This window comes from Primulina tabacum, chromosome 11, assembly GCF_025594145.1.
Source record: "Primulina tabacum isolate GXHZ01 chromosome 11, ASM2559414v2, whole genome shotgun sequence".
In the NCBI taxonomy this organism is placed as follows: domain Eukaryota; kingdom Viridiplantae; phylum Streptophyta; class Magnoliopsida; order Lamiales; family Gesneriaceae; genus Primulina; species Primulina tabacum.
This window is the reverse complement of record NC_134560.1, coordinates 21,594,476-21,666,564: the sequence shown is the minus strand read 5'-3', so window position 1 is coordinate 21,666,564 and position 72,089 is coordinate 21,594,476. Positions and strand designations below refer to the sequence as shown.

The following is a 72,089-nucleotide window of genomic DNA, read 5'->3' as shown; positions in this document are numbered from 1 at the left end:
AAATGCATAAAAATATTTAAACACAAATTAACGAAATAAAAATGCATTTAAAACTTTGAAAACAATTTAATAAAATATCAAAGAAATTTAACAACTTGCATGCATGTGGTTTACGTGACCCTTCAAATTCCCGGGACGTTACATTTTAAGTAGTAAAAGTTCGGTACGTTACAGTGTTATTTCATGGTTATTTTAATGTTTCGAGCATTAGGGTTTTAAGTTGCATTTCGCGCTCGAACGAGTAACGGAGACCGGGGATAATCAAGAAAAAATTTTTTACTGAATAATTAATTTTAATTATTTAATATAAGATGTATTTAACAGAGAATTTTGAAAATGGTCCTTGGTTGGGTATTTTTACTCGTCGAGCCGTATTTTAAACCGGTATGCAAATTTTATTGATTCGGAAGACTTTTGAGGTTCTGGCAATATTTTCAAAAACTTACTAAAACGAAATATTTTTCGGGAGTTTTATTGGGCTTGTTGGATTTATTTTAGTGCTTATTGGGCTCAAAACTCTTTTAACCTTTTTATATTTTAATTAAGGGCATATTAGTGCATGTTTATTTAACTTAAACACTACCCAACTAAACCCTAAACCTAATCCCTCAAGGTGGCCGCCCCCTCCCTCTCATTCGGCATCTTTTCAAAAGAAAAACCATCAGCCTCCTTCGAAACCCTACCTAGTTTTCAAGAAAAATTGATCCCCGCTTCTCCGGTGAAAGCCCTACGCGCGAAGCTTCATATTTTTGGGCTCATATACATTAATGCACACCATGTATCTCCTTTCTCATCATTTACACCATTTTTATATGTTGTTGTTTATTTTTTTGCATGAAATTTCGTTGGTGCATCTCATACCATCGTTTTTGCAAAGGTTTTGACACGTTCATGCTTATATCTTGTGTGTAACTCATGTTCTTCATGTCCTTGAGGGGCTGCCAAATTTTGGTGTTACAGGGCTTTATATGTCGAGAACGAAGGCGTAGAGCTGCTGGAGTCGGGACTTAGTCGCACTTGAGTGAGGACCGATCGCTTCCTTTTAGCGGCTAGGGTTTTCCGCGGCTAGTTTTGGTGGAAGTGATGGTGCAGCCCTGCATGGCTTGACTCTAGCCATGGACCACACCCTAATGGGTCTGTGACAGGGCTGGGGAAGAGCCATGGGCAGCTGGACGTGAGGGTAGAGAGGACTGGAAGGTTTAAGGGCTTAGCGAGTCACTGCTTGGCAAGGCCAAGCAGTGAGCGAGCTTGGGGTTGTAAGCGTGGTTAGGGCTGGTCCAATAGGGTTTCCACAGTCTAATATTGGTCCTAGTGAGTGCTGGTTCAAGGCTGGTTCGAGTTGGATAGTACTAGGATCGAAAAATGGTAGCCTAAGGTAAATTAGGGTTCGGCCTTCCTTGTTGAGGAATTGTCCAGCAGCTGTTCAGTTGTGTTTGAGTGCCTTAGGTGGGCTGGTTTTAGGTAGTTTAGGCACTGGTAGGGTGTGTATAAATAGTGGTTAAAATTTGGGAAAGTTTGTTTAAGTTTCGGGATGATTCGGGTTAACCGGGACCCGGTACTAGTTTTAAAACGAATCGTATAAGTTTTGAAACGGGCTCGAGTCTACGTCTAATAAATTCTTATAAATATGTTTTGAGGTGTTTTAATAATTTTTGTTGGCTTCGGGCCAAAATTTTGATGTCCAGGGGTAAAAATGGTAAATTAGGATTTCTAGGGGCAAATGGTCATTTTGCACCTTGGTCGCGTTTTTAGTCCTGGCAGCTCCCTAAAAACATTTTGACATGTTTTAAATTCTTGTGCTATCATGAATATGAATTTTTATGTAAATATGAAAAAATACGTTGCATTCTTAATTTTAAGAAAATTTACGTATATGCATGGTTTTATTAAGTGATGAATATGATGTCACGTTTTTAAAGGATGAGAGTTGGTTGTGACTAATACGATGACACGATGACATTTAAGGCCAGGGCTCAGTGGACGGTTAATGCTGTCACGGATGTCCCCCTCGTCGGGTACCACGGTTACAGGTAGATGGATTCATCAGTTGACATGATAATATGAAAGTCACAACTAATGAATGGAATTCAAATTAAGAAAATGAACACGTTATGCTGATATGAAGGGATATTTTATGAATATATTTATGATTCGACCGGTTATGATTATGCATACGATTTTTACGATCATGAAATATGTTAGGATCGGTTAGGGGAATAAATCATTGAGCTACAATAGCTCGGTTCTTGAAATATTGAACATCGATGAATTAAATCGAATTTGGTTTTCAAACCAAGCGGAAAACACTCGAAATAATCCTTCGTAGAAACCGATTAAATATTTTGTAAAGCATTTAAAATATAAGCAAGTTGGATGAGTAAAAAAATTTTGGTTGAAGCATTTTATCAAACACTTGGTATGAAATAATTTTGTATTTGAAGAACACATAAAATGTTTCAACAATGCTTCTTTAAAAACAGTGGAAATGAACAGTAATGCAATAAACAAATAGACACGAATTTTTTTATGGATGTTAGGAGACTTCAAGTGCTCCTACCTTACCCCTTCTTCCCCTTGGGAAGGATTCACTAAAATACTTTGATTTATACAACTTTTTGTACAAACCACTCCGGAAGGGCAGCACCAAACTAGAACTCCTAGCACTAAAGATTGTAGGCAACACCTCACAATCAGTATATTGTTTAATATCTCATATGCAAAGACTACAAACACAATGTTTTACATCTTTGTGTAAAAACTCACTCAACTAATATTTGAAGTTCAACTCTCTTGTATATGTGTAAGTGGTTGTGTGTGAGGAATTTATCCTTTACAGTGTACATCTCAAATATATCCTCACACAAGGGCTTGTGCTCTCAACTAGCTGATTTCTTCCAGCTAGCTGCCCATACTTTGAATCCTCCTCAAAAGCTCTTGAATGATTTTCAAGATGTTGTATTTATAAGCTCCAAAAATGATATATACGTTAGACACAAGAATATGACCGTTTGGAAAGTTTATGTACTGTTTCTGAAATTGCAATGGTCAAATTTGCCTAGCTGGACATTTTCCCAACTGGTCAACTCAACTGGTCCTTCAGTTCAACTGGTCAGCAACTGGTTCAGTTCAGTTTAGTTGGTCAGCTGCTTGTTCGGTTCACTTCAGCTGGTTCAATTGGTCTGGTTCAGTTGGTCTGGTTCAGTTGATCAACAGCTGGTTCAGTTCAGCTGGTCTGGTTCAGTTGGTCAACAGCTGGTTCAGTTTAGTTTGTCTGTTTCAGTTTAAGCTGGACTGATTTCAATTTGTGCAGAACTAGTAGCTTCATCGTCATTTATCAGCATTTTAAGCTTCGATTCAGACTTTGACTTATGAAGATGATTTGTAGATCATCGTCTTATCTTTCCAATGCATACTGAATCTCTTCATTTCAATAACTGAGCTGAGATATGACAAAAATTCCGCAACTGCTCAAACCCAACTGATTGTTGTTTTCGTGCAATCAGTTTGGTAATTCAGCAATCAGTTAGACCTTGATAAAATCCGAATTTACCCAACTGACGTGAAATACGATTTGTTTCAAATTGAGTTTTCAGATACATCAAGTTGGCAGATTGTCATTTGGATCATCCAGTTTAGAGATATCATCAAAATACCTAAGCTTGCCAGAAATTTAGTTTGTGCAAAATTCAGTTTCAGTTTTCTTCTTGTGTTAATAACTTCACCCTTAAGTAAATATGTCAGAAACACAATAACAAGTTTTGTTAACATCAAAATCAAGATTGCGAACATGAAATGTTCCAACAAAATATATTTTCATTACAGTATTTTTCACGGTTGCTTGATATATATATGTACTTGCTATAACGTTACAGGTGTGTTGAATCTTTAGACTCACTAGGTATGAATGATTTAGGTGAGCATATCGTTGAGGAGACTGGAGGCACCGAAAAGTGAGTTCGCGGGACTGGATGTGTGCACGCTAACCCGAGGACCTTATTTGTGGGGACCCGGACGCTAATCATCTTCTTAATCATTTTTGGGATTTAATTATCAATTAAGATAAATAGGGTCTAAAATTTTTTTTCTTTCACAATGCAAGGGCGGAACGTAATGGAATTTAATTAATATACATATCAGTATAAAAATACAATTATATACAATACACATTCAAAATAGACTAAGGTTCAACTACTAGATTTCAAGTGTTAGAACCATATCTACAACAAGTCCGGAATCACCACGCTAAACTTGTCCTCTCTCATCATCTTCTTGACCCCGATCATGTCCCACCTTTTGTCATGCACACATACAAACAAGACAACAGCCGGATAACTCCGGTGAGAATAAATCCCAGTATAAACAATGTGTACATGCCATGGTATAATAAAGCATGAAACAGATATCACTACATGTATCATAATCTGACAATGCGAATCGATATCAAACTGTAAATAAAACAGGAATTGTAATCTATGAAACATAATTTATACAATCTGTGATTCAACTCATGACTCGGCATCTCAGACTCGACTTATCTCTCATCTAATCTAGGGATCCCGGTGAATAAGAACATAACAGGTCTCCCACCTACTACTACCGATTGCGGTGGCGGTACGTTCTTATTTCTGGACTTTGGTCTAGTCTATATCGAATAATCTGTAATAAGGATGCTATCTGTATCTGAAGCATCTCGATATACCAAACGTCCAGTGTCTTGGCATGTCTGTCCAAGACTAACCCTATTCTGACAATGTGCAATGGGCCAGTGACTCCTCTGTCATAGTCTAGCCCCTCTCTCAGTGACTCTCACTCACTAGCTCTCTGCTTTCTACTTTCTAATTCAATAGAATAAACATAATCATTAAAACACAAAGGTATAAAAACAATACCATACAAGTATGTGGTTTAGGGAAACTCGAGTTAAATCTAACTCAAGTCGATCTCCCAATTAACATCGATTTATACCTTTCTCTTCTCGATCTGACGAAGTCGAAGTTTCGGATTCAAATCTGTCCATTCCCAATCTGGCAATGACAATCGAATAGGTATAATATCAATGAACAACTCAATTCAATACCTGTTCTGATCAATACTCAAATCAACACATAATCTGATCAATGTCAATAACATAACAGTACAATCTCAATCAATATTGAATCTGATCAATATCAATATACTGATTTGACGGCATAACGGCGTACTCTAGCGATACCGACTAATTCAACAACAATACTCCATAACACAATTCATAACACAATCATATACATCGCATAACCCTTAAAATTCTATATAATCTCCATCAATCTAGGCTGGAATTTCATAACAATAGCATAGGATATTATTTCATCGATCCGGTTGCATTTCTTCAATGGTTAGGATCTCAAGCACATATCATATAGCTCACATCATAATTCTTCCAACACATAAATATCAAAACATGCTGGAAAGATATAAAAAGAATACACTTTTTAAACCCTTGTCAAGAGGAACAAGAATCTTGTCTAGGATCGAAATTCGGATATGTAATTCTTGCACAACTCAAAGTCTACTATGAAGAAAGCTTGAGGGAATTCCTAAACTTGCTCTCGGTTCTTAGCTGCTGGAAGTGAAGAATTGAAGGAGAAGGATACACATATACCTCATATGCCATGTGTCGATGTAATAGTGTTGCTGGATTTCTCGCACCGAGGCACCGCGGGTGCGCTCTCTCTGGACCGCAGGCGCGGTCAACTCACGGCATCCCCCTTCCAATTATCCATAATAAACGAACGCGGGTGCGCTAACCCTACTTTAGCAACATCATACCTTACTTCCCACCTACCGCGGGTGCGGTCGATAATGTGGCGCGGGTGCGGTAGTACTTGTACTCAAAACCCAACTTTCTGCCCTTATACCGCAGGGGCGGTATAAATACAGGCGCAGGTGCGGTCTCCTTTCCATGCAACCCTTCATAATTTCATGTAACCAACCTACAATCTCGGGCATTACATTTCTCCCCCTCTTAGTGAGTTCGTCCTCGAACTCGCAGGCAATCAAATCAGATATATATAAAATGTATAATAGAGGTTAATCAGAAACTCATCTCAATGAAATCATTCTAAAATCTCAATCTCATATCAGATTCTGTCTTTCATGATAGTCTCTTTGATATTCTGACAATCTTATTGTGTTTTCAACAACGTAATAATCTTCATTCTGAAACATCTGCCTTTTACGGATCTTTGATTCCAAACTGGAATAATAATTCAAGAAGTATAATATCATAATATCTTTCGAATTAACTCTGACAAAATCAATCTCACAATACTGGCTATACAACATCCGTATATATCAATTAACAGCTCATAACAAATCAACACCATCAGCTGTTATCGAATCTGTTTAACCTAGTCAAAGATATATTCAATCTTCGGCCTCAAATACCAGCAGTCATCGTCTGACGTTGGCATATTTAGTCTGTTTATTCTGAGCCGTTTTCATTCTCTTCTGAATCAGCTACATTTTCTTTGCTATATCTTTGACCGTATCAGATCCTATCTCAGGTATCTTTGAGATATTATCTTTATACAAAGGGAAGCTGGACTCCTTACGGTACAATGCCTCGTTTGCAACTATCTCATTATTCATCTGATAGCTATTGTTGTACAATAATACATAAAGTGACAATACATCGTGTCAACTAGTGCTAACATCCAGCATTATAGTTCCACAAATATCCTCCCATATCTGGATAGTTCACTATGGATATCTGTCAGTCTGTGGTTACTATGTGAAAGAGCTCATGGTATATTCTGCCATAAGTACAAAATCAATCAAAAATCACAATCTGATATAATCTACTTCGGCATTCTGTTCAATTTGATCATTTCTCTTACCTCGATCTTTGTCATCTGGTCATGTTTGTACGTCATCTTGTACAAACTAACATATGCTGATTGAACAATCTGTCAATCACAATCATATCACATCACAATCTTGAAATTGTTACGGTACTTTCATTACAAAATTCATAGAAATGTACTCCCATTTTTATTCAGAATTAAACAATTCTGTAATAAATCTTCTGGTTTCTATCTTTCTGTTTTCATCTATCGGCAATTTAGCCATCTCAGTACAATTTCTGCCATATCTAATCTCACCTGTTTCTATCAAAATATTTTCTGCTATCAGGATCCATGCTGAATCGATTATTGTGCGTTTCAGACAATATCTGTCATTTTAGATTTGAAATATATCTGGCACAACTAAATCAGTTATTAATATACAAGACAGTATTACTTACCTGATATTCTGATCGACACCCTGTTCTGACTATCAATATCGAATTCTGTAATATCAATCTGAAATATTCGGCACAAAGAGACGATTCTGTCACATATCTGTTACTCTGATCGATGCTCTGCTCTGATCCTCATAATCAAATTCTGAACATTCTGATCACATTTCTAAACTGCTTGAATTCTCGATATCATATCTGATTCGGTTTGAACTGTATATAATCTCAACGGTTCACAATAATCTGTATCAAACACGGATTCAAATAACAATAATATCGGATCAAATTCGAAATATCAATCATCTATACTGATCTTTGACCCTCATAACCGGTAATTTCTGATAATACTGTCAATTTGGTTACTCGATCATATCTTCGATGTTGTTTAAATTAACTTTTATATCATTTTCAAATGTAATGTCCCCCAAACAATATACTCTGTCTCAATTACTGTTTTAGAACAATAACAATTCTCAAGCAATTTCAAACAACAGTCGCATATAATAATCTGCTAAACTCAGGCATTTATGAATTTTTGACATTTCTGACATTTCTGATACCGATATCGTTTCCAGCTACTGATCACTATCTTAACTATTTTATGATCAATCAATATACTGTCTTCGGATATCACATATCTGAATACAATCTATTTCAATCAAGATTCATATCTGAACAATTTCTGTATACAACAATCACAGTTCTCAGAATTTTCAACACAATTTTCAATTGTTCGATTCAATCAATCATATGCTGCGAATATATCAAAAGGTCATAGATACAACGAACATAACATCATTAGAATACTGCCAGATATAAGGTTCATCAACCCATATACAGAACTGGTATCGAGTCAAGACTGAAATCAATCTTCTTGACTGAAAGCAAATTCGTCATTTCATCAGGGAAGACTGTAACAACTCTCCTGCTACTGGCAAATCAGTCAATGATAAGCACAGTTTCAATAAATCAACTGAATACATAAGGAATCCTTCTGTTCCTTTCGATAATCATCGAATTATATATAATACGGATATCAAAGGAATTCTAGATCTAGAATGCTTATCGTACAAGGTTCATTCTTTGGCCATTTCAGTTCCGAATCTTACCATCTCCTGGCAAGAATCTACAATAGTTCTGCACTTAGTCAGCATAATAATATCAATCATGCAGTCAGAATCAGACAACATAAGTACACACAGTCTAATTCGATTTCATTCTCATCCTACTACAGTATACGATATTTTACAGAATTCACTGACATCAACATTTCCCCCAAGAGGTAAGGAAATCAATACTACAATACCACCAGACCCAACAGATAAAGCATATATCAATGTAATTCATACAAAATCATGTATAGGATGTTTTAGTATCTCTCAATACATACGTAACATACTCGTAAAAGAACAGTTACCTGTCACTATATCATCAAGTGCATCCTGGGTCTGTTCCTTGATCACTTCAACCAGATGATTATGCTCCCTGAAATCTTCGGGAACCTTTTTGTGGACAAACTCTAGCAAAGTGTCCCCGCTGTCCACAGATATTGCAGCTACCAGTCACTCCCTGGCATTGCTCTGTGGGGTGTTTCCCTCCGCAAGTTCTGCAATAAACTCCGACATAACTCGGGCTAGAACCACTAAAGCTAGATGACCCGCTCCCTAACTTCTTGAACTGTTTCTTTCGAGCTTGCAACTGTTCTTTCTTTCCACCGCTGCTGCTGCCAATCTCAACTCTGGGAAGCAGTTGCTGTGAACTCGGTGCTGGAAGAACATATGAAGCTTCTGTTTGTCTCATCAGAACTGTTTCTGCTCTTTTGGCTCTGTTCAGGGTATCAGCAAAATTATTTGATTGTTTCACATTTACCAATGTACGTATCTCCGGATTCAATCCCTGAATAAACTGATTAGATACAGCTTCATCGTTCCTAGCCACATGCGGAGCAAAACGTAGCAAGGTAAAGAATTGGGCCAAATACTCATCAATATTCAACTGACCTTGTTTCAAATTTGCAAAATCTGTACCTTTATCCTGTCTGTATGATACGGGAAAAAATCTTTGATCGAATTCAAATTTAAAAATTTTCCATGTAATCAATGGACCACGCTGTTCTAAGGCTTCTTTGGTTACCAGCCACCAACTCCTTGCGACTTCCCGTAACTGGTTCCCAATCAGTTTAACTCTACAATCATCTGTGAAACCAAGAAATTCAAATATCATTTCTATGTCATCTAGCCAATTCTCACAATCCACTGGCGTCTCAGTAACCGTTAGAATCGGCGGTTGAAATGACTGAAACCTCTTTAAGTGTGTTTCCATCAGAGTTTCTGACACATCCACCTGATCAGTCGAAGTACTACCTCGTTCTGGAATCCTGCGAGGAGGTATATCTGATAATCACAAGAGTTAGCAATCACATGAGACAAATTCGTCTCAGTCCCTTCCTGATCAGCTTACCTCTGATCAAGAATTGGTTCTGATCCCTTATCAAATAATACATATTACCAAATCATCTCAGATATTCAGGTAACATGTATTTAAAAGCAGTAAAACATAATATCATGCTAGCATATACAATGTAATTCAACATCATAATAAACCACATGCTAGCACTCACATGCAAGGAAAGAAAACCCATTCTACCCCGCTCACTAACTTCTATCTCAGTCTACAGAACCTAATGCTCTGATACCACCTATTGTAGGGACCCGGACGCTAATCATCTTCTTAATCATTTTTGGGATTTAATTATCAATTAAGATAAATAGGGTCTAAAATTTTTTTTTCTTTCACAATGCAAGGGCGGAACGTAATGGAATTTAATTAATATACATATCAGCATAAAAATACAATTCTGTACAATACACATTCAGATTAGACTAAGGTTTAACTACTAGATTTCAAGTGTTAGAACCATATCTACAACAAGTCCGGAATCACCACGCTAAACTTGTCCTCTCTCATCATCTTCTTGACCCCGATCATGTCCCACCTGTTGTCATGCACACATACAAACAAGACAACAGCCGGATATGATGCGAGCACGGATGGTCAGGTGCCAAGGAAAGCATGGGACCCTTTGGAGCTGCCGGAGGGACCAATCACGAGGGGACGATTGAAGAAGTTCAAGGAAGCGTTGCACGGACTTATGAGCAATGAAGAAGGACTTACAAGCAAGGAACAGAGTGCTGAAAGCAAGGAACAGAGTGCAGAAGGGTTTGTGGTGCATGGGATTGAGTTCGGAAGGCATAGGAACACCATTCAAGTGATGAACGAAGAAAAGTGGCAGAATGCTTCGCGCCCGAGCGGTAAAAAACTACCGCCCGAGCGCCAGATGGACTGTCCAAGACGTGATTTCCAGAACACCCGGCGCCCGAGCGGCAACATTCTACCGCCCGAGCGCGAACCAGTTCCGGAAAAATCCTAGTTTCCTAGTTAGAGTTTTGATTATTTTGGTAACTAGATTTGCAATCTTTTTCTAATATGTAGACATATTTTGCACGAAATTTTAAACACTTTTCAAATTCATTATTGATATTTTATCAAAGTTTAGAGTTTTCTCTCAAACTTTTCAAACCTTCGCTTTGTTATTCAAAAATCAAACTTATCAAAGTTTTTAACTTTGTGGCGTTTGTCGATCGTGTTTGTGTGGATTGTCGTCGACTTGTTCTTTGAAGGTTCGTTATAATTTCGGTTGTTTATTTCGTGATTATTGTTGCTAGAATTTTCATAGTTTAGAGGTGAAAATCACAACACGCACACTTGATTCAAAAGTTCGGGACAACAACGATTCTTTGTTCGTTATTGAATTGAGGGCGCGATTTGATTTTAATCGTGTTTGCTATTCGTCGTACAAAGATTCACATCATTTGGTATCAGAGCTTAGGTTCATTGAATTCAAGTAAGTATCTTGTTATTCGATTTTCAGATCTGTTATTTCTTCGTAGTTTCCAGATCTGTTTTCGTTTATCGTTCTTCGTCTCTTCGTGAATCTGTGATTCTCGAAGAAAAGTTGATTTCTTTTTATTTTTCTTTGGTGATTCTCGGGCAAGTACTCGGCCAAAAAAAAAATTACAAAAATTCCGAAAATTCACCATTAATTCCTTTTGATATCTTGTTCTACTTCCTTTAGAGAGTCATAATCAATTGTCTCTCACAGTCAAAAAAAAATATTATTTATCTTCAAATTGCTTGTCTACGCAGTCTAAGTGGGTCGATCACAATTGTTCACAAGTTGAAACTTGATTGTTTGATACACAACTACAAAGCTTGAGCACCTTGAGAGAACTCTTGAATTCGAGTGACATTACTTGAGTGCGAGTGAATTTCTTGGAGTGAACGGTGAGTATTTGTTGTGAGAAAAAAAAATTGAGAGAAAAGACGAGTGAATTTCTTTGGAGTGATCGTGAGCATTTGGGTGAGGATTATTTTCTTTCTACTAACGTTTTCTTGCAAGTACAAATTTGAAATTAAATGGAGAGGGAGGTAGGAGATAGTTCGAACCCGGGGTTGTCTAAGGTTCAAATGGAGGCGTTGTTTGGGCATTTTAGTAGGATGATGACGACCCAAATGGAGTCGTTACATGAAAGGTTGGATAAGCTTGAAGTTGGTACTAGTGGGGGTAAGGCTAAGTCTAAAGATTTGGGTAGAGGAGAAGAAGAGGAGGAATATGATTTGGGAGGAGACGAGGAGAGTCAAAATGAAAATTGGGGTAGGAATGGAAGAGGTAGAGGATTCGGTAGAGGTAGAAGAGAAGCCGTACGGGGTAGATATGATGGGAGTAGGGAAGATGGTAACATGGGTAGCATTAAGATGAAAATTCCATCGTTCCATGGGAAGTCTGACCCGGAGGCGTACTTAGAGTGGGAAAAGAGGGTAGAGTTTGTGTTTGAGTGTCACCACTACTCTGAACAAAAGAAGGTGAGGTTGGCGGTGGTGGAATTCTTAGATTATGCTCTCATTTGGTGGGAACAACTAGTGACCACTAGAAGGAGGTATAATGAGAGACCTATTGAATCTTGGGATGAGATGAAGAGGGTCATGAGGAAAAGGTTTGTGCCCAATCACTACTATAGGGAGATGTTTAAGAGGTTACAAACTTTGAGGCAAGGGTTGAAGAGTGTTGAGGACTACTATAGAAGATGGAGGTAGTCATGATTAGGGCAAATATTGAGGAGGATAGTGAGGCGACCATGGCTCGTTTTCTTTGTGGTTTGAACAGGGAAATTCAAGATCAAGTGGAGCTTCGGCACTACTTGGATCTAGACGAGATGGTGCAAATGGCCATAAAAGTGGAGCAACAACTCAAAAGACATGGAGTTGGCCGCACCAATCAAACTGGGGGTTCATCATCTTCTTGGAGGTCAAATGTAGTGAAGCGTGAGGAGAGTAAAGTGGTGGCCAAGCCCAAATTTGAAACCAAACCAGAGGCGCCTAAACAAGGAGTGCAAGGTAAATCTGAAACTCCTCTTACTCGTTCAAGAGATACTAGATGTTTTAGGTGTCAAGGGTTAGGACATATTGATAGTGAGTGCCCTAATAAAAGAGTGATGATTTTGAATGAATATTGTGAGTATGAGTCTCAAAGTGAGGGGGAAGACGATGATGATGAGATGCCTGCGTTAGAGGATCCCGATGAGGGATATGAGGCGGTTGTAGGTGAAGCACTAGTGACTAGGCGTATCGTGGGTGCCCAAGTCAAGGAGGAGGAGATTAACCAAAGGGAAAACTTGTTCCATACTAGGTGTTTTGTAAATCAAAAGGTTTGCAATTTAATCATAGATGGGGGGAGTTGTACCAATGTGGCTAGTAGTGAGATGGTGGAAAAATTGGGTTTACCTACATTAAAGAATCCCCAACCATATAGGCTTCAATGGTTGAACGATTGTGCGGAGGTGAAGGTGAACAAACAAGTGTTGGTGTCTTTTTCTATTGGGAAGTATGTGGATGAGGTTTTGTGTGATGTGGTACCCATGCATGCATGTCATATCTTGTTGGGTAGACCTTGGCAATATGATAGGCGGGTGACACATGATGGGTACAAGAATAGGTATTCATTTATGATGAAGAAAGATTCCATTGTTTTACTTCCATTGTCCCCAAAGCAAGTGTTGGAGGACCATTTGAAAAAAAAGAAGAGAGATGAGGCCGAAAAAAGAGTGAACTAAAAAGTGAGATGGCCTTTGAAAACAAAAATGAGATGGCTGAAAAAAAGAGTGATAAAAAGAGTGAGATAGCCATACAAAAGAAAAATGAGAGGGAAGAAAAACCGAGGAAAGAAAATGAGAGGAAAGAGGCCAAAAAAAAATCATATATGGCCCAAAAAAGTGAGATGAAACACTTGTTGCACACACATGAACCACTTGTGTTGATTCTTTATAAAGAGATCCTCTTTAACACAAGTGATGTAGCCAGTTCCCTTCCGAGCATTGCTATTTCACTATTGCAGGAATTTGATGATATATTTCCGGAGGAGCTACCTCAAGGACTACCGCCTTTGAGGGGGATTGAACACCAAATTGATTTGGTGCCCGGGAGTGCATTGCCAAATCGTCCAGCTTATAGGAGCAATCCAGAGGAGACGAAGGAGCTTCAACGGCAGGTAAGTGAGTTGTTAAATAGGGGTTTTGTGCGTGAGTCCATGTCACCTTGTGCGGTACCTGTTTTATTAGTTCCTAAGAAAGATGGCTCATGGCGTATGTGTGTAGATTGTAGGGCAATCAATAACATAACCATTAAGTATAGGCATCCCATACCTAGGCTAGATGATATGTTAGATGAATTGCATGGTGCTTGTATCTTTAGCAAAATTGATTTGAAGAGTGGTTATCACCAAATTAGGATGAGAGAAGGTGATGAGTGGAAAACGGCTTTTAAAACCAAGTATGGGTTATATGAGTGGATGGTCATGCCTTTTGGCTTGACTAACGCTCCTAGCACTTTTATGAGGTTAATGAACCATGTCTTGCGTGCATACATAGGAAAATTTGTTGTTGTTTACTTCGATGATATCCTAGTATATAGCAAAGACTTGGATGAGCATGTTAATCACTTGAGACTTGTGTTAATCACACTAAGGGCTGAAAATCTATATGCTAACTTAAAGAAATGTGATTTTTGTACAAGCAAACTTGTCTTTCTTGGTTTTGTGGTAAGCTCACAGGGGATACAAGTGGATGAAGACAAGGTAAGTGCTATTTGAGATTGGCCATCGCCTACTACTGTTGGTCAAGTCCGAAGTTTTCATGGACTTGCAAGCTTCTATAGGAGGTTTGTAAAGGATTTTAGCACACTTGCAGCACCGATGACGGCGGTAATTAAGAAGAACGTTCCATTCTATTGGGGCGAGGAGAAAGAGAAGTCTTTTAATCTTATTAAGCACAAATTGATTAATGCTCCTTTACTTGGTTTACCTGATTTTTCTAACACTTTTGAAATTGAATGTGATGCGTCAGGTGTAGGTATTGGCGGAGTTTTGATGCAATGGGGACGGCCAGTGGCGTACTTTAGCGAAAAGCTAAATGGAGCAGCCTTGAACTACCCCACGTATGATAAGGAGTTCTACGCACTTGTGAGGACTCTAGAGACGTGGCAGCACTACTTGAGGCCTAAGGAGTTTGTGATTCACACGGATCATGAGTCTCTTAAGCACCTTAAGGGACAGCAGAAGTTGAACAAGCGGCACGCCAAGTGGGTGGCATTCATTGAAACATTTCCTTACATCATCAAGTACAAGCAAGGTAAGGAAAATGTAGTGGCCGACGCACTATCACGGAGGTATGTACTAATCTCTACTTTGGAGTCTAAAGTTTTGGGATTTGACCATGTGAAGGAATCATATGTGCTAGATGAGAATTTTAAGAATGAATTTGAAATATGTATGCATGGTCCACATGACAAGTTTTATTTGCATCATGGTTTCTTGTTTAAGGAAGATAGGTTGTGCATCCCTAGATCATCCATTCGTGAATTACTTGTTAAGGAAGCGCATGGGGGTGGCCTAATGGGACATTTTGGTGTGGCTAAAACTTTAAGTGCATTGCATGAACATTTCTATTGGCAACACATGAAACGTGACGTTGAGCGTGTTTGTGATAAGTGCATTACTTGTAGGCAAGCTAAATCTAAAACATAACCACATGGCTTGTATACACCACTTCCCGTCCCTAGTGAACCTTGGGTTGATATTTCTATGGACTTTGTTTTGGGATTGCCTAGGACAAAGAAGGGGAGGGATTCTATATTTTTTGTTGTGGATAGGTTTTCTAAGATGGCACATTTTATTGCTTGTCACAAAACTGATGATGCATCTCACATTGCAGACCTATTCTTTAAAGAAGTCGTTAGGTTGCATGGCATGCCTAGGACTATTGTTTCTGATCGCGATGTTAAATTCTTGAGTTACTTTTGGAAGACGTTATGGGCTAAACTTGGCACAAAATTGTTGTTTTCTACTACATGTCATCCTCAAACGGATGGACAAACTGAAGTTGTCAATAGAACTTTAGGAACACTTTTGCGTGCTATTCTTAAAAAGAACTTAAAGAATGGGAAGATTGTTTACCATTTGTTGAGTTTGCGTATAATCGCTGCATGCATTCAACTACGAATTATTCGCCATTTGAGATTGTTTGTGGTTTTAATCCTTTAACTCTGTTGGATTTGATGTCTTTACCTGTGAGTGAAAGGTTAAATATGGATGACAAAAAGAAAGCTGAATTTGTTAGGGGTTTGCATGAAAATGTCAAGGCCAATATTGAAAAGAAGAATGAGCAAAATGCCAAGCAAGCCAACAAGGGAAAGAAGAAAGTGATATTTGAGAAGGGAGATTGGGTGTGGTTACACTTGAGGAAGGAGAGGTTCCCCGAGAAGAGACGTTCAAAGCTATTACCTAGGGGCGATGGACCATTTCAAGTCCTTGAAAGGATCAATGACAATGCCTACAAACTCGATCTACCAGGTGAGTATAACGTGAGTTCTACTTTTAATGTTAGTGACTTGTCGTTGTTCGATGTAGGTGACGAGATGGATTTGAGGACAAATCCTTTTCAAGAAGGGGAGGATGATGCGAGCACGGATTGTCAGGCGCCAAGGAAAGCATGGGACCCTTTGGAGTTGCCGGAGGGACCAATCACGAGGGGACGATTGAAGAAGTTCAAGGAAGCGTTGCACGGACTTATGAGCAATGAAGAAGGACTTACAAGCAAGGAACAGAGTGCTGAAAGCAAGGAACAGAGTGCTGAAGGGTTTGTGGTGCATGGGATTGAGTTCGGAAGGCATAGGAACACCATTCAAGTGATGAACGAAGAAAAGTGGCAGAATGCTTCGCGCCCGAGCGGTAAAAAACTACCACCCGAGCGCCAGATGGACTGTCCAAGACGTGATTTCCAGAACACCCGGCGCCCGAGCGGCAACATTCTACCGCCCGAGCGCGAATAGTGCAGAGCCCTTGGCGCTCGAGCGGTAATATTCTACCGCCCGAGCGCGAACCAGTTCCGGAAAAATCCTAGTTTCCTAGTTAGAGTTTTGAATATTTTGGTAACTAGATTTGCAATCTTTTTCTAATATGTAGACATATTTTTCACGAAATTTTAAACACTTTTCAGATTCATTATTGATATTTTATCAAAGTTTAGAGTTTTCTCTCAAACTTTTCAAACCTTCGCTTTGTTATTCAAAAATCAAACTTATCAAAGTTTTTAACTTTGTGGCGTTTGTCGATCGTGCTTGTACGGATTGTCGTCGACATGTTCTTCGAAGGTTCGTTATAATTTCGGTTGTTTATTTCGTGATTATTGTTGCTAGACTTTTCATAGTTTAGAGGTGAAAATCACAACACACACACTTGATTCAAAAGATCGGGACAACAACGATTCTTTGTTCGCTATTGAATTGAGGGGGCGATTCGATTTTAATCGTGTTTGCTATTCGTCGTACAAAGATTCACATCAGGATAACTCCAGTGAGAATAAATCCCAGTATAAATAATGTGTACATGCCATGGTATAATAAAGCATGAAACAGATATCACTACATGTATCATAATCTGAGAATGCGAATCGATATCAAACTGTAAATAAAACATGAATTGTAATCTACAAAACATAATTTATACAATCTGTGATTTAACTCATGACTCAGCATCTCAGACTCGACTCATCTCACATCTAATCTAGGGATCTCGGTGAATAAGAACGTAACAAGTCTCCCACCTACTACTACCGGTCGCGGTGGCGGTACGTTCTTATTTCTGGACTTTGGTCTAGTCTATATCGAATAATCTGTAATAAGGATGCTATCTGTATCTGAAGCATCTCGATATACCAAACGTCCAGTGTCTTGGCATGTCTGTCCAAGACTAACCCTATTCTGAAAATGTGCAATGGGCCAGTGACTCCTCTGTCATAGTCTAGCCCCTCTCTCAGTGACTCTCACTCAATAGCTCTCTGCTTTCTACTTTCTAATTCAATAGAATAAACATAATCATTAAAACACAAAGGTATAAAAACAATACCATACAAGTATGTGGTTTAGGGAAACTCGAGTTAAATCTAACTCAAGTCGATCTCCCAATTAACATCGATTTATACCTTTCTCTTCTCGATCTGACGAAGTCGAAGTTTCGGATTCAAATCTGTCCATTCCAAATCTGGCAATGACAATCGAATAGGTATAATATCAATAAACAACTCAATTCAATACCTGTTCTGATCAATACTCAAATCAACACATAATCTGATCAATGTCAATAACATAACAGTACAATCTCAATCAATACTGAATCTGATCAATATCAATCTACTGATTTGACGGCATAACGGCGTACTCTCGCGATACCGACTAATTCAACAACAATACTCCATAACACAATAAATAACACAATCATATACATCGCATAACCCTTAAAATTATGTATAATCTCCATCAATCTAGGCTGGAATTTCATAACAATAGCATAGGATATTATTTCATCGATCCGGTTGCATTTCTTCAATGGTTAGGATCTCAAGCACATATCATAGAGCTCACATCATAATTCTTCCAACACATAAATATCAAAACATGCTGGAAAGATATAAAAAGTATACCCTTTTTAAACCCTTGTCAAGAGGAACAAGAATCTTGTCTCGGATCGAAATTCGGTTATGTAATTCTTGCACAACTCAAAGTCTACTATGAAGAAAGCTTGAGGGAATTCCTAAACTTGCTCTCGGTTCTTAGCTGCTGGAAGTGAAGAATTGAAGGAGAAGGATACACATATACCTCATATGCCATGTGTCGATGTAATAGTGTTGCTGGATTTCTCGCACCGAGGCACCGCGGGTGCGCTCTCTCTGGACCGCAGGCGCGGTCAACTCACGGCATCCCCCTTCCAATTTTCCATAATAAACGACCGCGGGGGCGCTCAGTTATGGACCGCGGGTGCGCTCACCCTACTGTAGCAACATCATACCTTACTGCCCACCTACCTCGGGTGCGGTCGATAATGTGGCGCGGGTGCGGTAGTACTTGTACTCAAAACCCAACTTTCTGCCCTTATACCGCAGGGGCGGTATAAATACAGGCGCGGGTGCGGTCTCTTTTCCATGCAACCCTTCATAATTTCATGTAACCAACCTACAATCTCGGGCATTACATTATTTCTTCTACGCATCATGTTTATGAGATAGGAGCACTGTTTTAGATATTTTCATACTTTGTCTTTTTATATGTTGATTGTCCTACAGGAGTTCTGGAAATATTTTTTTACTGCAGTAATTTTTTAGTATAGAATTCCTCTTATTTTAAAATGTGTGAGTTTTAGCAGTTATTGCATGCATGCTTGTAAATGTTCATTTTCTAGAATTAGCTTTAAAAAAAAAATTACTGGTAGTATTTTAAACAGCAGAAGTTTCATATTGACTACGAGAATGTATATGCATTGGAGCTAAATTCTGCTGCTGTGTTGAATGATTTTATTTCTCGTACATGTAGCATGTCCTACTTGCATGAAATATATTTGATTGGGGATGGATGTGAAGGTTACATGCTTGGTTATAACGATTTATATGATCATGATAAATATTGGGTTAAAGAGAATAAATTATTTGGTCTATACTGATTTCATGATCGACGTGTTCTTGAGACACATAACTGTGGCTTGAGCATTGATATAATTCATGATTATATGTGTTGGTTGCATATGAAGAGGTATATTAAGTAGTGTAGTGGAAGATGCATTGCATATAGGGAAAAGGCATTTAAGCTTGATTCTTATGTGTTGCATGAAGTAATTCTTATTCCTAGTGAACTATGGTTGTGCACTTGTGTGGAAATTTTTGTGTTATTAACTAGGTCTAAGAAATGGAGGAATTTAATTTTTATGATGCTTAATGAGATATTGTCATGATTGTCATTTCATGTCACTCGTTATTTGATGTTTGGTGTAATTGATGATTACATGGAAAGGGCAACCAAGGAGTTGGGATTCCAAATAGTGATGGAGCACGCGAATGACAGTGCCTACAATCAAGTATTGAAGGTAAGCATGTTGATAATTTAATTTTTTTATTACTAAAGGTTTCATTTTTGCATAGGTAGCAAAGATTTGAGGACAAATCTTTTTGAAGAATTGGAGCACGATATGAACCTGGCCGGGCATGACGTGCTAAGCAATGAAGTTGGAAGACATTTCAATGTTATTCAAGTGCTAAATTATGAAGAGGATGCCAATTCAAGACTCAGGACCCGAGAGCTCTGCGCTAGGACGGTAAAAATTTGCGCCCGAGCGCATACCTGGTGCCCGAGCAGTAAAATGTCGCGCCCGAGCGCCACAGTCACTGTCCAGGCGAAGAATTCTACAACACTCGGCACCCAGTCAGTAACATCTTACCGTCCAGAAGACCCCGCGTCCGAGCGGTAGAATCTCGTGCCCTTGCGGAAAAAACTAATTTAGAGTCTAGTTAATTAGGTAATTAGATTTTGAGTATCTTTTGATTTTGTAAACAATATATACACGAATTTTATTCATTGTAAACAATTATTCTTGACTTTTATAATATTTTGTGAGTTTTCTCGCAAATTTCAGAGCTTGGTTTTGAATACAATTTTGTGTGTTTCTTAAATCAAACTTATCAAAGTTTAACACTGATATGAATCTGGTCGGGCATGGCGTTCAAATGATTGGAAGGATATTTAGGAAGCGTCGTTGCCTCGGGCTTTCAAGCTTGATTAGTGAAGGAACCTTATTCAAGCAATTAAAGATAAAGATTTCCGAAAAGCCATGCGCCCAGGAGGATGTAACTTCTCGCCCGAGCGCCTCACTTGCGTCTGGAAAATAAAAAAAATTCGAACAGGTCTCACCCGGGCGGACGAAAGTTACCGCCCGAGTGCCCCTTGAAAAATAAAAGCCGAAGACTCTCCGCCCAGGCGGATATAAATTCCCGCCCGAGCCCGCTGCCGTGCAGAATTTTAATATGGAAAACCTAGATACGGATTTTGATGTATTTTTCCTTATAAGAACATATTTCATACCTTGTAAAGAATTAATTCATTGAGTTTAATCATATTGATTGAGTTTTTCTCTCAATTTTTCAAAGCTTGGCTTTGTATACACCTTTTTGTGTTTCTCAAATCAAAATTATCAAAGTTTAATACTTTGTGGCGTTTGTCGATTGTTTTCACTCGGATTGTCCAAGACGAGTTCTTTGAAGGTTCGCTTGAATTGCGATTGTTTATCCTTCATTAATATTTTTTGCTAAATTCTTCGTAATTTAGAGGTGAATATTACACATTTACTTGTTCAAAAAAATCGGGACAACACAACCGTTTCTTTATTTTCATCGAATCGAGGGCGTGAATCCGTTTTTGAGCGCGTTTGCTTTTCGTGGGTTGAAGGATCGCATCATTTGGTATCAGAGCTTTAGGTTCCCTTTGATTCAAGTAAGTTTATCCTTTTTATTTTCAGCTCTGTATTTATCCTTATTTGTTATCAGATCTGTTTTATCCGTTCATTTTTTGTCTTTCGTGAATCACTGATTCTCGAAATTTCTGAAATTTTTTTTTTTTGCTTTTTTTCCGTGTGCACAAAGAATCCATCTTGTGCAAGGAAAAAAAAAGTACCAAAATTTCGAAATTTTTCCATAGGTTGGTTTCGCTATTTTGTTCTATTCTCTTGTGGGAGCTATATTCAAGTGCCTCTCACAATCCAAAAAAATAATAATAATAATAATATTGTGCTATTATTTAGCATTGTATCTTGTTCCCTTTTGTGAGTCATATTCAAGTGACTCTCACAATCAAAAAAAATTATTTCAAATTTCTCGTTTTACGCAGTCCGTGTAAGTCAGTTTGCAAGTGTCGTGAAGTTTGAACTTGTGAGTTTGATGCACACAAGCTACAAAGCCTAAAGTGTACCCTACGAGAGAATTCTCAAAATCAAGTGAAATACTTGAGGGCGAGTGTTTATTTCTTGGAGTGACGTGAGGCATTTGTAGTGAGGACAAATAAAAAAGAGAGAAAAAAAAAGAGTCGAGTGAATTTTCATTGGAGTGACCGGTGAGGATTCGTGGTGAGGAAACTTTATCTTTTATTGTTTTATACTAATCTTTTCTTGCGGGTAAAATGATTGATGAACGTCAATTTCAAACAATGTTAGGAGGGTTGGATAGAATATGGGAGAAGGAGTTTAAGCCTCTACGGAAAAAATATGGGAGGTGTGAAGAAGAGGAGACATGTAATGGGCATGTTGATGGGAATAGACGAGATAGTAGATTTGGAAGGAATAGAGCATCGCATTTGGATAGGGATGATGATATGCGATGCGAGGAAGATAGAGGAGTTGGCATAAGAGGTGAACGTGGTTTGCATGGGGAGTCGTTGACATCCACTTGGAGGACGAGCTTGGAAGAGAAAATCGTTGCTAGGCCAAAGAAGGAGTCGAGACGTAAAGCTAGCAAATATGAATATCAAGGTACATTTAAAAACTCAAATTCTAGTACTTGTGATATTATATGTTGTTGGTGTTTAGAAGTTGGGCATGACATCAGCCAATGTCCACGTGATGAGATGACTATAGTAGAGTCATCTGTTGAGCTTGAACCGCGAATTGAGATTGAGGGTGTAGTTGAATCTGAATCTCAAGTTGAGGTCGTAGATGAACTTGAAACTGAAGTTGAGGCTAGCGTTGATGATTATATTATTCCACTAGTTAGTGAGTTGAATGTTGTTTAACAATATACAGTGGGGATTGAATCATTAGGTGGGGACGAAGTGCCTAATTTGTCTACTATGGGGGAGGAGAGTAAGCAAGAAGAAACTTTGTTGATCAAAACATTTGAAGAAAAACATATTTCCTTTGATCAATTGAAACGAAAAGAACTTCTTGGTGATCAATTGAAAGTTATTGAAATGTGTGGAAAAGATGTGATATGGTCGAAAGAATGAGTGAACAAAAGAGTGAGATGACCATGGAAAGAGAAAAAGAAAAGGAAAAAAAGGCCAAAGAAAAGAAAAATAAATTAAAGGCCGAAAAGAGTGAAAAGAGTGAGGTTGAGAGTTACTTGTTTTTGCATAAACCTCTTCATGTTCCTTTGTACAAAGTGGTTTATTATCATTATGATGATATCGCTGGTTCAATCCCGAGCATTGTTATTTCACTCTTGCAGGATTATGAAGATGTCATGATGAGCAGGCGAGCAAGAACTGATGGTGGAGGAAGGCCACGTGTTGATCAACCTGATGTTGGAAGTAATCAAGGTGAGGTAAGGTTAGTTGCCAACGCAACAACCATGAGGTATGACTTCCGTCCTTATCTTAAATATTTGATGTATCGTTTTCAAGAGCTTGGAGAACGTGTTGCAAATGTGATGGTTAAGGGGTCAGATGTAAATTTACCTTTATTCCTTGATTGTTATGAATTTGAGACCATGGATGAATTGCATGTACCTACTACAAATTTTTATGTCTCACTATTTACTAAGTCGATGGGGTTTGCTTGCGGCAATGGTTTATGATATGAATCTTTGTACGAACGAATAGCAAACACGATTAAAATCGAATCGTGCCCTCAATTCAATAAGGAACAAAGAATCGTTGTTGTCCCGATCTTTTGAATCAAGTTTGAATGTGTGATATTCACCTCTAAATTATAAAAACTTAGCAATAAATATTCACGATTTAAACAATTGAGAAACAGACGAACATTCAAGGAACTTGTCCCTTACAATCCGTATGATATCAATCGACAAACGCCAGAAGAACGAATCTTGATAAGTTTGATTTTTGAATGAACTCAAAGCAAAGGCTTTGAAAAGCTTGAGAGAAAAACTCTAAACTTTGATAAAAATATCAATGATAATCTGAATTGTCTCCAAATTTCGTCAAACATGTTTTTATAAAACAAAAGATATCAAAAAATCTAGTCTCCAAAATAATTAAAACTCTAGAAAGGAAAATATTCTCGCTCAGCCGTCTCAGACACGGACCCCGTGTATCCCTCCGTGTACGGGTCCGTGTACTCTTGGGAATTCACTTCAGCTGGAAACAAGGGGCACGGACCCCGTGTCCACCTCCGTGTACGGGTCCGTGTACACACGGCCTTCGCAACTGTCATAGGACACGGACCCCGTGTACTGGTTCGTGCTCGGGTCCATGTAGACACTGGAATTTTTCATCCTCGACTGTAAAGGCACGGACCCTGTGTGCAGGTCCGTGTACACGTCCATGGAGTCTCGGCCGTCTCCAACAATGCTTGAATGATATTCCTTCGGCCTCCCGACGTACTTCCATGCATCACGACCCCTTCATGCTTGCTCATGACTCCTTGTAGTGCCTCCTTGAACTTCTTTAGGCGTCCCCTCGTGACTGGTCCCTCCGGCAACTGCACAGGATCCCATGCCTTCCTTGGAGCTTGACCACCCGTGTTCATATCATCCTCCCCTTCTTGAAAAGGATTTGTCCTCAAATCTTGCTCGTCACCTACATCAAACAACGACAAATCACTAACATTAAAAGTAGAACTCACGTTATATTCACCTCGTAGATCGAGTCTGTAGGCGTTGTCATTAATCCTTTCAAGGACTTGAAATGGTCCATCACCCCTAGGTAATAGCTTTGAACATCTCTTCTCGGGGAACCTTTCCTTCCTCAAGTGTAGCCACACCCAATCTCCCTTCTCAAATATCACCTTCTTCTTCCCTTTGTTGGCTTGCTTGGCATATTGCTCATTTCTCTTCTCAATGTTGGCCTTGAATTTTTCATGCAAGTTCCTAACAAATTCAGCCTTCTTTTTCCCATCCATGTTTAACCTTTCACTCACAAGTAAAGACATCAAATCCAACGGAGTCAAAGGATTAAAACCATAAACAATCTCAAATGGCGAAAAATTTGTAGTAGAATGCACTCTGCAATTATAAGCAAACTCAACAAATGGCAAACAATTCTCCCAATTCTTTAAGTTCTTTTTAAGAATAGCACGCAAAAGTGTTCCTAAAGTTCTATTGACAACTTCAGTTTGTCCATTCGTTTGAGGATGACAAGTAATAGAAAACGACAATTTTGTGCCAAGTTTAGCCCATAAAGTCTTCCAAAAGTAACTCAAGAATTTAACATCGCGATCAGAAACAATAGTCCTAGGCATGCCATGTAACCTAACGACTTCTCTAAAGAACAAATCCGCAATGTTTGAAGCATCATCGGTTTTATGACAAGCTATAAAATGTGCCATCTTAGAGAATCTATCCACAACAACAAAAATAGAATCCCTCCCCTTCTTAGTCCTAGGCAACCCCAAAATAAAGTCCATAGAAATGTCAATCCAAGGCTCACTAGGAACAGGAAGTGGTGTACACCATCCATGCGGTTGTGTTCTAGACTTAGCTTGCCTACAAGTTATGCACTTATCACACACACGCTCAACATCACGTTTCATATGTGGCCAATAAAAATGCTCATGCAATGCGCCTAAAGTTTTAGCCACCCCAAAGTGCCCCATTAAACCACCCCCATGTGCCTCCCTAACAAGTAATTCACGAATTGATGACTTGGGAATGCACAATTTATCTTCTTTAAACAAGAAACCATGATGCAAATAAAATTTGTCATGTAGACCATGCATACAAGTTTCAAACTCACTCTTAAAATCATCATCTAGCATATACAACTGCTTGACATGCTCAAAACCCAAAATTTTAGATTCCAAGGTAGAGATTAGTACGTACCTCCGTGATAGTGCATCGGCCACTACATTTTCCTTACCTTGTTTGTACTTGATGATGTAGGGGAATGTTTCAATGAATGCCACCCACTTGACATGCCGCTTGTTCAACTTCTGTTGGCCCTTAAGGTGCTTTAGGGACTCATGATCAGTATGGATCACAAACTCCTTAGGCCTCAAGTAATGTTGCCACATCTCTAGAGTCCTCACAAGTGCATAGAGCTCCTTGTCGTATGTTGGATAGTTAAGCGCTGCTCCATTAAGCATTTCACTAAAATATGCCACCGGCCATCCTCCTTGCATCAGCACTCCACCAATACCTACACCTGAAGCATCACATTCAATTTCAAAGGTATTAGCACAATCAGGTAAAACAAGTAAAGGAGCATTAATTAATTTTTGCTTAATAAGATTAAAAGACTTCTCTTGCTCCTCGCCCCAATGGAATGGGACATTTTTCTTTATCACCGCCATCATTGGTGCTGCCAGTGTGCTAAAATCCTTCACAAACCTCCTATAGAAGCTTGCAAGACCATGAAAACTTCGAACTTGACAAACAGTAGTAGGCGTTGGCCAATCTCGAATAGCACTTACCTTGTCTTCATCAACTTGTATACCCTGTGAACTTACCACAAAGCCAAAAAAGACAAGTTTGCTTGTACAAAAATCACATTTCTTTAAGTTAGCATATAAGTTTTCAGCCCTTAGTTTGATTAGCACAAGTCTCAAGTGATTAACATGCTCATCCAGATTTTTGCTATACACTAGGATATCATCAAAATAAACCACAACAAACTTTCCTATGTGTGCACGCAAAACATGATTCATTAACCTCATAAAGGTGCTAGGAGCGTTAGTTAAGCCAAAAGGCATGACCATCTACTCATATAACCCGTATTTGGTTTTAAAAGCAGTTTTCCACTCATCACCTTCCCTCATCCTAATTTGGTGATAACCACTCTTCAAGTCAATTTTGCTAAAAATACAAGCACCATGCAACTCATCTAACATATCATCTAGTCTAGGTATAGGATGCCTATACTTAATGGTTATGTTATTGATTGCTCTACAATCTACGCACATACGCCATGAGCCATCTTTCTTAGGAACTAATAAAACAGGTACAGCACAAGGAGACATGGACTCACGCACAAAACCCCTATCTAACAACTCACTTACCTACCGTTGAAGCTCCTTAGTCTCCTCCGGATTGCTCCTATAGGTTGGACGATTTGGTAATGCACTCCCAGGCACGAAATCGATTTGGTGCTCGATTCCCCTCAATGACGGCAATCCTTGAGGCAACTCCTCGGGAAATACATCTTCAAATTCCTGCAAAAGTGAAACAACAATGCTCGGAAGGGACCCGGCTATATCACTCGTGTTAAGGAAGATCTCCTTGTAAAGAATCAACACAAGCGGTTCATGTGTGTGCAAAATTTGTTTCAACTCACTCTTTTGGGCCATATATGATTTCTTTTTGGCCTCTTTCCTCTCATTTTCTTTCCTCTCAGTTTTTTTTTCTCATTTTTCTTTTGTATGGCTATCTCACTCTTTTGATCACTCTTTTTTTCAGCCATTTCATTTTTACCTTCAAAGGCCATCTCAATCTTTAATTCACTCTTTTTTTCGGCCATTTCATTTTTACTTTCAAAGGCCATCTCACTCTTTAATTCACTCTTTTTTTCGGCCTCATCTCTCTTCTTTTTTTTCAATAGGTCCTCCAACACTTGCTTTGGGGACAAAGGAAGTAAAACAATGGTTTCTTTCTTGAGTACAAAAGAATATCTATTCCTAAACCCATCATGTGTCACTTGTCTATCATATTGCCATGGTCTCCCTAACAAAATATGACAAGCATGCATTGGCACCACATCACACAACACCTCATCAACATACTTTCCAATAGAAAAAGAAACCAACACTTGCTTTGTCACCTTCACCTCCGCACAATCATTCAACCATTGAAGCCTATACGGTTGGGGGTGCTTCAATGTAGGTAAACCCAATTTTTCCACCATCTCAACACTAGCCACATTAGTACAACTCCCCCCATCTATGATTAGATTGCAAACTTTTTGATTTACAAAACACCTAGTATGGAACAAGTTCTCTCGTTGGTTAGTCTCCTCTTCCTTGACTTGGGCACTCATGATTCGCCTAGGTCACTAGTGCTTCACCTACCACCGCCTCATATCCCTCATCAGGATCCTCTAATGCAGGCATCTCATCATCATCATCCTCACTATGTGACTCATACTCACCATAATAATTTAAAATCATCACCCTTTTATTATGACATTCACTAGAAATATGCCCTAATCCTTGACACCTAAAACATCTAACATCTCTAGATCGTTTAAGAGGAGTTTCAGATTTACCTTGCACTCCTTGTTTAGGCGCCTCTTGTTTGGTCTCAATCTTGGGCTTGGTCACCACCTTATTCTCCTCACGTTTCACCCCATTTGACCGCCAAGAAGATGATGAACCCCCAGTTTGATTGGTGCGGCCAACTCCACGCCTTTTGAGTTGTTGCTCCACTTTTATGGCCATTTGCACCATCTCGTCTAGATCAAGGTAGTGCCGAAGCTCCACTTGATCTTGAATTTCCCTGTTCAAACCACAAAGAAAATGAGCCATGGTCGCCTCACTATCTTCCTCAATATTGGCCCTAATCATGACTACTTCCATCTCCTTATAGTAGTCCTCAACACTCTTCAACCCTTGCCTCAAAGTTTGTAGCCTCTTAAACATCTCCCTATAATAGTGGTTAGGCACAAACCTCTTCCTCATGACCCTCTTCATCTCATCCCAAGATTCAATGGGTCTCTCATTATACCTCCTCCTAGTGGTCACTAATTGATCCCATCATATGAGAGCATAGTCTAAGAATTCAACCACCGCCAACCTAACCTTCTTTTGTTCGGAGTAGTGGTGACACTCAAACACGAACTCTACCCTCTTTTCCCACTCTAAGTACGCCTCCGGATCAGACTTCCCATGGAATGAAGGAATTTTCATCTTAATACTACCCATGTTACCATCTTCCCTATTCCCATCATATCTGCCCCGTACGGCTTCTCTTCTTCCTCTCCCAAATCCTCTACCTCTTCCATTCCTTCCCCAATTCTCATTTTGACTTTCCTCATCTCCTCCCAAATCATATTCTTCCTTTTCTTCTCCTCTACCCACATCCTTAGGTTTAGACTTACTCCCGCTAGTACTAACCTCAAGTTTATCCAACCTCATGTAAGGGCTCTAATTCATTTCTCATCATCCTACTAAAATGCCCAAACAACGCCTCCATTTGAACCTTAGACAACCCCGGGTTCGAACTATATCCTACCTCCCTCTCCATTTAATTTCAAATTTGTACCTGCAAGAAAACGTTAGTAGAAAACAAAATGATCCTCACCCAAATGCTCACGGTCACTCCAAAAAAAAAATTCACTCGTCTCTCCTCTCTTATTATTATTTTTTTTTGCTCACAGCAAATACTCACCATTCACTCCAAAGAAAATACACTCGCACTCAAATATTTTTCACTCAAATTCGATAGTATCCTCGAAGGTGTGCTCGAGCTTTGTATTTGTATATCAAACAATCAAGTTCAACTTGTGAACAATTGTGATCGACTCACTTGGACTGTGCAGACAAGAAATTTGAAGGTGAATGATAATAAATTTAAATTTTTTTTTATGACGATGTGAGACAAGTGTATATGACTCACAACAGAGAATAGAACAAAATACTAAAAAGAGGTAATGGTGAATTTTCGGAATTTTTTGTATTTTTTTTTTTTATTTTTGCTCTAAGAATTATGAAAATTCAAAGAAAAAAAATAAGGCACAAAATTTCGTGTATCACAGATTCACGAACGACGAAGAATAATAGAACAAATCAGATCTGAAAGCGGAACGAAAGAAAATTTTGATCTGATAATAGAACGAAGGGTAAACTTACTTGAATTCAATGAACCAAAGCTCTGATACCAAATGATATGAATCTTTGTACGAACGAATAGCAAACACGATTAAAATCAATCGCGCCCTCAATTCAATAACGAACAAAGAATCGTTGTTGTCCCGATCTTTTGAATCAAGTTTGAATGTGTGATATTCACCTCTAAATTATAAAAACATAGCAATAAATATTCACGATTTAAACAATTGAGAAACAGACGAACCTTCAAGGAACTTGTCCCTGACAATCCGTATGATATCAATCGACAAACGCCACAAAAACGAATCTTGATAAGTTTGATTTTTGAATGAACTCAAAGCAAAGGCTTTGAAAAGCTTGAGAGAAAAACTCTAAACTTTGATAAAAATATCAATGATAATCTGAATTGTCTCCAAATTTTGTCCAACATGTTTTTATAAAACAAAAGATATCAAAAATCTAGTCTCCAAAATAATTAAAACTCTAGAAAGGAAAATATTCTCGCTAAGCCGTCTCAGACACGGACCCCGTGTAGCCCTCCGTGTACGGGTCCGGGTACTCTCGGGAATTCACTTCAGCTGGAAACAAGGGGCACGGACCCCGTGTCCACCTCCGTGTACGGGTCCGTGTACACACGGCCTTCGCAACTGTCATAGGACACGGACCCGTGTATTGGTTCGTGCTCGGGTCCGTGTAGACACTGGAATTCTTCATCCTCGACTGTAAAGGGCACGAACCCCGTGTGCAGGTCCGTGTACACGTCCGTGGAGTCTCGGCCGTCTCCAACAATGCTTGAATGATATTCCTTCGGCCTCCCGACGTACTCCCATGCATCACGACCCCTTCATACTTGCTCATGACTCCTTGTAGTGCCTCCTTGAACTTCTTTAGGCGTCCCCTCGTGACTGGTCCCTCCGGCAACTGCAAAGGATCCCATGCCTTTCTTGGAGCTTAACCACCCGTGTTCGTATCGGTTTATGTACATTAGACTTAGATTTTTGTGATGAGATGGGATATTGCATTGATAGTACATGGGACGTGTCCTATTTCCATGTTTTATATTTGATTGGTAATGGTTGTTAAGATTACATGGATAGTACATTTAGTGTGCTCTATTTGCATGATTCATACTTGTTTGATGATGGCGTTGGAAAGAGCATGAATGAATATCAGAATTTTTACGTTCGTAATGAGTACAATTTTAAGGAGAATAAATTATTCATTCTATATTCATTGCATGAGTTACGTACTAGTGATGCATGTAATGGTGTTTTTATCTTTGATAAAATGTATGATTATATGTGTTGGTTGCATATGAAGAGGTATATTGAGTGGGATTGTGAAACATGCATTGCATATAAGAGATTGTCATTTTGGCTATATTCTTATATCATGCATGAACTGTGTCTTATTCCTAGTGAGTTATGGTCGTACACGGGTATGGATTTCATTTTTGTGTTAACTAGGTCTAAGAAGGGGAGAAATCTAATTTTTGTGATACTTAATGATATCTTGTTGTTATTATTTGGTGTCATTTGTTATTTGTTATCCAGTGCTGATGGAGCGAGCTAACAATAGCACTTACAAACTTAAATTGAAAGGTAAGCATGTTGATAATTTAATTCTTTTTATTACTGACGTGTTTCATTTTTGCGTAGGTAGACAAGATTTGAGGACAAATCTTTTTGAAGAAGGGGAGTATGATATGAATCTGGCCGGGCATAGCGTTCAAATGATTGGAAGATATTTAGGAAGCGTCGTTGCCTCGGGCTTTCAAGCTTGATTAGTGAAGGAACCTTATTCAAGCAATTAAAGATGAAGATTTCCGAAAAGCAATGCGCCCGGGCGGAGAGTCTTCGGCTTTTATTTTTCAAGGGGCGCGCTCAGGCAGCAACAAATATTAACAAAGGATAAACAATCGAAATTCAAGCGAACCTTCAAAGAACTCGTCTTTGACAATCCGAGTGAAAACAATCGACAAACGCCACAAAGTATTAAACTTTGATAAGTTTGATTTGAGAAACACACAAAAGTGTATACAAAGCCAAGCTTTGAAAAGTTGAGAGAAAATCTCAATCAATATGATTAGACTCAATGAATTAATTCTTTACAAGGTATGAAATATGTTCTTACAAGGAAAAATACATCAAAATCCGTATCTAGGTTTTCCATATTAAAATTCTGCACGACGGCGCGCTCGGGCGGGAATTTATATCCGCCCGGGCGGAGAATCTTCAGCTTTTATTTTTCAAGGGGCGCGTTCGGGCGGTAACTTTCGTCCGCCCGGGCGAGACCTTTCGAATTTTTTTATTTTCCAGACGCAAGTGAGGTGCTCGGGCGTGAAGTTACATCCGCCCGGACGCATGGCTTTTCGGAAATCTTCATCTTTAATTGCTTGAATAAGGAGGTTCCTTCACTAATCAAGCTTGAAAGCCCGAGGCAACGACACCTCCTAAATATCCTACCAATCATTTGAACGCCATGCCTGGTCAGATTCATATCAAACACTTTGTGGCGTTTGTCGATTGTTCTTCACTCGGATTGTAAAAGACGAGTTCTTTGAAGGTTCGCTTGAATTCAATTGTTTATCTCGTTAATATTTGTTGCTAAATTTTTCGTAATTTAGAGGTAAATATTAAAACCTTACTTGTTCGAAAATATCGTGACAACACAAACATTTCTTTGTTTCATCGAATCGAGGGCGTGACTCTGTTTTTGGGCGTGTTTGCTTTTCGTGATCGAAGAATCGCATCAGATTAGTCATTAGAGAATAAAACATAATCATTAAGAATAAATATAGAAACGTAAAGAGAGAAAAAATATGTCTTTCTCAAGTTTTTCGATTTCAGCCAAATCTTCCTCCACGCATATAGGCTTAGAATCCAACCTTAGCCAATCTTGGGTACATACCTTTTTGCACCTTGTCATTTTCGCAATAGAATTTTTCAAAGTGTTCCTTATATTGTGATCTAGGGGTCATATCTTTCCTAGCTCTCTTTTTAGACTCGGGTTTCACTTCATCTTTATCACCATTATGATCTAAATTGTAACACCTCATATTCGACGATTGTCCTCACTGTACCAAGACTAGCCCTCTCAGCGTGCTTATGTCCTAACTCACACACACCCTAGGAAACTTTCCAGGAGGTCACCCATCCCAGAATTAGCCCAAATCAAGCACGCTTAACTCTGGAGTTTTTATGTGATAAGATACCGAAAAGAAGATGCACCTTCTTGATATGAGTAATACCAATCAAATCTTTTAAACCATCTTCAACTGTACAGTCTCGTACATGAACAGTTTCGGAATCCCTCTCCATCCGATGTAAGATCGGTTCATTCATGTTCCTTCCGTCTAGAAGCCTGCCAGGAGCCGCTCATTGTCCCTGCAATCTCATGGAACTGGCGATGACCCCCTGCCCTCTTCGGCCTCAGGCCTCACATGCCCACCAGCTCCGCTTGGTTCTTCCCTGAACCACAACGTACTAGGAGATGTTGACTCTGATACCAACTGTAATGTACCATATTTTGAACTACTTAAAATTTGCGGAAAAATAAAAATTTTCTTAAATAAGTAATCATCTTTCAAAATGCAATACAAATAAAATGTTTGACAAAATATTTGGAATGTAACGAGCTTGCAAAAGTACTTGCTTTAAGCCACATGAAATAATTTCCGTAAAAATCAGAGTAAATGAAATAACATGCATAAAAATCCTTGAAAACTAAGCGGTCCTCGGGTTAGTCCACCGCACAGTCCGAGCCAGCTCAATGATCCCCGCCTCTTATCTACTCAAACTTATCCTCACCTGCATCGATCAAGTCTAATGAGTCTAAAGAGTCAACATGTATAAACTGGGAATAGAAAGTAACGTATAATAAAACAACATGCATTTTAAAGTAGCACATATGTATCTTAACTTTGAACATACTTACATAAACATAGACGTGCCATCGATTCATAAATATTTTCATAAACGTACTTGCATCATACATACTTAAACATGCATATCATCATCATTTTGCGTAGAGATATGTTTCAAAGCAAGTGACCCATACGTAATGAACCTGATCAGACTAAATTACAATACTAGGCTGGCAGGGATGTCCACTACCACATACATAAGATCTCGGTCATACTTTACCGGGTAGATTAGTCACTGGTCATACTTTACCGCTTTCCAGTCTTGATCAAAACTCGTCACCTTCTGTTATTTTGAATTATGCGACTTATAGGTTGGCTTTTTTGAAATGTTTTCAACATATGATTTGTAGTACTCTGTGTCATCTTCGATTTGATAGCAAATTCGTGTTTTTTTGATAATAAACGAGGGAGATATGATTTTTATCGTAAAATCGCACAAGCTGTGAAATTTCTATCACAAAACCCATCACCGTCTGTTATTTTGAATTTTGCGACTCATAGGTTGGTTTTCTGGAATTCTTTTCAACATATGATTTGTAGTAATCTGTGTTATCTTCGATTTGATAGCAAATTCGTAATTTTCTGATAAGAAACAAGGGAGATATGATTTTTATCGTAAAATCGCACAAGTTGTGAAATTTCTGTGTCACAAAACCTGTTATCCTTTGTTATTTTGAATTCTGATACTTATAGATTGGTTTTCTGGAAATGTTTTCAACATATTGTTTGTATTACTCTGTGTTATCTTCGATTCGATTGCAAATTCGTAATTTTCTGATAAGAATGAGAGATATATGATTTTTATCGTAAAACCGCTCAAGCTGTGAAAATTTGTGCATGTTCTTCATGTTTTCTCAAGTTTTGGTGGCAGGCTTCGTTGGGATCTCCTGAATCTTTGCTGATGTGGTTAGGGAAGCATGTCCAGAGCGTTCCAACAAAACTCTCGACGTTTTTAAGTGTGTTCAATGTGCAAAAAGAAATGTTTTTTTTTTAGGTTTGCTAAATATCTTGTGACCAACTATGAACGGGTTTGGAAGCCGGAGAACGTGTCCGGAGACCTCTCCATCACGTTAAAGTATGATCGGGTTTTGATCAGGATTGTAAAGCGATAAAGTATGACGAGGGACCAATCCACTGGTAAAGTATGACCAGAGATCTTATGTATGTGGTAGTGGACATCCCTGCCAGCCCAATACTGTGGTTTAGTCTGATCAGGCGCATTACGTATCTCTACGCAAAATGATGATGATATGCATGTTTAAGTATGTATGATGTAAATACGTTTATGAAAATGTTTATGAATCGATGACACGTCTATGTTTATGTAAGTATGTTCAAAGTTAAGATACATATATGCTACTTTAAAATGCATGTTGTTTTATTATACGTTACTTTCTATTCCCAGTTTATGCATGTTGAGTCTTTAGACTCAATAGACTTCATCGATGCAGGTGAGGACGAGTTTGAGGATACCAGAGGCGGGGATCAGTGAGCTGGCTCGAACTGTGAGGTGGACTAACCCGAGGACCGCTTAGTTTTCAAGGATTTTTATGCGTGTTATTTCATTTACTTTGATTTTTACGAAAATTATTTCATGTTGCTTAAAGCAAGTACTTTTGCAAGCTCGTTACATTCCATATATCTAGTCAAACATTTTATTTGTATTGCATTTTGAAAGATGATTACTTATTTAAGAAAATTTTTATTTTTCCGTAAATTTTAAGTAGTTCAAAATACGGTACGTTACATAAATCTTCCTTGTTCTCATCAGCATTATCAGCTTCTTCCATTAGATGATCTATTACACTCTCCATTTACACAATAAATTTTTGAAATCCAAAATATTCAACAAGGTAAGCCGAATAATCATATCATTGATGCCTTAATCAATTGTATGAGCCAATATACATTCAAATTTGAAAAAAAGGCAAGATTACGATTATTTAATAGATTTAGCTTCTTTTAGTTAGATTTTGAAAAGTAAAAACACAAAACAAAATCTTGTTACAGTGCACATTCTCAGCATTTTGCTCATAATTCATCTAGGAAATACACAAGGAAATCGTGGGATATGTATCGAAAAGTTGATCAAACTCAAAGGACTCTCCCACACAAGTAGAATGACGATTTAATTTCTTTTGTTAAGTTAAAAGTAATTCACATATTCAAAATCAAGTCCAGTGAAACATGGATCAGATATAGGAAATGAACTATTGCACATTGACAGTCAGATAGGCATTGGTTCTAAAACATAAATTCTTCTTTTTCGGCAAACAAATATTACAACAGATCAATTTACATTCAAAACAATACATGCATCAAGATCCTCACAATTGATCTAATGACTGATGTCAACTATCGGCTGATCAAACAGTTTACTCCTGAAACTTGTATTTGTAAAATTTTACATAATTTTTAAACTCTATCCATGCAAAATAGGAAATATCAATACAAGCAACATCACAGTTATCAAGCATATCCAAAAAAAAAAACTGAAACAGGGAAAAAATTATTGTAAAACAAAGTTCACTTATCAGTATAAAGGAACAATTAGAGCCATTTCTGTCGAAGAAAAAATAACATGAATCACAAAGAATATTGTCAGGAATGGAACATTATAGTCACAACTCTTTACCAAACCCCTTATCTGAAACAACTGAGAGAGGAGAGGAGACGACGTACATTGTATATACACACACACACAAATGAATGTTGTACATTAAAATAATTCATGCCTAAAATCAAGCAGCTTCTGGAGATAAGATAGCAATAAGGTGTATGTACGATTTAATCAAATGTGTACTCAATTTTTGAGAAGAGGCGGCTGAGGCGCAGAAAAACGTTGGGAGGGAAGAGCGAAGACATTAGAATATTAGAACTAGGGTCGGGTTCCGGTAGAAACCCGAACATGAATCTGAGATAAATAACCAACCCGATCAGGTCGGGTCGAATACCCGATACCCGATCACAAACGCCCATCCCTATGCTTGATACACTAAACATATTTTTTTATAATTTGTCTGAGCTGAACAATGCCCAGGTATACTCCTACCATGTGAATGTATTACCATATCATTTACACAAATAGGGGTGATCAAATTTTTTTATGAACTGCCTGAACCGCTTGAACCGAATTGTACCGCACCGTTTTTCATTATATTTTATAAAACCGCGATTAAAAATATTAATCATAAGCCGCACCGCATACGCGGTTCAGTTATTTTTTTTTTTGCCAAGAACCGCATCAAACCGCATCGCCTAAACCGCTTGCCATAATATTGGGTCTAGAATTATAATAATTTGTAAACAACATATTTAATAAAGAAGTCATCATTCATTATATCCCAACTCTCTTCAAAATCATTATTCTTACAAATAAAACTTATCTTTTTCTTAATTATTTTTCATATTAGTCTTTTATTAAAATATTTATTTCTTTTGCTACAATATTTTGTTTGAAGTTTGAAAGTAGAAAAAAGATAAAATAGTATAAATGTCATTTTTGTTGTGAATATGTTGTGTTGTTAAATTATTAACTTAGTTTTGAATCTTAATTATTGTTTTATCTTTTGATATTTATATGCTTTGAACTATATTTTATACTTGAAAACAATATATTGTTGTTGTTTTCAAATAAATTAGAATATATATTCTAATATTTTTTAATAAAAAAACCGTAAACCGACAGCAACCGCTCGAAATCGTTCAAAACCGTAAGGCTAATTTTTCATATAAAATCGCTATTAATTTTTCAAAATACTAATCGACCGCATATGAATTCTATTTGAATTTAAAAAAAAAAAATCCGCACCGTGATCGGCCCTATACACTAGTATACAAGAATTTTAAAATTGACCTCGTTATGTCCATCTTTGTAATTTTATATAATACTTGATATTAACAAAAAAATTTAGCATAGTAAATTAACTGCGGCGCATTAAAAAAATATTTCGATTTTATTCAAATTTAAATATTGTCTTCACTCAAAATCCAAAAATTACTATATAAAATATTGTTTCAAAATAACTAAAATATATTACAATAGAAAATATTATTAAAAAATTCACTATTTTTTTAATTTCAACTTTTCTACACAATTTATTTCTATCAAAAAGTATTATTATTATTATTATACACAAAAATATTAATAAATACACACATGATCATTCATTTCCCTTGTCCTTTATATACTTACACTAACTTAACTACTTTTATAAGCGTAAAAATTATAAGGACATACTGCAAAGGATTACTTTGTCGATAAACGAGCCCACCCACGTACATACAAGCACGCACGACGTGTTAATTGCTAACTGAACTCCATCAAAAGCTAGAAAGAATCAAAATCAAAAGCAGAAAGTCATCAGATACACACACACCAGTCTATATGACTACAGATTAAAGTTTTCTCGAGAGTAATCACATCTACAACAGAAAACGGGAGATAGGAATGAGTTCTACTGGTCAAAATCAGTTCTTCCACGACGGTCTTTCCTCTTGGAAACTGAGGACCAACTTAAATGTCAGCACGATAGAAGTGTAGTAATTTCAGTGTTGCCACGTTTTCCTGGCGATCAGGAAGCTGATTTATTAGTTCCGGTATTGCTTTTACCCTTATATAACACGGCATGTTCCCGGTCAGAGAAAAAAAAGAAGATAATCTCTTCGGAGTTACCTGATATATTACATCAGAATCAGCAGGGAAGTGAAAACCAATTGAGCAGTTTTGCAGCACTTCAGGATCTTTCATCCATGCTTTATGTGCATCACATAGTTTGATTTTATACCTGAATATCTGAAATGAAAAGAAAAATGAATCTAAGCAATAAAAACATCATTTGCTACGAGAAGGTTAGAACCTTCCTTGAGCATTGTGTTTTTCGACCCCGTCTCCCCAACATTACACAAGACAGGAATTGGTACAAAATTTTCAACACGAGAAAAGTTTTAAAAACAAAGAATGTTCCAACGGTTGCCGTGAAGGCATCGTCATGGACGTCCAAATAAGAATCACGGAATAATGCAAACCTCAAAAAGTGAAACAGTTGGTTTCTCCAGCTTGTCTTTACCAATTTCTAAACCAGTGCCCTGACATTCGGGGCAGAATGCGGAGTAGATTTGCTTTCTTGTCTCTTGAGTCTCACAATTCTCCCTTTTTCCAACATCCATGCCGCCTTTCACCTTTCTCCTAGATCTCCGTTTCGCTTTAGGTGCAACAGACTTCATTGAATAAGTTTCAACATCACATAACAATATCCAATGAAGGAGACATGAAATATGAAATACATGAAACGCCTGCATTACGACGAAACTCACAAGGTTAGACAAATCAGAACATAATCTCAGAAGAATAACAGTTGAGCATCTACAAAATCTGTAATACAGTGACTGAATGGAGAAAAATAGTAGACTATGAAGTCAAACCCCAGTCAAATTTCTACTGCTGCAGACAAATTTTCCAGTTTTCCTGTTCAAGAGAGCAGCCACATCTTTATCTGGGAGCATCCTTTGCTGACAGAGATCACACGACCTCTCGGCAGCAATGACCTCCTGTTCTCTCATTTTCTTCCTCATGATTTTGCTCGAGAGGACTCGTGAATGTACCTGCTGATCATCATTCCCAGACATTATCATTTTCATAGTGTTATGATTTGAGGATTGAGACTCCTCTCCAGATGAGTCAGATCGGTTACCAATATCCATTGAGTCAGAAAATGACTTCCTCTTCTTGCCTCTAGCACCGGAACCATATTCTGCTTCGGAATGAGGACTAGATGGTAGCAATTTTCTGAAGTCGTCAAGTAACCCCTTTCGACCTAAATCATAGTTATATGCAAAAGTAACAACAGAAAAATCGTGATCTGGTACTGTGCTAATACACTCATATGGTAACTCCTTGTTCCCCAGCCATTCGCACCATATTCTACGAATTTCATCCGAAACCCCATCCTTCTTGCTAAACCTAGCACCAATACGTCCAACACCCATGTGTCTCACAATCAAATTAGATACCTCATCTTTTTGTAGCACGGATGGAACAACTATTTCATGACCATATCCCTCGCCAACCAGATTCTGATATCCAGAAATTTCATCGCAATCTGCATGATCCACCATCTCTTCGGCAAGATGAGAACAAGCATTTGGACCAAAGTTTTCACCATAACTAACAATAGCAGTGTCACCAACCACATGATGTATGTCCGACAATTTCATTAGTCCGGAACTTGAAAGAGGTAAATTATTATTTTGGTCCGGTAGATCATCACAAAAGAAAAACACACCGTCACTGAACGGCCAAGGATTAGACTTCAACAGCGTTACTTTTGCAGTGGCTAGCCTTTGAGAGTGTAGATTACCCTTCAAGTGATTAAACAAGCAAGAATCACCGTAACAAGGAGCAAGACACAAAGTACAGAAAAATATCAACCTCTTCCCATCTTCTCGAAGCTCAACATATGGGTGCCCCTGTGCTCTAACATTTCGGAGAGTTGTCCTCACCAACTGCTCTTTCAAATTATTAACACTACTCCTCGGAAACCCTAAATCCCTCCTTCCTACCATTTGAAGCCTCCAACAAAATTACAACAATCAAATGAAACCTAAATTCAGAGGGCACAGAATAACACTTCAAATTTAAAATATCCACCACCGACAAAACCCGTAACTCAAACTTCATTCGCCAACACAGGCAACATATTCCCAACTCTGCATGGAACTCAGTATAATAACAGAATATATCTCAGAGAATTCGAGTTCAATCAGCAAAACAGCCAAAAACCCTCAAAATTCTCCCCAAATCGCACCAGAAAAAATGTCAACCCACGATAAATTTCGAGACTGAGCAAATCTTCACGTTTTCAGCGTCAATCACCGGTAAAACAGAATATAGAACACAAATCACTACCGAGTCGTAATCTGAGAGCACATTCAGTAAACCCTAAACTTACAACATCGCGGCAAGGCAGGTATTATAAAAGTCCTGACAAACCGTCGAGCTATTCGATTCCCAGACACCATTCCTCCACCAATCGCATCGCAGGAGAGCATCAGAAACATCGAATACTCCATTCCGAGCATCTCCATTTCTTTCAAAAGGCTCTGGGAAATGATTTAAAAAAAAAACCAAACTACAGAAGAAAAGAAAACGAACCAGCGCGAACTAAAGATGCATCGATGGTACAATTGAGCGTGTATATATATATAGACGCGTGTATTTATGTATAGGCCGTCTGTTGCGGGGGAGGGGAGACGAAGGGAAATGAAACGAATTGGTTAGGTTTGATTTAACAGAAATGAAAATGAATTTGGTAGAAAGGATAAACTTATCTGGTTCGGTTTGGGTTCCGCTTCGGTGTTTCGCTGTGTACGAAAGAAAAAACGAGGGATTTATGTGGACCGTTGGATATGATGATCGTGGGGGTGGCGGAGGAGAGGTGATTCTGTGTAAGGCAGGGAGATCGGGTACCAAGGAATCTCGAGTTCTCTCTTATTTGAATCATATCATGTCTCTATTATTAATTTATTTATATAAAATAAGTTTAGAGTTATATTATTTTTAAATCCTCAAATCCAATCTTAATTCGAGTATGTGATGCCATAAAATTTGATTCAGAAATGATATATTAAGTTTCATTAAAAGTATAAAATACAGAAAAAACTTTCCAACTCATCATTAAACACAAGGCATAGGCACACTACTACGTGCTTCATTTTCTTTCAAATTCTACTTGATCTGAAATAACATGCAAATAAAATAAATACCAACATTTAATCATGTCATATGCAAATATAAAGTTCAACATAAGAAAAGAATAAAACGATAAATATAAAACCGAAGGTTCTTGTGGAAAATTTCAAGACTCCGATGAATGCTCCCTCTCTAACCCAGCTCGTCATTCCTCGATAGCCAATGCCACCTCAATGTGCATCAATGAAATCTAGTGTTGGAATCAAAATTAATTGAGCGTTTGAAGATTATAGAACTAATCAATTCAACTGAATGTAACTGAACTGAAATGGCTTGAACTGAAGTTGTCCGACTGATAATTAATGCGCTAAACAATCGAATGCAACTGAACTGATTAAAACTAACTGAAGCTGTGTAGCGAACTGAACTATCAGTTAAGATTGATCAGTAACACAATCAGTTCATCGAATCGGCTATAGAGCCAATTGATAAATCATCTTGACACGTCATCAGTTAAGGAGCATAGCCAACAACCGACAATTTATACAAGAGCATACTGCAACTTGTAGTTACGTTGGAGCACAGCATATCAGAATGCCACAGTGTACGATTGTCAGAAGAATGATTTCGTGTCTACTCAGGACAAATCAACGGATATATGACATTTAAACACATTCAATATTACCGTTGGGAGCAAAGCCTATAAATAGTCTAGAAGATCAGCTGAGAAGAAGAGAGTGACAGTTAGCAAGAACAAGAACAAGAACAAGCAAATCTGTAATGCCCACAAATTAAATTTACGTAATCTGAATGCATGCAATCTAAAGTTTTATTTAAATTATGTGTTTATTTATTTTATGCATTTAATGCATAAATATTGCATAAATAAAATTTATTTCATGATATTTTAAAAGTTCATGCATTAGGGTTTTTTAAACTACATTTCGCGCTCGAACGAGAAATGGAGACCGGGAAAAATTAACAAAAATATTTCTTATTTAATGATTAATTTAAATTAATTAATATAAGGTGTTTTAAGTGTATTTTTCAAGAAATGAGCTTTATTGGGTATTTTTACCCGCAGAGCATATTTTTAATCGGTACGTAAATTTTATCGAAACGGGGGACTTTTCGAGGGTTCGGGCAACATTTTCAAAAACGTACCTAAACGAAATATTTTTTGAGAGTATGTTTGAGCTTGTTGGGTTTGTTTTATTGCTAAATGGGTTTAAAACCCTTTTAATTTACATCTAAGGCCCATTAGTGCACTAACATCCTACTTAAACCTAATTACCTAAACCCTAACCCTATTTTAAACACATTGGCCGCCCCTCCCCTCACTTAGCAGCCTCCCTCACGTCACTTCAACAGCACCTTGATGCATTTCGGCCCCTCCATTTTTCTTTCAAAAAAAGTTCATTCCCGCTCCTCTGGTGCCTCCCCGATTCGCATCTCTCCTAGTTTTTGACCATAAATCATCAAGGCACGCCATGTATCTTTATTTTTGCATCATTCGCGCTATATACTTGTTGTCATGTATGATGTGTTCGAAGGTTTCTTAGTCTTTCAATGATTGTTGTGTTTTTGGCTTTGAAAGTGCATGAAAACGATTTTTCCTTATGTTTAACTCATGTGTTTGTTACCATGGTGAAGGGGCTGCCGAGCAAGGGTCCTAAGGGGCTGATTATTTTGAGGAGAATGATGTCTCTAGGCTGGAGTCGAGACTCGGTGGGGTATGATGTAGGCCGTGAGTTGTTTGGCAAGGAGTGGTTCGGTTTTGGCTAGTGCGAAGGCTATGGGTGGTGCAGCCGTGCATGGTTCGATCTTGGCCAAAAATTTGACTCTCTTGGGTCTGTGACGGGGCCGGGAGAGAGCCGTGATCTGCTGGTCATGGTTCAGAAGTTGATCGAAGGGGTAGGTTGGGGGTGGCTTGGTTTGTTTGTTGAGGGGTTTCGGGTGCAGCGCATGTGGTTAGTTGTTTGGGCAGTAGGGTCAGCTAAGATCGTTCAAGTAGGGTCTCTTGAGTTCGGTTTTGGTTCCAGAATATCTGGATAGGTGCTGGACACGTCGGCTTTTGACTAGGGTCGATAGAAACGGGGCTTGGTGCGTTAGGGTTTGTAGGCTTCAACGCGCTGGAATTTTCCAGCAGCTTCCAGGCATGATTATTAGATCCTAAGGGGTTTGAAAAGGGTGGTTTAAGGGCTGGTGGTGTAGGTTTAAGTCATATTTCAAGATGTGAAAAGTTTGGTTGAGATTCGGGTTAAAATCGGGACTCCGATCCAAGTTTTAGAACGAATCGATTAAGTTTTGAAACGGGCTCGAGTTTACGTCTAAGAAATATTTTTAAATATGTCTTGGGATGTTTTAAGGATTTTGGTAACCTTCGGGTCGAAATTTAGAGTGCAGGGGTAAAACAGTCAAATTTTGATTTCTAGGGACAAAATGGTCATTTTGCACCCAGAGTCAGTTTTTTGTCATGGCAGCGCCCTGAGCACAAATTTACCATGCTTTTAAATGTTTATGCATCATGAATATGATTTTTATGAAATCATGAAAATTACGTTGCGTGCTTGATTTTAAGAAAATTTACGTATATGCATGATTTTGGTAAATGATGAAAACGACGATGTTTTGAAGGCTAAGAATTGATTATGACTAACGATGTATATGTAAATGCTAACGATGTATATGTAAATGCTAATGATGAGGCCTATGCACAGTGGATGAGTAATACTATCATTGATATCCGACAGTTGCCGGGTACCACCGTTTTATGTAGATGGATGCATCGTATAACGATGAAACGATAAAGCTGATACGAATGTCGCAACTAATGAACAGAATTCAATTAAAGTAAATGTATAAGTAAATGATGATGTGATGAGCTGTTTTGACATGTTATGATTTCATATGACACGTTTACATTTACGCTTTTTAAGTTCATGAAAGGTATGTTGATTCTAGTATAATTTTCACTACTGTGTGCAATGTATATGTATTTGTTATTCCGGTACAGGTGTGTTGAATCTTTAGACTCACTAGGTTTGAATGATGCAGGTGAGCATAACGATGAGGGGACTGGAGGTGCCAAATTCTGAGTGGACAAGACTGGATGTGCGCGCACGACCCGAGGACCACATTTCTTCCACACATTATGATTTTATGAGATTAGTGAGGACATGAATATTTTTTTTACATTGGTTTTGACACGTTGATGATTATTAGGATTTTACTCGATTATGTTTACGCTTATTTTATTGGATGGGCTTGACCATTTTAAACTGCTATATTTTTAATTGTCAAATATTTACGATTAATATAAACAAAATATTTTTCAGTAGGGTTCCATGCATGTAAAAATATTTTAAGTGTTTATTTCAAAATTTTGATCTTTATAAAAAAATAAAATAAAAATTCAGCATTTTAAATTCATAGACGCCACAAAATCATTCTCAATTACAAAAAACTCACGCTTTATCAGATATATTCATAGCTTTCAGGCTATATTTCAAGCACTAGCACAAGAATTTTTATTACTATATTCGATCTTTTTAGATCAGTTGTGCTTAGAAAAATATAGCAGTTGTGAAACGTTTACTTATTTAAAAATGCAGAATTTTTTTATTTTTTTATAAAGCTCATATTAAAAAAAAAAGCAAGTGTTCGAACATTTTGCATGCATGCAGTCCTACTTAAAATATCATTTATAATTAATCATATATTTGCCAATAAAAATATTACGAAACATAAACAAGTAAAAATCCTAACATTCAACAATGAAATAAATCAGCGTACAAAAATACTCAAACCCCGTCAATCTCGTAAAATCATAAATGTGCGGAAACATGCGGTCCTCGGGTCGTGTCGCCCCACCAGGCCTGTCGGCTCAGAGTTCGGCACCTCCAGTCCCCTCGATATCATGCTCACCTACATCATAGACGCCAAGTGAGTCTAAAGAATCAACACACCTGTACCAGAAATAGCAAGTACATATACATAGCATACAGCAGTGAAAATATCATGTAATCAACAAACCTTTCATTAACTTTAAAAGAGTAATGTAAACGTGTTGTATGGATTTCGTGACATGTCAAAACAGCTCATCATTAACCATCATTCATTGTTCATCGTTCATAATTTCTTTTAGTGAATTCAGTTCATTAGTGGTGACTATCGTACATCATTCATCAATTACGATGGATCCATCATACATAGAACCGAGGTACCCGGAGGCTGTCGGACATCAGTGACAGTGTTACCCATCCACTGTGCCTAGGCCTCATCATCATCATTTACATATACGTCTTAAGCATTTACATATACTTCGATAGCCACAGCTAATTCCCATAATTCAAAACTTCATCATTTTCATCACTTATCAAATTTATGAACATGCTTAAATTTTCTTAAAATCAAGCAAGCAGCGTATATTTCAGAAATTCATAAAAATCGCGATCATAATTGTAATAGCCGATCGTTCATATCTTTTATTATGAATTACGTTATTTTTATTGTGATGGTTTATGACTTTACATTATGATATGAATGGTAATGAATGATATAGAATGTAATAGATAATGGATGGGTAGAATAGAAGGATGAATTTGAGTTAAATAGGTAATGGAAGTGCTGTAACGGTATGAAACTGTGGCAGTAGTTGTGGTTTTTAGCATAATGTTTTGTATATTGATTTGATTGATGTGAGGCCACTTTCATTAGAAAGATAAGACATAAGGCTATAACTTTCATGTTTTGAGTTTTGTTCAAGTCATTGTGGAAGACAAGCCAAAAGCGCTCCGAAGTGTGTCGTGCGTATCGTCGTTCCTACAATGACACATGTTGGAAGAATGAGCATAACTATTTACTCAGACATTTAAATGACATGAGGTTAATTGGAGATGAAAGCCAAGACATAGGGCTAAAACTTTCATGCTTACCACTTTTTCTAATTCAGAAGGGAAGAGGCGTTTCAGAAGCGATCTTTGATGTGGCTGTGCGCAGAGAGGCACCCGAGCGGTAAGATTTCACCGCCTAAGCGCGCCCCGTTCTGAATTTTTGAGTTTTGGGCAGTAAGTTCGGCGCTAGGGCGGTAATATGTGACCGTCAGAGCACCCAGAAAGTTAAAAAGCGTGTTTTGAGGTTTGGGATGGCATAAAATCGAATGGGATCATTTTTTACTCACTTTTCCTCATTTCTTCTCTTCTCTCAATCGGTTTGGAAGCTAGGGTTCTTCATTTCTCCTTCAATCCAACTTCTTCCAAGACATTAATATTTGATTGAAGCCTTAATTTTGCTTGGAGATTAGAAGTTCTTCTTCTCAAGAGTTTAGGAGCAATGTAAGAAATCTTATTTCCTTGGGTTAGTGATTGTAGGGAAGATGTTGGGTTGTTTGGTTTGGGTGTTGAGGTAAAGTTGTTAATATAATGATTGATGGTATTATTATTGATATTGTGTTGTAGGAATCCCTCAAGAACTTAGCAAGCACTTGTGTAGTGGGTTGTAAGTAGACTTTTCCTTTGAATGCATCTCATGATCTATGTATATGATAAATGAAGTTTCTATTGATTCTAACTCCTTTAAATCATTGACTATGTATATTATATGTAATGATATATTGAAAAGAAATGAATTGTTGACAACAGCAAAGTAAAGGAGCTAATTCTTTAGCACGCACATCACGTGTTTGATAAAATGCTTCAATGAATGTTTTTATGGCTTGATGGTTATATGATATTATGGTGTTACCTATGGTAATTCTAAACCCACTTGACTGAATTTCAACATAATGACATGTACTGTGATTGATTTTGACTGAGACGTACATGTGTACCATTGACTGATGAACTATCAATGCAATACCAATAAAAAGAAATGAATTGTTCTATAGAGACCATATTATAATTGTTATATACGCATTTTATTGACTGATGTCATATTACGGTTAAGAAATGGTATGGATTCCTTCTGTAAACTATGGTATATGTACTTGTTATTTAAAGGTCTACTTGCTGAGTTTTTATAACTCATTTCAGTTATGTTCATGAGATGTAGATGCAGGTAACCGAGACTGATAAGGCGTGGTGTCGAGACGGAAGAAGGAAATATGCCAAGCTTGGAGGAAGGATGAAATGATTATTTTGTCAATGGATGGTTAAAGAAAGTATTTTGTTTTGTAATGGTTGGAGTTGGCTAATATATTTTGTTGTAACCCACCTGATATTTTGGGAGTTCAAATTTGTCTCAATTATTTTGGTAATCAAATGGAATGCTTTTGATTTTGTATATCTTTATGTATTAGTTGTGGGAAATTTTTATGGCCTATTGGTTTTATTGCTTGAGACAGGTTATGAGTTCCTTTTTACGGGAAAACTTTGCCAAAATTTTTAAAGTACATACTTTCCTCCAAGTCTATTTTTAAAGCTTCCGCATTACAGAGTTTATTATTTTAAAATGGGTTAGGGTGTCACAATAATGCATAAACATTTAAAAACATGATAAAATGTGCTCAGGGCACCGCCAGAACTAAAATCTCACCCCGGATGCAAAATGACAATTTTGCCCCTAGAAACCCAAACTGACCGTTTTACCCCTGGGCCTCTAAATTTTGACCCGAAACTCACCAAACTCCTTAAAACATCCCAAAACATATTTAAGTGTATTTCTTAGACGTAAAATCGAGTCCGTTTCAAAATTTAATTGATTCGTTTTAAAACTTGGACTAGGGTCCCGGTTTTAAGACGAATCGACTCGAAACTTAACCAAATTTTTCCCAAATTTTTACCACACCTTATAAATATTAATGAGGCCCTAAAAACCTCAAAACCAGACCCCTAAACTTTCGAATAATAGGACATTATGCTGATAAAATTTCGCACCTTTCCTTTTTTACAAATCCTAGTACACTACTTTCCATTTTGCGGTCCTAGCCCACAACCGATGGGACCAGCCATGACTCAGCCTTCCCTAGACCACCCTAGGACTCCTCTAGACCCAATGAACCCACGGCTACACTCCCATGCAAGCCACAGCTCAACCCTGATCGCTAATCCCCAAGAGTAGCCAACCCGCGGCCAACCCTCCTAGACCTCGATTGATCGGCTTCAGGGGTGGATTCAATAGCGATCAAGCCCTACTCAGCCATGTCTCAGACCATCATGGTATGGTATAGGCCTTGGATCGACCCTTGAACCGTCGGCTCAACTCTTTTTACCCGATCTCCCAAAATCGACCCACCCGAGAAGCCATCCGGACGCTTCCTCACACCCTCGGCCACCTACGACTCTAGCAACTATCCCACTAGAATCTTCGATGTAAACAACCCCTTAAAAAAATGATCTTGCAGCCCCCTTACACAAAATACAAGAAAAACGTGAGTATAATACAATACAATGCAAGATTCATGTCAAGTTTAAGCAAAAACACCACCACATGAAAGATCTTTAAATTTTCAAACACACACAATAATTCCAGCATATAATGGCGTGTATGAAGAGAAAATTGGAGGTACAATCATGCCTTGATGTAATTTACGCAAGAAGATCGAAGAAACGAGCGTCAGGGAATTGCCGGAGGAATTTTTTTTGAAAGAACAAGCTTGGCCGAGACTTTCCGCTGCAATTCACGAGGGGAAGTGTTGCTGAAGGAGAGGTGTCGGCTGTTGAGCGAGGGTCCTCTAGGAGGCATTTTATTTGAACGTTTTCCAAATTCTAATGTAACCAACATGCATTTAAATTTAAGTTTTCTAATCATGTGACATATCCTAATTCATTTAGCAATTTAAGAATACAAAGCATATATACTCAAAAAGCTAGTAAACATGTAACGTAAACATGTTATTCATGTAATCAAGCGGTAACATCATATTAAATCATATAAAGCATGTAAAACTTACAAATTGAGGCTTGACGACTGATCTTCCCAGCGCTGATGGTGGCACACCCTTTACAGAACCATTGCTCTGATACCAACTGAAACATCTGCTATTCGTTTTCTTAAAAAGACTAGAAATTTTTTTTCTAACCTCTCATGATTTCGGCCAAACCCTTACAAAATATATAAAATATTTTTGCACAATTTTTCAAACTAAAACAACCAATTAGTATTTGAAAAATCAAAGGAAATAGTCAAACCATAAAATCGTCAAACGTTTTACCAAATCTAAAAAATCAATAAATTTGAAATTTATAGCCCATACTAAACCTCTCAAAAATCTCTCAAAAAACATAAATAAATAGCTTTAAAATCTTTAACATAATCATAAACGTAAATGCGGAAAATAGAAGTGCTGGCCCTTGGGTCATGTGCACCTTCAGTCCAGTCAAATCAGGCATCCAAGCCTCCCTCAACATTAATATCATATTCATCTGCATCAATCACACCTAGTGAGTCTAAAGACTCAACACATCATACTCTTGATACCAAATAATACGTATAAAACCACAAGCAACAGTGAAAAATACTTTTACGTAAAGATACCATTTTCATGACATGCATAACTTCAAAACATAAACATTTTCATATCATCTTTAACATATTCATATACATATTATTATCAACATATACGTATTCCTTTTTCTTTTCGTTGAATTCAGATCGTTAATTGTCACTTTCGTGTTCATCTACGTCTACGTGTTGGGCGATGGATCCTTATACATGTAACCACAATACTGGGTGGCAGGGACATCAGCAACACTCTCACCGGTCAACTGAGCCTTGGCCTTACGTATTAACATATCATCGTATACATATCCGTATCCAAGGAAATACGATCGTCGGGGCTCCCACTGGGACCGTCACCCTCACGAAATCTCCAACATATCCTCATATTAGTCAAAATTACTTCACTTCCTTCAACGTTTCATATTCTCATCACTATATAAAATTTAAACATGCTTATAACTTTTTCTTTTAAATCAATCATGCAACATGTCTTTTAAATGTCCATAATAAATCATAAAATTCATAAACATTTTAAAAATACCAATTTAGCATATAAATATCCATGAACATTTAAAATAATCATATTAACATGTAAAAAAGCAATTAGAGCACTGCCATGACGTTTACTAGTTTTCGGGTGTAAAATTACCGTTTTGCCCCTGGACGTAAAATTTCACGTTTTTGACTTTTTCTTAATTTCATTGACTCTGATATGTCCCAAATAATTATTTAAGCATAAATTAAATTTCCCAAAATTTTATTTAGCTTAAATACTAGACTTTTGAATAAATTTGTAATTAATCGTTTTTGAAGGCGTTTTAATCCCGAAAAATTTCAAACTTTAATATAAAATTCCTAAATTCGAAACTTAGACTTTTTTTATATTATTTTAGCCCTCGTGAACCCCAACTCGACCCCCGTGAGCCGTGTTTCAATTTATTTTACCCAAAAAGACACCTTAACCCTCGATCCCAACCATTACCGAACCAAGGTGGTTTTTCGTCGACCCCTGCTCAAACCACCATTAGCCAACCCCTTCCCAAACCACTTAGGAACCCCCAGACCAAAGCTAACCCATAGGAGTTGACCCTAGTTTAAGACCGAAGCTCCTAACTCAACACAACTACCTGTGCCTACTCCTTGCTGTCGCCGAGAGTCCTAACAGCATAGGACACTTCGCTCCCCAACCAGAACCCATGCCCTCGAGCCAACACCAAGCCTAGACCCCCGTGAACCCTTTCAGGGCCTTAACCAACCTAGCACAGACCCCTGGCCCCTGGCGCGAGCCCTCTCGCGTTGCTGCTCCTCTCGGGTGGCTTGGGGAAGAGTCCTTGTGCGCTTGGACTCTTCCCTAGCCCTCTAGATCGAGTCATTGCATGGCTAGGACTCCTCCATTGACCCTTCATAGACCCTGGCTAAGCCCTGACCCAAGCCAAGACCAAGCTGAGCCCTTATGACCCAAAATCGAACCCTTCTTCCCTAAGACAGCAAGTTGGTTCATGCTTGAAACGTTTTCATGTGCAGCGTGCATGTGCGTTCTTGGGACCCTTATTTTCGTGGAAAAACATCCCCTAATCATTGCAGCCCCTTTATACATGTGAACAACAAAAGTTTGAATCAAAATTCATGGTTAAACTTTCATGAATTGCATAAAACGAAAATACTTCAAAGTGTCACTTGTTTTTCCATAAAATTCATACATAAAAACATATTATGGTGTGATGATGTTTGAAGGAAAGAATTATGCATGCCTTTGCGTTTTTAACGCACAAATTCTCATTGACGATTGTGAAGAACGGAGACGACAACCTTTGGCTTGAATTCCTCCTTGAAAACTTTTGAATTTCTTGCAATTTGTGGAGTGTGTGTCGTGTGAATATTGGGGAGGGAATTTTCTGAAAAGTGGGCATGTAACAATGAGGGTTTGGGGTGTGGGATTTTGTGAGGCCCGGGGCCGAAGAAGGCGGGGGGTGATCGCCGGTGCCATCAGTTGCACGGACAATGAGCGGCTCTTGGCAGGCTTCTAGGTGGAGGGAACATGAATGAACCGATCCCACACCGGAATGAGAGGGATTCCGAGACTGTTCAATGTAATGGACTGTACAGTTGAAGAGGGCTTAAAAGATTTGATTTGTACTACTCATATCACGAAGGTGCATCTTCTTTTCGGTAGCTCATCACATAAGAACTCAAAAGTTAAGCGTGCTTGACTTGGGGCAATTTTGAGATGGGTGATCTCCTGGGAAGTTTCACAGGGTGCGTGTGAGTGAGGATATAAGCACGCTGGAAAGACCCGTCTTGATACAGTGAGGACAGTCGTCGAATCTGGGGCATTACAGTTGGTATCAGAGCCGACCTCTCTTAGTACGGTGTGGTTCGGGGACGAACCAAGCGGAAGCTGGTGGGCATGTGAGGCCCGGGGCCGAAGAGGGCGGGGGGTGATCGCCGGTGCCATCACTTGCACGGACAATGAGCGGCTCCTGGCAGGCTTCTAGGTGGAGGAAACATGAATGAACCGATCCCACACCGGAATGAGAGGGATTCCGAGACTGTTCAATGTAATGGACTGTACAGTTGAAGAGGGCTTAAAAGATTTGATTTGTACTACTCATATCACGAAGGTGCATCTTCTTTTCGGTAGCTCATCACATAAGAACTTCAAAGTTAAGCGTGCTTGACTTGGGGCAATTTTGGGATGGGTAACCTCCAGGGAAGTTTCACAGGGTGCGTGTGAGTGAGGACATAAGCACGCTGGAAAGACCCGTCTTGATACAGTGAGGACAGTCGTCGAATCTGGGGCATTACAGATTTAATATATTTTATACTAATTAAATCACTAACAAGGTTTAGGCCCACTAAGAAGGGTAATTAGGCCCATTAGTGCTTAATTAGAATATTAAAAATTATTTTGCTTAAATAAATTTGTGAATTTATTAGCCGGGTTGCCCACAAGTTCGTATTTTTGTTGAAAAATCAACACAGATAAAAATTACGTCCCGGCGTATAAAATCACCTCGAAAATCCTTATTTTAAAAAATATGAAAATGCATCGTTCATATTTTAAATAATTAAAAACAATTATTTAATAAAAACATTTTACGTTTTTCAGCCCTCGGTCTTCGTTCCTCGATCGCAACTCGAATAATCCTTAAAAATCACATTTTAATGCATGTAAGTAGAAAATTGCTAAAACATCATATAAACATGTCACATAAGCAATTAAAATCAATTAATTAGTTATTTTTTATATTAGCTAGATTTTCATGCAGTTGAATTACGTCGTTTTAATTTTGGACCTTACACGTATAAACCACAAACTCTCCCTTCTCTGATGGCGTAGCTAGAACTGGTGCTGTGGTCAATGCTAGCTTCAATCTGTCAAAGCTCTCATGACAATCAGATCCCAGATGAACTTGGCATTCTTCTACGTCAAGGCGGTCATAGGCACTGTAATAGAAGAGAAGCCCTGAAATAACTTCATGTAGTAACCAGTTAAACCCAAGAAGCTACGGATTTCTGTCACGCTCCTAGGCACTGGCTAATCTCTGACTGCCTCGACCTTACTGGGGTCGACCTGAATACCATTCCAAATTACAATGTGGCCCAAGAATGCAACCCGATCAAGCCAGAACTCGCACTTACTGAACTTGGCATAAAGCCGTCTATCCTGTAATGTCTGCAGTACGGTCCTCAGATGCTGGCTATGCTCCTCTCTGCTCCTCGAATAGATCAGGAAGTCGTGAATGAAAAATATGACGAACTGATCCAAATACGGCTGAAACACGTGATTCATGAGATCGCTGGCGCATTCGACAAACCGAAGGGCATCACTATAAACTCATAGTGCCCGTAGCACGTTTTGAAGGTTGTCTTGTGCACGTCAAACTCTCTCACCTTTAGCTGATGGTATCTGGATCGGAGGTCTATCTTTGAGAACACTGATGCTCCCTGAAGCTAATCTAACAAATCCTCGATCCTCAGCAACGAATACTTATTCTTAACTGTGACTCTGTTAAGCTCTCTGTAGTCAATGCAAAGCCTCATACTGCCATCCTTCTTCTTGAAAAACAGTACAGGTGTGCCCCATGGAGAAAAGCTAGGGCGAATGAAACCATTATCTTGCAAATCCTGTATCTGGTCTTTCAGCTCTTTCATCTCTGCAGGTGCTACATGATGAAACATAAAATTAATAATTTATTATATGTTAAAACTTGTATTTTAAAATTTATGTTTCATTAAAATTATAAAATTATGTTATTTTAGTATTTTTTTTTATATTTAAATGTCTTACTAAATATGTTTTATTTTCAGGTTTTCTATGTGTTGGTAAAATAATGATAACTCAAGCTAAAAAATTCAAACTGAGGTGATTCAAACATGTTTAGAATCCTTGAGAAATTATCTACAACTTTACAGAAGACATGAATGCCTAAAAAGTTATTAAGATGATCAAATTGTGCAAATATCACAAGGAGGACACATTTACTTCTACTATGACCAGCTTATAGTAAAAAAATAATAAATAATTCAATATTTAATAAAATGAGGTGAATCGAATGGCCAAATTCATCTACAGAATTGCCCTACATGTTTGCTATTTTGAGCAAAGTCAAATTCGGAGATTAAAGTCGTGGAACATAGCATTGAAAGAAGGGCTATGGAATTGAAGTTGGAGGAGAAAAAAAACTACTATTACAACTACATGGCATTAATAAAATTTTTGACCCTTTCTCTCATTTGGCCTATAAATAGAGGCCTTGTGCTAGCTTGAGAATCATTCTATCCCATTATAAAATATAGTGTGTCTATAAAAATTCTAAGTTCCAATATATTTTTCATTTTCCCACGTATGAGTGATGATTTTAGTGTTGATCAAAAATAAGCCCATGACGACTAAATCTATTATGTCAAGGTGAATATGATGAATTTTTGGTGAAGTAAGATTGTTTATATTTTGTATATTTTTTCTTTATTTCTTTTCATTTAGCTAACTTCTTTTTATTGTAGGTATAAAAATAAATTATTTGTTGTTATCAATTTACATCAAATGCTGGATACCATTGAAGTGATTATCTTGATTTGTTGTTTAATTTTGATACAATAAAAATTTCATCAATTATTATTATTGTTATATTATATATATATATAATTATATCATATATTTCATTTAGACGATAGCGTGGCTCTGCCGGTTGTTCTAAATGAAATATTATGATTTAATATTAACATCTAACAATCTAATATTTACTTTATTGCAACTAACTTTTACTTTCCCGCAACTAACTTATTAAATCATATATTTGATTTAGGTAATAGCGTGGCTCTGCTGGTTGTTCTAAATGAAATATAATGATTTAATTTAACATTTACTTTATCAATTTATATATTTACATAGTTATATATATAATCATAGGTACCATATATAAAATATCGGTGAATTCGGTATTTTCTATAGTGTGAACTATATTATATTAGGTGTGTGTTTAAATATTTAATTTTCTTGGGACCATTATTTATGGTAGTTTCCTTTGTTTTACTTTTAGATAAACAATATTACATAAACCTAGAATAAATCCTTCATCCTTGACAAAATTTATAATTTGTAAACTTCATTCTTGCATTTGGTAATTTATAAATTAATAAATTTAAAATTAAAATAACCTCTCTATGGATCGATCTCGTACATACGAAATATATTACTTGCAGACAACCTACACTTGGGTAAATTATAATTTAAGTAGTAGCAAGTTTTTGGCGCCGTTGCCGGGAAGGTATAAAATAAGTTTATATTTGTTATTTATGTTTTATTTATAAGTATTGTGTTGTTGTTAGTTGTATAAGTATTTGGAGTCATAAAAAAAGTTGTAGACTTATTCGAGTATCTGAAAATAATTTAAATATTGAAGCCAGTATATTTCGACAAACTGTTCTCTAAAGTCAGGGGAACATCTTGATTAGTCAAGCTGATATCCTTAAAAATGTCTCTGATCATGATTCATTGATTCGCTCAGTCTCCAACAAAGTTGAAGCTATAGATTCGAGACTGGAACTTTTTGATACCAAGATTAAGTCCCAATCTTAATCTATTCTTGCTCTTAATGAACAAGTCTCGAATCAGGCACTTGTTCTGGAGATGCTGAATCATGGCATTTGTAAGACCCGAGAATTTGATTATCATAATCAGATTTGTGTTGTTGATAATTAAGGTAGTTGTAGACGCCTTGTATCGGACCGGAAGAGACGAGAAAGTAGATGCAAATTATAGACATGAGACGAACTCGGTGCATATGCGCCACTAGACCGGCGCACATGCGCGAAAAGTACAGAAGTATCGACGCACATGCGCGAGATAAGGCGCGCATATGTGCGACACATCCAGAATCTTTGGCGCATATGCGCGAGGTGTTGAATTTGCCCTGGCCGAGACCAGTAGGTCTCGCGCATATGCGCGGGTAATGTCGCGCATATGCGCGAGACGTGCAATACAAAGAATAAGCCAAGTTTCCTTGATCATGCAATATAAAGATGAATAAGCTTTCATTCCTTCAGATGGCAGCAAGAAAATCGAGAGAGAGTTCAGAACAAAGGCATGGTATATTCCACTCCATAATTGAGCTTGTGCAACATCTAGCAATCCAAACTTCAATCCAAACATAGATTTGTGCTCCTTACATCAAGGGCTACAAGAGGATGTAAGTATTGTTCACTTTCAACATGAGTTGAGATGTAGATATTTGGGAAATTGTGATATGATCCCTATTATATGTTCTTGATATGTTGAGCATAGTATATTTGGAACCGGATCGAAGAAATGGTACCGTATGCAACTGTTATGAATTTCAGCATATATTGATTGAGAATATGCAGATTTTGAGAGTATGATGTATATATGATGTTGATTATTCATTGTTGAAAGTTGATATGGATCCTTGTTGAGATTTGAATTGACCGGTATCGAGAAATTATGCCGTTATGCCGTCGAAACGTACCGAGTTTGGATATTGATATGTACATGTATCGATTTAAGTTGTGAATTGATATTGAACATTCAACAATTGCCATTTCAGATTGATATCGGTAAGATTCGTCTTTGAGACTTCAACTACGACAGAGATTGTGTGACGAAAGGTATAATGCATGTTTTGTTGGGGAAGACACCACTCAAAGAAGATTCAGTTTGAGTTTCCCAACAAAATCACATACTAGAATTATTGTTTATCTTTTGATATGATTGTGATTTGTTTATAGATTTATATTCAAATCTCTTGATATGATGATATCTTGTATAGATTTATATTCAAGCCTTTGAGATAGGAGAGTCATTGGCAGACTTGCCAAACTAGATGTTCGGTGGTATCGACACTTCGGATTTGATTTACTCCGATTGTAGAAATTCGATACAGACATGAACGAAGTCTAGGAATAAGACGTACAGTTACCCCGATTGGGAGGGTAGGTGACAGACAGTGACGTCTTATTCACACCGAGATCCCTAGAATAGAGTCGATTCGAGTCAAGACATGATTTGATTTGAATTGCATGTTTAGATAGATCGGTTTCATAGACTATGGAGCCGTTGTTATTGCTTTCATGCATGATTTATGATTTCGTATCAGCATGTATACATGTTTTATACTGGGATTTGTTCTCACCGGAGTTTTCGACTGTTGTTATGTCTGTATGTGTGCATAACAACAGGTGGGGCAGGATCTGGGTCACGTCAGAGATGAGATAAAGATAGCGTGGTGACTACGGGCGCAGAAGATCACTAGTGATGTTGTACTAGATTTGTACTACTCGTGGTTTATGGTTTGTATTAAACACTAGTGATGTGTTTGTAGTAAAAACATGACATGTATATTATATGTGTTGTAATGAAATAAAGAAAGATATTATGCTTAGTATTTATATTTGAATTAATGTTAAAAAGCGAAAATTTGACCCACATTTTGAATAAAGATTCAATTAATCCCGAAAAGAATTGAGTTAGAGCCCGGGTCCCCACAACAGGTGGTATCAGAGCAGTAGGTTCTGTAGATTGAGATAGAATAGAATGAGCGGGGTAGATCGAGTCTTCTTCCTTGCTTTTGATGTGCTAGCATGATTTAATGCTTTCCCTACTATATGTTGTATTGTATCTGAGTTGACTTACAACATATACTTGTAAAGACTGAATCAGAACCGATTCTGGATCAGAGGTATATGATCAGTGGAGGGCTGAGACAGATTGTATAGATTGTGTACTAATCTGTTTGATAATCAGATTATGCCGCCTAGAAGAATACCACAACCAGCTGCAGGTCAAGTGCTAGAACAAGGTAGTACGTCAGGTACTCAGATGGATGTTACCGCTACCCCGATGGAGACTCTGTTGAAGCGGTTTCAGTCATTCCGACCCCCGACTTTGAAAGGCACTGAGAATGCAGCGGATTGCGAAAGCTGGTTGGATGATATAGAGATGTTATTTGAATCACTTGCCTATACAGATGAACGTAGGGTGAAGCTGATTGGGCATCAATTGCAAGAAGTGGCCAAGAGTTGGTGGCTAACGGCGAAACGAGCCTTAGAACATCGAGGTATTGATATTACTTGGAAAGTCTTTAAAGATGAATTTTATCAACGTTTCTTTCCAGTCTCCAATCGAAAAGACAAAGGGGCCGAATTTGCAAACTTGAGACAGGGCCAGTGGAACATAGAGGAGTATGTTGCCAAATTCTCGTCCTTGCTTCGATTTGCACCTCATGTAGCAGGGAATGATGAGGCAGTTGCCGATCAGTTCATAAATGGTTTGAATCCGGATATCTTCACCCTAGTGAACACGGGGCGACCCAACACTTTTTCTGAGGCGCTGAATCGAGCGAAGGGAGTAGAGGCTGGCTTGATTAGGCAGCGAGGAGCTTCCTATAGTGTTCAGGGTCAGAGACCGCCACCGTTCGCCACACAGTTTCCAACACCTCCTCCTCGATTTGATAGTGGAATCAGTAGTAGTGGGAAGAAAGATTCTTTGAAAGCTAAGGGTAAGCAGTTCAAGAGAGCAGGGAGCAGTTCATCGAGCTCCTGTGGATCAAGACAAAGAGGTCCTGGCCAGAGTTCAGATGTGACAGGTGTATATTGTACTACTTGTGGAGGCCGACATGCCACAGAGCAGTGTCAGGGGGTGATGGGCAGATGTAACATATGTAAGCAACATGGACATTTCGCCAGAGTCTGTCCCCAGAGAGGTGCCCAGAGATTTCAGAGTACAGGGTCATCAGCATCAGTGACTCAGCCTGAGAGGCAAGAGTCGTCTGTCCATTCCTTTCAGCCCACGCCTACACAGTCTCAACCTAGAGCCAGAGGTGGCCAGACAGTGAGCCAACCTCCCAGACAACAGGCTAGGATGTTTACACTGACCGAGGAGCAAGCCCAGGATGCGCCAGACGATGTGAGTTAATGTTAAAAAGCGAAAATTTGACCCACATTTTGAATAAAGATCCAATTAATCCCGAAAAGAATTGAGTTAGAGCCCGGGTCCCCACAACATTATTGCTCTTACTGGCCAAGTGGATGACTTACTCACTCGAATCCAAGTTCATGATGACAAAAAGGAGGAAGCAGAAGGCATGACAGAAGAAGGCAGATGTAAAGGCCCGGATTTGACGACTGTCCTCACTGTATCAAGACGAGTCTTTCCAGCGTGCTTATGTCCTCACTCACACGCACCCTGAGAAACTTCCCAGGAGGTCACCCATCCCAAAATTGCCCCAAGTCAAGCACGCTTAACTTTGGAGTTCTTATGTGATGAGCTACCGAAAAGAAGATGCACCTTCGTGATATGAGTAGTACATATCAAATCTTTTAAGCCCTCTTCAACTGTACAGTCCATTACATTGAACAGTCTCGGAATCCCTCTCATTCCGGTGCGGGATCGGTCATTCATGTTCCCTCCACCTAGAAGCCTGCCAGGAGCCGCTCATTGTCCGTGCAATATCATGGCACCGGCGATCACCCCCCGCCCTCTTCGGCCCCGGACCTAACAGCAGAACTGGAGGACATCATGCAGAATCTTCCTTCAGAAATCAAGATCCTAAGGATGAGGAAACAATGTTAAGGGATATTGGAACTACTGATTAAACTCTTTAATACTCTTTATTTACTTATCAAATATCTTGTTACAATTCCAGAATTTTGTTGTATTCATTTTACTGTGTTGTAAAGCTAAGAGTTTTAGTAGGCTAAGGGTAAGTCCTACTGAAGTGGTGTATACAAAAGTTGTACTGTAATAGCCAAAGTCTTATAGTGATACCTTCTGGAGACAGAAGAAGGGGAGACGTAGAAGATTTCATCTTCGAACTTCCACAAACAACCACTGTCTACTGCCTACTTGAAACGTCTGCCCTTTTTATTGCTTTAAAAGTACTAGAATTTTTTTTAACACTCAATTTTTTGGCCATGACACATAACACATGAAAATATTTTACCCTTTAAAATAAAATCTCAACCAACTAGCATTTTAAAAATCAAGTGCAATAGTCATAAAATTAAATCGTCAACTGTTTTATCAACCCTAAAAAGCAATAAGTTTGAAAAGTATAGCCCATACTAAAACTCTCAAAAATCTCTCAAAAAGCATAAATAAATAGTCTTAAAATATTTAACATAAATCATGAGTCATAAGTCGTCAATGCGGAAAAATAGAAGCGCTGGTCCTCGGGTTGTGTGCACTTTCAGTCCAGTCAAATCACCCGTCAAGACCTCCCTCAAACTCACCTGCATCCATCACACCTAGTGAGTCTAAAGACTCAACACACCATCATCTTTATAGCAAGTAATACGTAATATAGTCAACATATAACAGTGAAAAATATTTGTACTTAAAATATCGTTTTCATGAAGATGCATAAATTTCCAACATGTACATTTTTGTAACTTTTTTATGATGCATGAACTTTAAATAGAAACATTTTCAAAATGATGCATCAACTTTAAGCATAAACATTTTCATGACATACATAAAATAAACCTTAACATTTTCCCTTTTTTTTCCTCAACATGACATGACATAAAACATTTTTCATGATCATAAACATTTTTCCTTTTCCTTTTCTTTTTCCTTTGTTGACTTTAGATCGTTAATTGTGACTTTTCTGATCATGATCATAAATCGATGGATCCATTTACATGTAACCACAGTACTGGGCGGCGGGGGACACCAGCAACACTCTCACCGGTCAACTGGGCCCTGGCCTATCATTTTTCGAATAGAAATACGATCGTCGGGGCTCCCTCTGGGGCCTTTTGCCATAAATGGGCTCCCTCTGGGGTCTTTTCCCCTCACAATACCCTCATTCTTACCGTTACCATAAAACCGTTACCACATAACCGTTACCACATATTCGTAATGATGGAAACACGATCGTCGGGCTCCCACTGGGACCATAACCCTCACGACGTCGCCAACATTAACGAATTAGTCACAATCACTTCACTTCCTTCAACATTTACATTCTCATCACTTTATAAAAATCATGCATAACATAACATTTTGTTTTTGAAACCAAGCATGCAACATGTCTTTTAAATATCTTCCTTAACTCATAAAAATCTCTTAGACATTTAAAAATCATAATTTAATCATGAACATTACATAAACATTTTAAATGACATTTTAACCTCAAATATTTAAAATAACATTTTGACATATTAAATCATAAACATATAAAATCCCTTAAACATTTAAAATATCATTTTAACATATAAAATCACATAAACATTTAAATTATCATTTCAACATAAAATATTCCATAAACATCCATAACTATAGGAAATAATCATATTAGCACATAAAACAGCATTCAGGGCACTGCCATGACGTTTACTAATTTTTAGGTGTAAAAAGATTGTCTTACCCCTGGACGTAAAATTCCCCGTTTTTGACTTTTTCTTGAATTCATTGACTCTAACATGTCCCAAATAATTATTTAAGCTTACATGAATTTTTCCATAATTTTATTTAGGTTAAATATTAGACTTTTTCATTTATCTTTAATTAACCGTTTTGACGGTGTTTTAATCCCGAAAAATCCCAAACTTTAATATAAAATTCCTAAATTCTAAATTTACTCTTTTTATATTATTTTAGCCTTTATGGACTACGACTCAACCCCCGTGAGCCATTTTCCAATTTTTCTTTATTTAAACACCCTAATTGACACCTAAACTTCGACCCCGAGCCAACTTTCGATTTTCACGAGTTACCCCCAAACCATGTTGGCCCAAAACTTGACCCACATCTTAAAATATCCTACTGGACCCTTAGAACACTCAGAACCAAGCCCCAACAACAAAAACAGGCCACCCCAAGACCCATCTATTCTGGCCGAGACTCCTCGTGGTGTAGGACTCTATGTTTTGCTCCCCATCCCTTGAACCAACGAGCCCAGCCCTTGCAACATCCCTCGTGCACCCTCCTAGGACTCTATTGCATTGTTTCGACCCGTCCCTTAAACCCCAGACCAAGCCCCCAACGCCTGGAAGCAGCGCAAACCCTGCACCAATATGTGCATGGTTCTCAGGTGGAGTCCTAGCATGGCTAGGACTCTTTCCCAGCCCCTAAATCGAGTCCTAGCTTGGATAGGACTCTAGCCCTGACCCATGACAGCCCTTGGCCGAGCCCTGGCCCCAGCCAAGGCCCCGCCTCACCCTAAAACATGCAGTCAGTCCGATCACCTTTCCCCCCATGACAGCAGATTTCGGTTCTTCCTGCCTTGCTCCTATTGCTTTTGGTGAATCATGTGTGTCTCTGAATCACATAAAACCTTTGTTTAAACTTAACTTGACATCATGGCAGCCCCCTAACATGCTTGAACATTTTAATGCATCCACAAATCATGAAACCGAAACTTATAAGTGCAATAATTTGAAATTCTGGAAAATAAGTCATGTACTTCATGCATCCAATAATTAAAACATTAATATGGTATGATGGATGAGAAAAAGGAGATGTATGGCGTGCCTTTGCGTTAAATACGCTCGAATATCCGTTGACAACGAAGAACGGGAGACGACTTTGGCTTGTTCTTGCTTGCCCTTCGAAAAATCTCTCCTAGGTTGCTTTGTATATGTGCCGTGTGTGTGTATGAGAGGGGTGGAGAGTGTTTTTCAGAAATAAAATTGAGTGGTGGCCGATTGATTATGGTGCTAGGAGTGTAGGGTTTAATATATTTTATACACTAATTAACTACTAACTAGGCTTTGGCCTATTAAGCCAATTAAATTAAGCCCATTAGTCTAATTAGGTTTTAAATAAAATATTGACAATGTTTTGTTTAATTCAACATGTGAATTTATTAGCCGGGTTGCCAAAAGTTCGTATTTTATTGAAAAAACCAACACCGATAAAATTTACGTCCTGACGTATAAAATCACCTCAAAACCCTTTATTTTCAAAAATATTAAAAAGAAACAACCATAATTTAAATAATTAAAAATAATCATTTAATAAAAACATTTTACATTTTCAGCCTTCGGTCCCCGTTCCTCGATCGTCACTTGAATATTCCTTAAAAATACAATTTAATGCAATCATGAAGAAAATATATTTTTAAACATATTAATATGCACCACATAATTAATTAATGCAATTAAAGCATTTAATTAAAATACAAAGAAATTTAACAATTCGAGCATGTGGTTCGCGTGGACTTCTAAATTTTCGTGGCGTTACACTATTGTTTTATTGTTTTTAACATCATATCATCAGATCGTTTCCGCACTCATTATTGTGATCTGCTGGATATTTATTCGAACCAGAAAAGTTATAATCTCTAACAGGATTCTAGCACCCTTTGCAAAAACGTCCAACAAAGAAATGAGTTTATTCACCCCCTCTAAACTCGATATCGATCCCCAACAAACCCGTTCGATTTTTGTACCATGCCAACATATTATATTTCAATCACAACGTGGTAGACAAATATCTATCAATTTCTATTATTTACAGTATACTTATAATTTATTTAAATTATTATTGCTTTTTAATATATTTATTTCTCCAAATATTTTGTGTCATGCCAATTATAGAGTACAAAATCATATATCTCGAATGGAAACCTTGCACATATGTCCTATCATCTCGTTGCAACCGAGTCAAAACAATGCTTCCATAAAAGTTAAAGTAATACGACAGGGAAACCAAATGCCCGCCAAATCAAATTCGAAGCCTATTAGAAAACTGATCTTTGTGGACGAAGAGGTAATTTCTTCCATATTCATGTATATTTTAAATTGTTGTTAAAATAATTAAAAAAAGCATTTTTCGTTTTCATTGAAGGGAACAAAAATACATGGAATAATGTTCTCGAACACAATAGATTTTTTCAAGATCAATTGAAGATAAACAAAACTTACATCATCTACTATCCAATTATTCAAGAAATCAGCAATAACTATCCGAATGTCAACAAACAAATAGAACTGATTTTCCAAACAAAGATGACAATTGACGAACTACAAACTCAATTCACTTGTTCCAATGTGACTTCTGGATTTACATTGTTCAATGATGCGAGGAGAAAATCTGTTAGACTTAATTTAATTGTGGTGATGAGAGTTAAAACCAGTAGGTCACGATAGCTAAAACCAGAAGACTACATAACAGCAGAAGTGTTAGAGTAGGTACACGTCGATCCAAGTGTTGGCCGAGTGTTCACAATGAAACTCTATGTATAAACAGTCTTTATTTTAATAATATTTGAAATTATTATTTTGGCACTTCTTTATCTGTATACCCATGCTAGTTGCATAGATAAAGTCCTTGAATATACAAATACTAGAAAGAATATGAGATGCTCATATGATGAGTATTATGAAACTCATATTTGGAATACTGTATATTCTAAACAGCTCCTAGTCGATTCAGCCGCCGCTAAGAAGGATATAGGCCGCTCGAGTTCGAGACTAGTATCTGCGATGTGAGTACCATGTTTCATTGGTAGGGGACATTGTGATGTCCGACCATGCAGATAGGTGCTCCTGGTAGAGTGCACTGAACAACCCTCCATAAAGGACTTTCCAAGTGGTTCTCACTTATCGAGTGGAAACGTCCTAGTTTATGATTGTACACCATTAGTCCTTATGACCCGGGACAACATTGAGACTCTATGTGCTAGAATTACACTTTGACTTGATTACCGACTCTCATGGGGTCATCAGGTGGCAAGGTTGGGTGTTCTGTCGAAATATATAGGAGTCGATGCATTGTAGTCGGGGATTCACCGTGTACCTTCGGGTATGGATATCCTATGTGATCTCATGTGTATGTAGTTTGAAATCTCTGATCAGAGTATGGTGGTAATTATGAAAGGGGTTTCATAGATTACACCATCGATGCAACTACGACATGACACATAGTATCGATTCATTGACAACTCTCGATATACAAATGGTTGTCGAATCGGTCGGGATATATGAGTTGAAGGGACCGTACTGTACGCTAACCATAATTGAATGGTTCTTGCAGGAACTATCATTTGATACCTAGGGAATCATGTAAGAGATGCTGCTAGGCGTTTAACATGATTGGTTGGGTATTATCAGACTTGAGTTCTGACATTCTTGTTATCAAGGAGTTGATAAGTAAGAATGGAGCAATTGGGGTATGCTCGTATAAGGACATGTTTAGTCCGAATCACATGGAGATGTGAACCCATGGCTAGTTGTATCAATGAACCATTGAGGGCTACACAAGTACTAGCTTTCTAGATCCCGTTGAGAAGTAAAATATAGTTCAATGTGTTGAACGACTTAAAAATGAGTTTATAAGCGTAAGGAAAAATATAAGTATGACTTCTATGAGGGAAATGTAACTTTTAATTTGTGGAACTGTTCCTAAATTAAAAGTTGGCCAAACAAATAATGTATTTGAAAATTGTGATTTTCATAAACATTATTATGGACTAAATTAAAATAATTCAAGTGTTGAATTAATTAAACACTAGTGGACCTAATAGAGTCCAAATAATTAAATTAATTCAAGTGTTGGACTAATTAGATAACATTGGGCCTTGTAGAGCCCAATTAGAAATAATTATTAAACTAGTGGACTGAGTAATATCAAGTAAAGTTAAATGGACTCAAATGTGTTTGAGACATTTAAAATAAAAGTCCATGGGCCTTGTAATTGTTACAAGCCCAAATAGAAATGCATGCTAGGGAGGTGAAGGGTTGGAGGCACTTTTTCAATATCCAAGGCATGGCATGCCTTTGGAGACATACTTACTTTTTCCACAACCAAGAAAAACTCTCCCTTCTCTCCTCCCCACTCCCTTTGGCCGAAATTTCTCTCTTATTTTTCTTAAAAATTTGCTTCTTCATTTTGATGGATTGATAGCAAACTTCTCAAAGAAAATGCCTTACATTTTCTAGTGCAAGTGTAAGGTGGATCTTCCTAGTTGGTGGTGGGCTTGATTTTGAGCAAGGTGTGCTCAAGGGAAGCTTGAAGATTTGTCATCCTTTCAAGAGCTAAGGTGTTTACACCTTGGTTGGAGCCATCATCAATCCATTGTGATTGATAGGTAAATTTCATAACACCATATGAATGTCATAGTTTGTGTTTTGTATATGTTACACACTAGTATATGAGGTGTTCAAGAAATTTTTTCCCTTAAAATTTCGGTTTTCATGCACTTAAACAATTTTGAACTTCCGTTGCGCATTTGAACACCCAAAAACCGATCCTCTTTCAAGTGGTATCATGAGCTAAGGTTACAATTTTAGTGTAGCAAATACATGATATTATGTTGAGGTCCATTTCTAACCGTGTGAGACAATCAAAACAACTTTTCGAAGGCCGGTTTTTGGGGCGGTTTTGGGCAGCATGTTGCTGCCCATTTCGGGCAGCTTGGGCTGCCTGAGGTGATGCCCGAACAACCCCATGATTTTTAAATTAATAAAAAAAATTTTGTTGGCCGGAATCAGGCGACGGAGCTCTGGCGATGGTGATGACGACTAGGGTTTCCAAAAGTGTTTTGGAATATCAAAGTGTCATGAGCCTTGAAGTTGTTGGGCCATTAGATGGCTAATACAATTTGTGAATTTAAATGGGCCAAAATGTTTTTGGTGAAAATTGATTTTTTGGGCCCTTAAGTTTAAATTTACAAAAGTTGCAAATATTTTCTCATGAAATAAATAATTGAAGTTGGATTTTAATTATTTATAGTAAATTGTGATTTGCAAGAAATTCGGTTATAAATAAATTAATTAGAAAGTAGACAAAGGAGTTTGTATACTTTGTTGATTTAGTTTATAATCGTGGCGGTTAGTGATTGGATCAAGATATATAATATTGGATCAATTGATTATTGTGATAATTAATTGATGGTGTATGATATGTGATATTATGCATGAAGGATGATCAAAAGCCCAAGCCCAATTTGCTTGGTGTATGCTAGGATATTTTGTGTTGAATGATTGTAATAATTATCAAATTTAAAGTGGGCTTGGTTTATGGCCCGTTCCCACCCCATGAGATGTATCCCTATTTGCCATGGATATTTATTTGTAAATATTAGTATAGTAGAAGATCAAGATTGGAAGATGGTGGCCTTGATGATTATGAAGATCGAAAGACATGTAAATATTGGAAGCTTATGTAATAGTTGTTTTTGCATCCCTTGCATTTCCCTAGGATTGGACCTAGGCCCGTGCTTGGCTCACACGGGCCATTAGTTTTGGGGCGATTGATCATCCTTGTTTTGTTTACTGTTTATAATATATGCATGATATGTTATAAATAATGAGTATGCTCGTTATTATTATGATACTAACAAAGTTGTATGAATCCGACAAACATACGATCAAACATGGCGAGCTTTTAAATAAAATTAATGATGAGACCTTTCAAAATTAAAAACCCTCATTTTGAATAAGATTCAAAATTAATATCAAGCCCGAAAAGGGGAATTATAAAGTTGTTTATAATTTCCATGTCTTCCATCGACAATGGGTGCATGATGAACGCTACCCGTACTCGGGGCTCGGTTCATATTATTGGGGGGACCCTGGGTGCCGGAAAGCTGTGACATCCATTGACATGGTGATGTGAACTACGCGGAACTCCCATGATTTCGGGTCATATTATTGAGGGAACTCATGGCGACCGTCCATTAAGGTTCAACATCGATGGGTAAGGCTTGACACGTAAAGATGAACGACGTCATATTATTGGGTCCTAATCAAACGTGAGACAAAATTTTACGTAGAGGGTTGCATGGAGATGCAATTGGAAACTACCTTTTAGGAATTGTGATTGGCTGATATTATTCGGGATCATAATTCGCTAATTGGACCTTGCGTACCTACTGAGGAAAGGAGTTTCCCGTTTTCACTAGAGGGTAGTGAAAGATGTCAAAACAGTGGGAGTAAAAAATTTATGAAGTAAAAGTCCATACTTTATATCTTGCTAAATATTTTAAAATAGTCATTAACATTTATCTGTTATACTTTTCAATACAATTTTTGACAATGTCTTCGATTCGCAATCCGCTATCTGCAATACTCGACAAACACGTATTAACCGGACCTAACTACCTCAATTGGCTAAGAAACCTAAAAATTGTCTTGAATTCGGAAAGGATAGCATATACACTGACTGAGTCGCCCCCTGTTGAGGCTCCGACTGACTGCACTCCTGAGGAATTGCAGACTTACAAGGAATGGTGTGACCATGACTTGAAAGCCTGGTGTTATATGCAGGCTTCTATGAATGATGAGCTGCAGAGGCGTTTTGAGGATGCAAAGAGTGCTGCTGACATTCATTTGCATCTCAAGGAGCTCTTTGGTGAGCAAACACGGCCTCTTAGGCATGCTACCGTCAAGGAGCTAATCACTTTGCGCATGCGAGATGGGGCTTCGGTCCATGAGCATGGCCTAAAGATGATTGGGCTCGTGGACAAGCTCGTTGGGATGGAACTTACGTTGCCTTCGGAGTTGACCACCGACGTGTTGCTCTTGTCACTGCCTAGCTCATTTGATCCTTTTGTGGTGAACTTCAATATGAACAAGATGGAGATGACCCTTGAGGAGTTGGTGAACATGCTTGTGACCTTTGAGTCCACCATCAAGAAAGAGAAGCCGGTTCTTTATGTGGGTTTTTCATCTGGTACGAAGATTGATCCACATGGGAAGGGAAAGAAGCGTTCTTTCCAACGTCCTAAGAAGAACATACCCTTGATGAGGCAATCTCCGAATCCCGTCGTGGCAGCCACACCAGTTAAGGCTGACAAGACTAGTGATGTTTGTCATCACTGCAAGAAGCCTGGACATTGGAGGCGTAATTGCAGAGAATATCTTGCTCAGAAAAGTTCTGAAAATGGTATGTTCTACTTTGAAGTTAACATTTCAATTAACTCTACTTCTTGGGTATTGGATACCAGCTGTGGCTCACATCTCTGTAATGATTTACAGGTGATGGGAAGAAGTAGGAGACTAAGGGGAGGTGAGACCTTCTTGAGGATGGGCAATGGGGCAAGAGTTGCTGCCAAGGCTATTGAAGATGTTTACTTATTGTTGAACAATAATTTTAAGTTAATTTTTAAGAGATGTTTTGTTTGCACCTGATTTGATGAAAAAACATTGTTTCCATTTCTATGTTGATAAAGATGGATATTCTTGTTTCTTTTGCAAAGGTGTTTGCAATATTTACAGAATGAATGTTTGATTGGTACTGGTGAACTTGAAAACGATCTCTATAACTTAAAATTGAAAGATATTCCACTAAATGTCCATTCAAAGGCAGAAACCATATGAGATATGGATGGGTAAGCCTCCCAAATATTCTTATCTTAGAATATGGGTGTGCCCTGCTTATGTGAAGCAGGTAGTGGGTGATAAATTGGATAGTCGATCCATTTTTGTTACTTTGTGGGATATCCAAGGAATTCAGTTGGATACTATTTCTATCATACCCAAGAAACAAAAGTGTTTGTTTCTATGAATGCAACCTTTTTGGAAAAAGAATTTCTATTGGATAGAAAAGGGGAGATGATAGAACTCGAAGAGGTTCGAGAGACACCCACAATTATAGAACCCACACCCGAAGAGCCAAGAGAGGAGATACAAGCTCCTAGAAGATCCGAGAGAGTCTCAAGACCACCTATGAGGTATGGTCTGCTTTTTGAAGAGGGCCATGATGAGTCTAACCATGGATGTGATCCAAGGACCTTCAAGGTAGGGTTATCTAATGCCGATTAATCCAAGTGGCTTGAAGCAATGGAATCTGAGATGAATTCCATGCATTCGAACCAAGTGTGGAATCTCGTGAATCCACCTGAGGGAACTGTTCCAATAGGGTGTAAATGGATTTACAAGAGGAAACTTGGGGCGGATGGGAAGGTATTGACTTTCAAGGCGCGATTGGTAGCAAAAGGATATACTCAAAGACAAGGAGTTGACTTTGAGGAAATCTTTTCTCCAGTTGCAATGTTCAAGTCCATAAGGATATTGCTAGCCATAGCTGCATGGTATGACTATGAGATACGGCAGATGGATGTCAAGACAGCCTTTCTTAATGGGAATATTAAGGAAGAGATTTACATGTCTCAACCTGAAGGTTTACATCTGTCGGAAGTGAGCATATGGTATGCAAACTTCAAAGATCTATTTATGGTCTAAAGCAGACATCTAGGAGTTGGAACCTTAGATTCGATAGTACAATCAAAGAGTTTGGTTTTACTAAGAATCTTGAGGAACCCTGTGTGTATAAGAAGGTCAGTGGGAGTGCTGTGACATTCCTGGTGCTTTATGTTGATGACATTCTACTCATTGGGAATGATGTAGGAATGTTGCAATCAACTAAAATATGGTTAGCGAGTAAGTTCTCGATGCAGGACTTGGGTAAAGCATCTTTTGTATTGAGAATACAGATCTATAGAGATAGATCGAGAAGATTGCTTGGTCTCACCCAGTCCACATACATTGATACCATCGTGAAGCATTCTCGATGGATTAGTCCAAGAGAGGACATCTACCAATGTGTCAGGGCGTGTCCCTATCCAAGTCTATGTCTCCCAAGACCGATGCAGAGATAGCGGCGATGACACGCATTCCATATGCATCTGCGATTGGTAGCATCATGTATGGGATGATATCTACATGTCCTGACGTGGCTTTCGCACTAAGTGTAGTGAGTAGATATCAATCGAACCCCGGTCTTCCACATTGGAAAGCTGTGAAGACATCCTCAAGTATTTGAGAAGGACCAATGAGTTTTTCTTGGTCTATGGGGGTGGGGAACTGAAATTGGAAGGCTATACCGACTCTAGCTTCCAAAGCGATATCGATGACTCGAAGTCAACCTCTAGGTTTGTATTCATGCTCAATGGTGTTGCTGTCTCTTGGAAGAGTTCCATGCATGACAGTACTGCGGATTCCACCACTGAGGCCGAATACATTGCTGCATCAGATGCAGCAAAAGAGGCTGTTTGGATAAGGAACTTCGTCCAAGAGTTGGACGTCGTTCCTATGGAGTTGCTCCTGTCCCGGTGTTGTGTGACAACACGGGAGCCATTTCCCATGCAAAGGAGCCAAGGTCTCATCAGAAGTCCAAACAAGTATTGAGAAAGTACCACATCCTCCGAGAGATTGTGGAAAGTGGAGAAGTCTCGATTGACAAAGTGGGCTCCGCAGATAATGTTGCTGATCCACTAACTAAGCCTTTACCTGGACCATTATTCGAGAAGCATCGCGAATCGATGAGTTTGAAGCATATGGGTAGTTGGCTCAAGTGCAAGTGGGAGATTGTTAGAGTAGGTGCACGTCGAGCCAAGTGTTGGCCGAGTGTTCACAATGAAACTCTATGTATAAACAGTCTTTATTTTAATAATATTTGAAATTATTATTTTGGCACTTCTTTATCTGTATACCAATGCTAGTTGCATAGATAAAGTCCTTGAATATACAAATAGTAGAAAGAATATGAGATGCTCATATGATGAGTATCATGAAACTCATATTTGGAATACTGTATATTCTAAACAGTTCCTAGTCGATTCAGCCGTCGCTAAGAAGGATATAGGCCGCTCGAGTTCCAGACTATTATCTGCGATGTGAGTACCATGTTTCATTGGTAGGGGACATTGTGATGTCCGACCATGCAGATAGGTGCTCCTGGTAGAGTGTTCTGAACAACCCTCCATAAAGGACTTTCCAAGTGGTTCTCACTTATCGAGTGGAAACCTCCTAGTTTATGGTTGTACACCATTAGTCCTTATGACCCGGGACAACATTGAGACTCTATGTGCTAGAATTACACTTTGACTTGTTTACCGACTCTCATGGGGTCCTCAGGTGGCAAGGTTGGGTGTTCTGTCGAATCATATAAGAGTCGATGCATTGTAGTCGAGGATTCACCGCAGTACCTTCGGGTATGGATATCCTATGTGATCTCATGTGTATGTAGTTTGAAATCTCTGATCAGAGTATGGTGGTAATTATGAATGGGGTTTCATAGATTACACCATCGATGCAACTACGACATGACACATAGTATCGATTCATTGACAACTCTAGATATACCAATGGTTGTCGAATCGGTCGGAATATATGAGTTGAAGAGACCGTACTGTACGCTAACCATAATTGAATT

At 38.1% G+C, this 72,089-nt stretch overlaps 1 protein-coding gene across 1 annotated transcript; it reads right to left on the bottom strand.

The window, feature by feature from the left end:
* Positions 1-37,572: 37,572 nt before the first annotated feature.
* LOC142517857 (uncharacterized) lies at positions 37,573-40,638 on the bottom strand. The gene is made up of 4 exons (XM_075620344.1): positions 38,764-40,638; positions 38,368-38,634; positions 38,015-38,134; positions 37,573-37,906 (listed from the first exon to the last, which is right to left on the bottom strand). Exons 1-4 carry the CDS (start codon positions 39,901-39,903, stop codon positions 37,856-37,858), a joined length of 1,578 nt encoding a protein of 525 aa, XP_075476459.1. The 5' UTR covers positions 39,904-40,638; the 3' UTR covers positions 37,573-37,855.
* Between the last annotated feature and the right edge of the window lie 31,451 nt (positions 40,639-72,089).

Bases quoted from the DNA above. Each gene is read 5' to 3' on its own strand.
- LOC142517857 (XM_075620344.1), bottom strand. From the start codon at position 39,903: ATGGTAGGAAGGAGGGATTTAGGGTTTCCGAGGAGTAGTGTTAATAAT. The intron at 38,635-38,763 runs GTTTGACTTCAT...GTCGTAATGCAG, and splicing joins GCAGTAGAAATTTGACTGGG to GCGTTTCATGTATTTCATAT. The intron at 38,135-38,367 runs GTTTGCATTATT...TTTTCATTTCAG, and splicing joins CAACTGTTTCACTTTTTGAG to ATATTCAGGTATAAAATCAA.